The sequence below is a fragment of the Triticum urartu genome, chromosome 7A, assembly GCF_056163025.1.
Source record: "Triticum urartu cultivar PI428250 chromosome 7A, HENAU_Tu73, whole genome shotgun sequence".
Lineage (NCBI taxonomy): Eukaryota > Viridiplantae > Streptophyta > Magnoliopsida > Poales > Poaceae > Triticum > Triticum urartu.
The window spans coordinates 730,471,341-730,543,429 of record NC_141879.1 but is presented as its reverse complement, the minus strand read 5'-3'; the positions used below and the strand labels follow the sequence as shown (position 1 = coordinate 730,543,429).

Here is a 72,089-nt window from a genome sequence, read left to right as displayed (position 1 = left end):
AGAGTTGATCTACCACGAGATCGTAATGGCTAAACCCTAGAAGTCTAACTTTTATGACTATGGTAATGTGTGTCCCTTCCGGACTAACCCCTCCGGTTTATATAGACACCGGGGGGATCTAGGGTTTACATAGAGTCGGTTACATAAGACGGAATCTTCAAAATTGGTCACCAAGCTTGCCTTCCACGCCAAGTAGAGTCCAATCCGGTCACGGGTATAGTCTTCAGCCTTCATGTCTTCACAGCCCATTAGTCCGGCCCATGTATAACAGGTCGGACGCCCGAGGACCCCTTAGTCCAGGACTCCCTCAGAAACCTTTAAACCAAATTGTAGCTCATAATCATCCAGCTCATCAGACCATCTAGTTGACTCTTTAATCCGTTTTAAAACTTCCTCGGGGTTACTATTCCACAACAAAATGTTCAAACTGAATACAGCAAGTTCAATCTAGGAAAGCACAAATGATAAAACTGACATGTACCTTGATAAAGTCAAGTTGCAGAAGGCCTTTGCGGTATACATAATATCTTTGAACACCACGCAATGCTTTTAGAAGTATATCTTTGTCCTGTAAAAACGATATTTAAAAGATGAGACAATTGGAACACAACGCAGATTCTTAGAACACCACAGATTCATATTCATAATCTAATCTCCCCACGAGCAAAAAAGGTGAGACATGCAAAGCTAATTCCACAAGAAATTAAAAACTGAATGTACCAAAACATTTGAATGATCCATAACTAAAACACTAATCACCTGCTAAAGAAATAGTTCATCACAATAAAAAGGATGGGCAAGCAGCTCCTCATGCTCGTGGCGACGGAGAAGAGGACCGGCTGGCGGCGACAGCGGCAGAGGGCCGGCGGGCGGCGGGAGGAGGGCGAGGATGGGCGGGCAGCTGCTCACGCTCACGGCAGCTCCAGTTCTCCTACAGTGAGCTCCCCAGTGTGCGACGGACGGTGGCTCTGGCTCTCCCGCGGTGAAGGGCACGACGGGCGGTGACCTATGGCGGCTCCCGCAGCGAAGGACGCGGCTCCCGCGATGCGCGATGGATGGCAGCTCCGGCTGCTGCAGGAACAACGGACATCGAACGGCATGGGAGGAGGAGGAGGGGGCGAGAGGTCGTGAAGACGGGGGCGAGAGATCGTGTGTACTATTATTTTTTAACGGCAGGGAGGGTTAGCAATCAATTAAGCGGGGGGCGTGGTTTGTAGCGTTAACCAGAGAAGGATTAAGAGCCATTAGATCTTGCTAATGGATGAATCAGATTGTTTGGATCTGCCCCCTCTCTTCCTTTTATAGGTTTAGTAGATAGATAGATACATACAACAAACAGTTAGTTAATGGTTAGACGTTTCATATGTCTTCATGGGTTCGGACATTCTATACTTCTGGTTCTTTTGATTCATCGGCGGACTTTAGTTCTATTATTTCATAATTTGCAATTACTTTTCCAGATTCTAATTTTAGGTAAATTGGTCTTAATTTTGTAGACCAATTGTTGTGAAAATAGTGGGAGTATATGCACATGTGATCTATCCATTCAATTAACATAACATGACTTCTCTATTTCTTCTATATGGACACATACACGAAATGGATGAATGAAATCCATGGAACATGTATAAGAGTGTGAACTAAACTGATTTTTTATTTATTAAAGTCATTTTTCCTCCTCAAGAAAGTGTACTCTAGTACTCAATTACCTAATCTCTACATGATTCATCTTATAAAATTTAATTGATTCTAAAGTATCATCACAATATGTATAAGACTGATTACTGCCAAACATGGAAACTACTTACATAATTGAAAGAAGGAGAAAAATACCAAGCTACTTGTATGTATGAAACAAGAAGGAACATACATAGAATTTGGGGGGGCATCTAAGACGACCTTTCATTCACTACACATAAACATTTTCTTTTGGAACCTAGAAATAATCACTTTCATGACAGCCTCCCAAGTCAAGGGGAGCTACCCTAGTAGCAAAAAATTTGTTCTGACTGTATGAAATGTTTAAGAAAGTCTAGTTTACTAAACCTTAAAGCAAGTTCAAATGATTTGAATTGCCTTTTGAAAGCAGGCACACTGAAGTCCAAACATCATAGCATAGATATGTTTGGGTCAAATGATTGAATTCCACAGGAAGTTCAATCTCACTTAATTAAGCTAATACTGAAAGATCTGGTGCTAGATCATAACTTATCTTACTTGATGTATTTTAGTACATGTCGAATCCCTTGGAGATCACCTCCAAATGCATGCATAGCCTACGATGTTGACATTCGCTGCCTCTATCGGCCGTCCCATAATATTATTCCTTTTAGTTGTCTTGAATTGACGTTGTTCTAGACACAAATGGACAGAACCCAATAAATTGACTGTTTCATAGCTAGCTTTCTAACTAATTTCCTAATAATGAAAATAATTTAATAGGGACTCCTAACATCCATATCACAATTAATGCATCCCAATTTATTATTTTTGACTAATATGCATGTGCAGAATTAAATTTGGGTATGTCAAAACATTAGTCTAACAATAGTCATTGAGATTATAAGCAAATATCCTCTAACAGAAATGTTGGATCGTTTGCAGGATCTGGGTCAAGGAAGGCATATATACCCCGATAAACATCATAAAAAATACAATAATGTAAGAACTTTCTTATACACACACACATATATATATATACATATATATATACATGGAGTAACACGGTCATAGGTCAAGGCGGCATTTCATTGAGCATAATAAAACAAATAAAAGATACCCCTCACAATGCAATGTAGAAGATATAGATATTATGCTAATTGTACCACCAGAAAGCTCTTCTTGGTTCATATATAGTAAACAAAACATATAGTATTCTTACTTTATCAGAAGATTAGGATGGTAGAAATAAATCCACCAAGAAGAATAATAATTTAAAGACCAAGTAATGGGATAATGCAATGAAATTTATACCTTTCATCCGACACCAAAAATTTAGCAATAAGCAAAATTGCTCTTCGTGTTTCAACTTGGCATTTAGTGACACGCACACGCGCGGAGAGAGAGAGAGATAGAGAGAGAGAGAGAGAGAAGAGAGAGAGAAATAAGATGCATCAGTTCTAGAGAGAGGGAGAGAGAGAGGGAGAAATCAACTTAGCTTCTGAATGTACATCAGAGAAAACATTAAAGTTTACATAGAGAATTGCGAAAAACTACAATGTTAACTAAGCCTTAAACCACCAGACCTATGTCGTTTCTATTCTGATGAAGTATCATACATAGAGCTTTAACAGAACTGCATATTCACTTACTAATGAGGTAAAGTGAGAAACTAATGCAAAAGCAGTACTGTGCAGAGAAAGCATGAAATATTAACCGAAAATGTCAGAAGTTGCTCAGCAAACAAAAAAAGTACATTAATCGGCACCTCATAACATTGTGACTTTACCACATTGAAGAGCTCCGAGTACCAAATTCCAAAATTAACAATGCTATCAATGAGCCAGCTCCAGTAAGGGAATTTCATATTCCATAGTTGTAGATTGCACCATTGCGGGAGGCAGAGGATAAATTCATAGTGGCAACTATGTCATTGACATTCTCTCACAATTTCAATGTTTCTCGATCAAATCAGTACATGGATCTGGTGGGGAAAAGGAGATCAAGTTGCTTACATGATATATTAGTTAAAGTGGTGCTAGAGCTGAGTAGCAGGTTCGAGGATACATTACTTGTCTGCTCCAATATAGCGTCGTTGACACAAACTTCAGAAGTTGTTGCTATGGTGATGTGATCCCGTTCATCAAATAACAACACATGTCTATGGTTAGGAAACTTAACCATCTTTGATTAACGAGCTAGTCTAGTACAGGCTTACTAAGGACATTGTGTTTTGTCTATGTATCCACACATGTATCAATTTTCTGGTTAATACAATTCTAGCATGAATAATAAACATTTATCATGATATAAGGAAATATAAATAACAACTTTATTATTGCCTCTAGGGCATATTTCCTTCAGCTAAGACCAAGGATAATAAATTGAGCATTAAGCGAAGTGCTAAGTAGTTAAAGGGGTTCGTCATAGAATTGATTACTTCGCTGAAGCTCTAGGTTGTGTTATAATAAGATGTTTGAATATGATAAAGTCTTCACTGATTGGGTACATGACTATGATATATGACTATAGATTGATATTACATGACCACATTAAACCATGAAAAGCAATAGTAATTTTTTTTACACATTATGATGTTACTGTCTTCTTATTTATAGATTATTGTGTTGAATCACTTTTGTCTTGAGTTCACACTATTGTTTCATCATTTTATCAAGATTATGATTGGTAGCATTCAACATCAAAAATTATCTTTGTTTATCATTTACCTACTCGAGGACGAGCATGAATTAAGCTTGAGGATGTTGATATGTCTCAAATGTATCTATAATTTTTGATTTTTTACTCTATTATATTGTCACATTTATATACCTTTTATAGAAATTTATAACATTTTTATGGACTAACCTATTAATTTAGTGCCCAGTGCAAGTTCCTATTTTTTGCTTGTTATAGTTTTGTGGGAAATCAATATCTTCGAGGTCAAAATAAGTTGCCAATTAATATGATTTTTTTGGGCAACAAGAAATAGAAGCTTCAAGAAACATCAAGATGAGCTGTTAGGGGTCCACATGGGTGCCCCATGTGGCCTCGGGGGGTCATGCCAATTGCCTGTGTGGGGCCTCCTACACAGCCTTGACCTATTTCCACTGCCATAAATCCCTATAAATACCGAAACTATTTGTCATACCTCTAGAAGAATTTTATCGCCATTGCAAGCCTCTGTTGCATGAAGATCTCATCTGGAGGCCTTTTTCGAGGCTCCGCCGAAGGGGGAAGCCATTGTTGGAGTCTTCTTCATCAACCTTGTTTCCTCGATGATGTGTGAGTAGTTCCATCAGGACCTATGGGTGCATAGTAGTATCTAGACGACTCTCTCTCTCTCTCTCTGGATGTTCAGTAACATGTTCCTATGAGCTTTCTCACATGATCGGGATCAACTCGATGTATATATGTGGTCTGTTTGTTGGGACATGATGAATTGCGACTTTATGATCAGATTGTTCATTGAAATCAATTGAATTTTTTGAGGTTTTATTTCTTGTATAATTAAATAGCTTTGCATGCTCTCTGATATATTTGTCTTCTTTGGCCAGGTTTGATGGGTTTTTCTTGAGAGGGTGTGGTGATTTGTAGTGGGTTCAATTTTGCGATGATCTAGCCCAGTGACAATAAGGGCCAAGGCATGTATTGTATTGTTGCCACTAAGGGTAAAATGACGGCGTTTTGTCATATTGATGACTTCTTCCTATCTACATTTTGTCATCTTACTTATTGTGATACTCTATTTCTTGCAAACTTAATACCTTAAGATGCATTTTGGATAGTGGTTTTGGAGTGGAGTGTTAGTAGTAGATGCAGTTGGATTAACGGTCTACTTATCACGGACATAATGCCTATATGAGATTATACCATAAATGGTCATAGTCATAAATGTCGCAATCTTTTCAATTACCCATCTGTAATTTGTTTATCATGCAACATGCTATTTTCAAGAGAGATGTCACTAGTAAACCTATGCCCCCCGGTCTATTCTCCGTCGCTTAATTCTTCTACACACAATTGCCACTATTTTGTCATTTACTTTTTTGCTATTATCTATCTCTATCACTTGTGTTTTACCTTGTAACTAGCGAGACAAGTGTTGGGAACGCTGTAATTTCAAAAAAAATCCTACGCACACGCAAGATCATGGTGATGCATAGCAACAAGAGGGGAGAGTGTTGTCTACGTACCCTCGTAGACCGTAAGCATAAGCGTTATGACAACGCGGTTGATGTAGTCGTACGTCTTCACGATCCGACCGATCCAAGTACCGAACACACAGCACCTCCGAGTTCAGCACACGTGTAGCTCGGTGACGTCCCACGAACTCATGATCTAGTAGAGCTTCGAGGGAGAGTTTCACCAGCACAACGGCGTGATGACGGTGATGATGATGCTACCGACGCAGGGCTTCGCCTAAGCACCGCTACAATATGATCGAGGTGGATTATCGTGGAGGGGGGCACCGCACACGGCTAAAAGATCAATGATCAACTTGTGTGTCTTGGGGTGCCCCCTGCCCCCGTATATAAAGGAGCAACGGGGGAGGCCGGCCGGCCCTAGGAGGGCGCGCCAAGAGGAGGAGTCCTCCTCCTAGTGGGAGTAGGACTCCCCTTTCCTAGTCCCACTACGAGGGGGAAGGAAGGAGTGGGAGAGGGGAAAGGCAAGGGGGGCGTCGCCCCCCCCTTCCTTGTCCTATTTGGACTCAAGGGGAGGGGGTGTGTGGCTTGCCCTGGCCAGCCCCTCTCTCTCCACTAGGGCCCATCAAGGCCCATTAGCCCTCGGGGGGTTCCAGTAACCCCCCCCCCCCCCGGCACTCCAGTAAAATCCCGATTTCACCCAGAACTATTCCGATGTCCAAACAAAGGCTTCCAATATATCAATCTTTATGTCTCGACCATTTCGAGACTCCTCGTCATGTCCATGATCATATCCGGGACTCTGAACTACCTTTGGTTCATCAAAACACATAAACTCATATTATCGATCGTCACTGAACGTTAATCGTGCGGACCCTACGAGTTCGAGAACTATATAGACATGATAGAGACACGTCTCCGGTCAATAACCAATAGCAGAACCTGGATGCTCATATTGGCTCCTACATATTATACGAAGATCTTTATCGGTCAAAGCGCATAACAACATACGTTGTTCCCTTTGTCATCGGTATGTTACTTGCCCAGGATTCGATCGTAGGTATCACCATACCTAGTTCAATCTCGTTACCAGCAAGTCTCTTTACTCGTTCCGTAATACATCATCCCGCAACTAACTCATTAGTTGCATTGCTTGCAAGGCTGATAGTGATGTGCATTACCGAGCGGGCCCAGAGATACCTCTCTAACAATTGGAGTGAAAAATCCTAATCTTCATCTATGCCAACTCAACAAGTACCATCGGAGACACCTGTAGAGGACCTTTATAATCACACAATTACGTTGTGACGTTTGGTAGCACACAAAGTGTTCCTCTGGTATTCGGGAGTTGCATAATCTCGTAGTCATAGGAACATGTATAAGTCGTGAAGAAAGCAATATCAACATACTAAACGATCAAGTGCTAAGCTAACGGAATGGGCCAAGTCAATCACATCATTCTCTAATGATGTGATCCCGTTAATCGAATGACAACCCATGTCTATGGCTAGGAAACTTAACCATCTTTGATTCAACGAGCTTGTCATGTAGAGGCATACTAGTGACACTCTGTTTGTCTATGTATTCACACATGTACTAAGTTTCCAGTTAATACAATTCTAGCATGAATAATAAACATTTATCATGATATAAGGAAATATAAATAACAACATTATTATTGCCTCTAGGGCATATTTCCTCCAGTCTCCCACTTGCACTAGAGTGGATAATCTAGTTCACATCGCCATGTGATTTAACACCCACAGTTCACATCGCCATGTGACCAACACTCAAAGGGTTTACTAGAGTTAGTAATCTTAGTTCACATCGCCATGTGATTAACACCCAAAGAGTACTAAGGTGTGATCATGTTTTGCTTGTGAGATAAATTTAGTCAACGGGTCTGCCATATTCAGATCCGTATGTATTTTACAAATTTTTATGTCAACAATGCTCTGCACGGAGCTACTCTAGCTAATTGCTCCCACTTTTAATATGTATCTAGATCGAGACTTAGAGTCATCCAGATCGGTGTCAAAGCTTGCATCGACATAACCCTTTACGACGAACCTTTTGTCACCTCCATAATAGAGAAACATATCCTTGTATCACTAAGCATAATTTTGATCGATGTCCAGTGATCTACTCCTAGATCACTATTGTACTCCCTTGCCAAACACAGTGCAGGGTATACAATAGATCTGGTACACAGCATGGCATACTTTATAGAACCAATGGCTAAGGCATAGGGAATGACTTTCATTCTCTTTCTATCTTCTGCCGTGGTCGGCCTTTGAATCTTACTCAATTTCACACCTTGTAACACAGGCAAGAACTCTTTCTTTGACTGTTCCATTTTGAACTACTTCAAAATCTTGTCAAGGTATGTACTCAATGAAAAAACTTTTCAAGCATCTTGATCTATCACTATAGATCTTGATGCTCAATATGTAAGCAGTTTCACCAAGGTCTTTCTTTGAAAAACTCCTTTCAAATACTCCTTTATGCTTTCCAGAAAATTCTACATTATTTCCGATCAACAATATGTCATTCACATATACCACTCACTTTCTTGTAAATACATGCTTCACCGCAAGTCTGCATAAAACTATATGTTTTGATCAACTCATCAAAGCATACATTCCAACTCCGAGATGCTTGCACTAGTCCATAGATGGATCGCTAGAGCTTGCACATTTTGTTAGCACCTTTAGGATCGAAAAAACCTTCTGGTTGCATCATATACAACTCCTCTTTAAGGAATGTAGTTTTGACATCCATTTGCCAGATTTCATAAAATGTGGCAATTTGCTAACATGATTCGGACAGACTTAAGCATGGCTACGAGTGAGAAAATCTCATCACAGTCAACACCTTGAACTTTGTCAAAAACCTTTTTCGACAAGTCTAGCTTCGCAGATAGTAACACTACTATCAGCGTCTGTCTTCCTCTTGAGGATCCATTTTATTTTCTATGGCTTGCCGATCATCTAGCAAGTCAACCAAAGTCCACACTTTGTTCTCATACATGGATCCCATCTCAGATTTCATGGCCTCAAGCCATTTCGCGGAATATGGGCTCATCATCGTTTCCTCATAGTTCGTAGGTTCATCATGGTTAAGTAACATGACCTCCATAACAGGATTACCATACCACTCTGGTTCATATCTCACACTGGTTTACCTACGAGGTTCGGTAGTAACTTGATCTGAAGTTACATGATCATTATAATTAGCTTCCTCACTGATTGGTGTAGCAGTAACAGGAACAAATTTCTGTGATGAACTACTTTCCAATAAGGGTGCAGGTACAGTTACCTCATCAAGTTCAACTTTCCTCCCACTCACTTCTTTCGAGAGAAAATCCTTCTCTCGAAAGGATCCATTCTTAACAACGAATGTCTTGCCTTCGGACCTGTGATAGAAGGTGTACCCAACTGTCTCCTTTCGGTATCCTATGAAGACACATTTTTCTCCATTTAGGTTTGAGCTTATCAGGATGAAACTTTTTTCATATAAGAATCGCAACCCCAAACTTTAAGAAATGAAAACTTTGGTTTCTTGCCAAACCACAGTTCATATGGTGTCGTCTCAAGGGATTTAGATGGTGCCCTATTTAACATGAATGCAGTTGTCTCTAATACATAACCCCAAAACGATAGTGTTAAATCGGTAAGAGACATATCATAGATTGCACCATATCTAATAAAGTACAGTTACGATGTTTGGACACACCATTATGATGTGGTGTTCCAGGTGGCGTGAGTTGCGAAACTATTTCGCATTGTTTCAAACGAAGACCAAACTCGTAACTCAAATATTCTCCTGCACGATCAGATTGTAGAAACTTTATTTTCTTGTTACGATGATTTTCCACTTCACTCTGAAATTATTTGAACTTTTCAAATGTTTCAGATTTATGTTTTATCAAGTAGATATACCCATATCTGCTCAAATCATCTGTGAAGGTCAAAAAATAGTGATACCTGTCGCGAGCCTCAACACTCATCGGACTACATACATCAGTATGTATTATTTCCAACAAGTCTGTTGCTCGCTCCATTGCTCCGGAGAACGGGGTCTTAGTCATCTTGCCCATGAGGCATGGTTCGCAAGCATCAACTAATTCATAATCAAGTGATTCCAAAAGCCCATCAGCATGGATTTTCTTCATGCGATTTACACCAATATGACCTAAATGGCAGTGCCACAAATAAGTTGCACTATCATTATTAACTTTGCATCCTTTGGCTTCAATATTATGAATATGTGTATCACTACGATCGAGATTCAATAAACCATTCACCTTGGGTGTAAGACCATTGAAGGTTTTATTCATGTAATAACAGAACAACAATTATTCTCTAACTTAAATGAATAACCCTATTGCAATAAACATGATCCAATCATATTCATGCTCAACGCAAACACCAAATAACACTTCTTTAGGTTCAACACTAGTCCCGAAAGTATAGGGAGTGTGTGATGATGATCATATCAATCTTGGAACTACTTCCAACACACATTGTCACCTCGCCCTTAACTAGTTTTTGTTTATTTTGCAACTCATGTTTCGAGTTACTACTCTTAGCAACTAAACCAGTTTCAAATACTGAGGGGTTGCTATAAACACTAGTAAAGTACACATCAATATCATGTATATCAAATATATCTTTGTTCACTTTGCCATCTGTCGGTGTCAAAACCAGCGGATCTCGGGTAGGGGGTCCCGAACTGTGCGTCTAGGCCGGATGGTAACAGGAGGCAGGGGACATGACGTTTTACCAAGGTTCGGGCCCTCTCGATGGAGGTAAAACCCTACGTCCTGCTTGATTAATATTGATGATATGGGTAGTACAAGAGTTGATCTACCACGAGATCAGAGAGGCTAAACCCTAGAAGCTAGCCTATGGTATGATTGTTGATGTGTATGTTGTCCTACGGACTAGAGCCCTCCGGTTTATATAGACACCAGATAGGGTTAGGGTTACATAGAGTCGGTTACAATGGTAGGATATCTGAACATCCGTATCGCCAAGCTTGCCTTCCACGCCAAGGAAAGTCCCTTCCGGACACGGGACGAAGTCTTCAATCTTGTATCTTCATAGTCCAGGAGTCCGGCTTGAAGGTATAGTTCGGCTATCCGAACACCCCCTAATACAGGACACCCTCAGTAGCCCTTGAACCAGGCTTCAATGACGACGAGTCCGGCGTGCAAATTGTCTTCGGCATTGCAAGGCGGGTTCCTCCTCCAAATACTTCATAGAACATCTTGAACACAAAGATAGTGTCCGGCTCTGCAAAATAAGTTTCCACATATTGCCATAGAGAGAATAATAATATTAACACAAATATAATCTGTTGACGTATTCTGTGGTGCAACACGCCACGACCAAGCCTTTATCCAACCGTTTTACTGTCCCATCTCAGCGCGTTATGCGAGGCGGTTTCCTTGGCACGTCTTGTTAAAGCAGAGATCGTGTCCCCTTATTCCGGGATTCTCATCAATATGGGCGTGGGTAACCCAACCGTGCCTTTGATTACGGCTCTTGGGAGATAAGAGAGTTTTACCAGGCTAGTGGGGACATGTAGTTGCGTCCACCCATATAAAGGGATACAGATCCATCTTTTCACCAACGCCTTCTTCCTCCTTTGCTTATCCATTCTTGCGCACTCGAGCTCCAGCGCCCAAGTCCGCACTCCTCGCCTCGACCCTCTCCAGCCATGTCCTTAGTGTTCTTCACGACGCTTGACTGTTAAACTTTTGCTCTGACATCTGTGATTGGAATGAAGAATTGATTCTTCAATTTAATGCAACGCTGCACATCATAGGAGATTCTGAAGATGTGAATTCATGGGTGCTGAACTGGATGTCTGAAAACACTCACTACACCACACCAGCGTTTGAATTGCTTCGTGCCTTACCACTCAGTCCTCCCCTTGAAGAAGCTCGTTGCATCTACAGTGAACCTAAGCTTACAAATCACTACATGCAGGTTCTGATGAAACCTTTGAAGCCAGGTCAGGCCACGAACCAAATTCCTTGTGAAGGAATTACTTTATGTGCCCAGAACTGTCTATCATATTCTTACGAGGACAATGAGTCCTATCAAAGGCCATGACTCATCTGATGAGGAAATTGTTGGCATCATGAAGAATCTGGTATTCAACATCGTTCATGGCATTCCTGTCAATTATCACGATTTCTTCATGAGGACTCTGGCAAATGTTGCACTGTCTCCGTTTGAGCTGAAGCCTTATGCACCTTGGATTATGATATTCCTCAGGACAAGGTCTTCACTCAACTACAAAGCTGATTTTCAGAATCACCTCAGCTACTTGCCCCCAATTGAAGTCCTCAAGCAAGCCTATTCCTCAGTTGATGAAAAGGGCAAGGCATCAGCTGTTATAGATGAAGGCATTCGTCCATTGGATGGTTAGTTTCGCAAGGCTGCCTCTTATTCCACCAATGATGACTCTGCCACACATGACTCTGCCAATGCACCCTAGTCTACTCCTCAAGCCACTGCTCCTCGTGTGATGACTAATCGTGAGCTTCTGCTTAGTCCTCACCAGAAGGTGGATCAAAATCATAAATGGGTTAAGCGTCAGTTTGGTTCATTTCTTCACAACATGACTGCTACACACAATGCAGTGAAGAAAAACCATTACTACCTCCATGAAGTCTTCAGTCGCACCTGGGCAATACTGTCACATCTGTATGGTGAAGAAGGTCTGAAGAAAATGGGTCTCAAGGAAGATTTTGACTGGTCTGCACCTCCACTAAAGAAATTCAAGAAGGTCAAGGTTCCTTCTCTGGTGGCCAGCTCATTTTCTTCATCGCGCGACACTAATGAAAATGAAGACTTGGACGACACTACGGCAGGCCCTACTACGACAAACGACCCCAACAACGCTGGCGCTCCTTCATCAACTTGATATTCTTCAGGGGCGTTAGTCCTCATATTCGATCCTTTTGGTCATTTGATGACAAAGGGGGAGAATTTTGAGTTAGTCTTCAAGCGGGTCTTTCTATATGGGCGTTTTTTTTCAAGTTACAACTCTCGTTCTTCTGAGACTTTATTGGATCGAGTTGTAAACTTAAACCCGATGGTGCTCTGATACTTTTGATATGTTTTTCTGCATGCTTATTCCTCATATATGCTAATGTACGCATGCTGAATTACATCAGTCACCATATTTCATCATGCATTTCAAATTCTTCACTGTTATATGTCAAATGCGTGTATGAATTACAAGATATAGGGGGAGATCTCCATGATTCAACTCTTCAAGTGTGCACTGCTTCAAAAGCAAATTCCTCACTATGCACATTTCAGGGGGAGTTCTTCTATATCTTGCAATCAATTCCTCAATATCAGTATTTACACTTCATATGTTTATCCCTGTTGAAAACTTAACCTATATTGTCATCAATCACCAAAAAGGGGGAGATTGTAAGTGCATCTAGTGCCCCTTAGTGATTTTGGTGTATTAAAGACTTATAGGTTAAGGGACTAATGCGTTTGTAAGTGTACACATGTCTATAAGTCTATGAGGAGTTTGATATTTATAGAGAAAGTCAACCCCTAAAAATGAAGTTCTTCGACTGAAGACTTTGGATCTCTGAAGACTTTGAAAGTGAAGAAATTGGTGTGACCTTGAAGACTTGGTATTCATTCAAGGAACATGAAGCGTGAAGACTTTTGTTTTCGTAGTTTCATTTTCTCTTTCTTGAGTCATAGGAAACACCGTACTGTTAAAGGGGGTCAAGGAAATACTAAGGAAAAATTTCCATGTGATGCTCAACTCAAAATCCTACACCTACCAATCCCTTCGAGTGAAGCCATTGGAAATCTCATAATGTCCAGTCATATTCTTTAGTGACAGAGACAAAGTTCTTCTGGTCTCTGAGGAATTTGTTCTGACTGAGGAGTTAGGAATTCGCCAGTGTGGATTGCCTACACAGTGAGGAACATGATAGCCCTGAGGATTTTGCTACTCAAAATTCCGACCATTGTTGTGCTATGCACCAGCTATCCCAAAATATCTATCCACCTAACGGTCATATCATTGAAGGGCATTTATGTCTTATCATGTCGGGCTGCTCCCTAGGCTATAAATAGCCGCCCCCTATAACCACTAGCTGGCTGGCTGCTCCGAGAGAAACTGACACTTGTCATTTGAGAGCAACCCATCCTCCGAGAACTTTGAGCGAAAATCATCAAGTGAGGAAAAACCCAAACCCAAACACCTACAAACCCCAAGTTATTGAGCATCACTGAAGAGATTGATCATGCGTGGATCCGACGCTTGTTACCTTTGAAGACTGTGCTTCTTCCAGACGGTTAGGCGTCATGGTCTAGAGCATCCAAGAGGAATTGTGGATCGCCGAGTGACCAAGTTTGTGAAGGTTCGGAAGTCACCTGAAGACTTACCATGAGTGATTGGACGAGGTCTGTGTGACCTTAGTTCAAGGAGAATACAGTGAGGACTGGGTGTCCTGAGCTGCGTGCTCAGGACTGGGTGTCCGGGACTGTGTGTCCTCGAGTTTAAATACTCAGCCACTCCAACCAGACATACAACTGAGACAGCAGTTGGAACTGGTCTACCAAATCATTGTCTTCACCAAGCTTACTGGTTCTATTTCCTCAACTCTTTCATTTCCTCATAACTGTGGTGTGTGCTCGTTCATATCTGTGTTTGAAGACTTTGACTGAAGACTTTCTCAATTTCCTTAGTTCAATTTCTTCAGTCTGTTTGTCTTCATCCTGTGTTATCATGTGCTTACGCTTCCTGTACTCTGTGCCTGTCTTCATTTCATCATGATGACTATGCCTGTATTCTGTTATGTTTACTTTTGAGTACTTATTCCGCTGCTAGTAGTTCTTCGCTAAGGACTTTCCTCACCGGAAAATTCCTCAGTGAAGAATTTCATAAAAATCTCCTATCACCCCTCTAGTCGATATAACGCACTTTCACACACATCATGTGAAGAAGCAAAAACTTAGGATCAACCGAAACTAACCGATAGTTGTTGAAGAAGAAAGGTGGGATGCCAACCAGGGCATCCCCAAGCTTAGACGCTCGATACTTCTTGAAATATTATCTTGGGATTCCTTTGTCATCCCCAATCTTGAGCTTTTGTGTCTCCTTAATTCCTCTCATATCACGGTCTCCCTAAGATCGAGTTTATCCCTTTTCGCCTCTTGCAGGAAAACAAACAGAAATTATGCAAGAAGATATTAAGCCATGAGCAGGAGATCGATGACCCGAGGGATCAAAATTATGTCCTCAAACGCAAATTAAGGAAGAAGCCTACATCATTGACAACTCCACCCTCTCCACCAACAACGAAGAATTGAGTATCTGGTATGGGAACTCCCCTTGGCAGCTGCCAAGCTTGGGGGAGTGCCCCGGTATCGTATCACCATCACTCCTATCTTTACCGTTTTTCTTAGTTCGATCCTTTTGGTAATATCTTGATCTAGTAGCATAATGTTTTAGTATGATATAGTTGTGAGTTTTGCTTTATGATCCTTCTATGTAATCGAGTCTGTAAGCTATATATATATAATAAAGATTAGTGTTGAGTCAAGGGCTTGATTATTTCTCTATAATCTTGAGTGAATAAAAGAAAAGAGAAAAAGAATAAAAATGAAATAAAAGAGATCATATTGATCTTATGGAGAGTCATGAGCTCACATAGAAAGAGTATGATGAATAAAAGTTGTTGAGAGTTGACAAACATAGTTTTGGTCATCGTTGCAATTAATATGAAGTAATAAAGAAAGAGAGGTCTTCACATATAAATACACTATCTTGGACATCTTTTATGATTGTGAGCACTCATTAAAATATGACATGCTAAAGGGTTGACGTTGGACAAGGAAGACAACGTAATGGGTTATGTTTTCTTACATCTAAGATAAATCATATTGTCTTAGATCATCCAACTTGTTTGAGCTTTCCATTCCCCCTCATGCTAGCCAAATTCTTTGCACTAAGTAGAGATACTACTTGTGCTTCCAAACACCCTTAAACCAGTTTTGTCATGAGAGTCCACCATATCTACCTATGGATTGAGTAATATCCTCCAAGTAAGTTGTCATCGGTGCAAGCAATCAAAAAGCTCTCTAAATATGTATGACTTATTAGTGTGGGAGAAAATAAACTTTATACGATCGTGTGATATGGAAGAAATAAAAGCGACAGACTGCATAATAAAGGTCCATATCACAAGTGGCAATATAAAGTGACGTTCTTTTGCATTAAGATTTTGTGCATCCAACTATAAAAATGCATGACAACCTCTGCTTCCCTCTGCGAAACACCAATATTTTACCTTTATCTCCTACCTTACATAAGAGTCATGGTGATCTTCACCCTTCCCTTTTACATTTTATCTTTTGGCAAGCACAATATGTTGGAAAGATCTTGGTATATATGGCTAATTGGATGTGAGTTTTCATGAACTATTATTTTTGACATTACCCTTAAGGTAAAACGTTGGGAGGCAAAACTATAAGCCCCTATCTTTCTCTGTGTCCGGTTAAAACTCCATACCCATAAGTATTGCGTGATTGTCAGCAATTGTGAAAGACTACATGATAGTTGACTATGTGGGCTTGCTGCAAATCTCTTATATTGACTCTTTCCTATGTTATGATAAATTGCAATTGCTTCAAGGACTGAGATTATAGTTCGTTAGTTTTCAATGAAGTTTATGATTCGAACTGTTATTCTAGCATAAGAAATCATATGACAATATCCATATATGTTGATGTTATGAGAATAGTCATGATGCCCTCATGTCCGTATTTTATTTTATCGAGTCCTCTACCTCTAAACATGTGGACATATTTATCGTTATCGGCTTCCACTTGAGGACAAGCGAGGTCTAAGCTTGGGGGAGTTGATACGTCCATTTTGCATCATGCTTTTATATCAATATTTATTGCATTATGGGCTGTTATTACACATTATGTCACAATACTTATGCCCATTCTCTCTTATTTTACAAGGTTTACATAAAGAGGGAGAATGCCGGCAGCTGGGATTCTGGGCTGGAAAAGGAGCAAATATTAGAGACCTATTCTACACAGCTCCAAAAGTCCGGAAACTTCACGGAAGTCATTTTCAGAATATATAAAAAATACTGAGCGCGAGAAGTTCCGGAGGGGGGCCACACCCTGCCCACGAGGGTGGGGGCCATGCCCTACCCCCCTGGGCGCGCCCCCCTGCCTCGTGGGTCCCCTGGTGGCCCTCTGATGCCCATCTTCTGCTATATGGAGTCTTTCTTTGAGGAAAAAATCATAAGCAAGCTTTCGGGACGAGACTCCGCTGCCACGAGGCGGAACCTTGGCAGATCCAATCTAGGGCTCCAGCTGAGCTGTTCTACCGGGGACACTTCCCTCTGGGAGGGGGAAATCATCACCATCGTCATCACCAACGATCCTCTCATCGGGATGGGGGCAATCTCCATCAACATCTTCACCAGCAGCATCTCCTCTCAAACCCTAGTCATCTCTTGTATCCAATTCTCGTCTCTAAGTCTGGGATTGGTACCTGTGGGTTGCTAGTAGTGTTGATTACTACTTGTAGTTGATGCTAGTTGGTTTATTTGGTGGAAGATCATAAAAGGACTACGATAGATCCCCTATACTTGTGGGTCATCAAGACTCTTTTCTGGCGCCGTTGCCGGGGAGTGAAGCGCCTTTGGTAGGTGGAATTTGGTAAGGAAAAATTTATATAGTGTGCTGAAATTTACTGTCACTTGTTACTACGGAAAGTAATCCTCTGAGGGGCTTCTTCGGGGTATCTTCACCCCGACCAATAGAGCTAAGAGTTGCTCCTCAACCTACTGAACCTACTGAAAATAAAAATGTCTACTTTGAGATTCCTTCGGGTATGATAGAAAATCTGCTAGCTAATCCTTTTGCAAGAGACGGAACAAAGCATCCTGATGAGCACCTAATATACGTGGATGAAGTTTGTGGATTATTTAAGCTTGCAGGTATACCCGGTGATGTTATTAAGAAGAAGTTCTTCCCTTTATCTTTGAAGGGAGACGCATTGACATGGTACAGGCTATGTGATGATATGGGATCATGGAACTACAAACGATTGAAATTGGAATTTCATCAGAAGTTTTATCCTATGCATCTTGTTCATCGTCATCGCAATTATATATATAACTAGCTGGGTGACCCGCGCATTTGCGCGGCTAGACTTCCTTTACAACTTCATTTATTTTGTTGGTTTTGCTCTACGTATGTTTGTCCATTCAATTTATTCCTATATATGTATTTATATAAACAAATATAGCTTAAATATATAGTATTATAAAATATGGTTAAACTTGGCTACATTTTTGATGAAGTTGTTTCAAATGATATGGTTGTCCCACAATGAAATATCAAAAGGACCAATGCATGTATCCCACCATGTGAAACCATTGGCTTTGGAACTAATCTCCAGATTTCACGGTTTCACGTTTTCATCCATGTTCATTTATCTTTGAATCAAATATTGTTTTAGAATTTTTATCGATAAAATGAAAAAATTGATTATTTGCAGCCATACATTTTTATCTGTTCCAACACTATCTATTAGCACACTGTCATATATCCTCATATTCATATGTATGCTTCCAGATCTTTTGTGCCATTCTCTAATATTTATATTTAGCAAAAAACATCTCCACCACTATTTTTCCATCGGCAGTTAAGATATATTAAAAAGGCCAAATTTTGCATATCCGGAAAAGAGATAATATTTTGGAATTACGTTTTTACTGCGTTATGTGTGAATTGTTCCATGAAAAAATCGGCGCTCTTCCATGCAATGCCATATAATTCCATACCAATGTTCATATTTATCTCTTCCACTATTGATTGTCAGTTCCCCTTGATAGATCATTTAAAATACAAATAATATTTTAGTTGGAATGTGTGTACGTGTCCAAAGAAAACATGATCAAACTACATGTGGGATATTTTTAGTAAGTATATGGTAAAGTCATCGATGTCTATGGCACTGATGTTTGCTTCCTACCACCCCAAGCCATTTCTTTAATGATTAAATCGTAAATATTATGTTGTCTTCCTCTATCTGCATCATCACTATTTGAAGTGAATATTGTTTCTAGATAGCACGATATCTTGGTTGTTAACCTTCCATGCATGCTTCTAAATACTCATGACTATATCATCTCACTCTAATTGTTTGTGTAGCCTGGCCATCTAAGTCTAAGTAACTGTTGTTTTTCATTTAGAAAAACTATTTGTATGTATTCATACAAACTATCCGGGTGGCCCGGACAGTGAAAATAAACATATGCTAGAAGATATAACAAAAAAGAAAAAAATAAATGAGTAAATTCATTTTGTAGTCCTTTATTATAGCATCAGATGTCCTAAATTCTACCTGAACACTACATAACCATGCATTATTAATCAAATGGAGCTTATAACAGAAAGTCCAACGCATTTGTCATCTATGTAAGAAATGCACAAGTACTTCAAAGCCAAGGGATCTTACACACATGCATGATATATATTCCATCTAGAAAATTAATAATATGCATATACCCCACAAAAAAGCTTATATCTTTGAAACACATGCATGCATGTACGTGTAGCCTATGGAACTTGATGTTTGAAAAATTAAAAAATAAAAAGGTTAGGTTTCAATTCTTTTTAATAATACACACATAGATATGAATGCATACTACTTGTCTGTAAAGTTTCATGGCAAAAAAAATTTATATGCGATCTACTTGTCTATGTTCGATATTTCCTTGCGTCGCTCGGCTGGGCCTCTAGCTGGGCTTTTGTGCGTTTGTATTTCTACCTGGGAGCCCACATAGGGGGTAAAAAGGCATTTGTCATCTATGTAAGAAATGCACAAGTACTTCAAAGCCAAGGGATCTTACACACATGCATGATATATATTCCATCTAGAAAATTAATAATATGCATATACCCCACAAAAAAGCTTATATCTTTGAAACACATGCATGCATGTACGTGTAGCCTATGGAACTTGATGTTTGAAAAATTAAAAAATAAAAAGGTTAGGTTTCAATTCTTTTTAATAATACACACATAGATATGAATGCATACTACTTGTCTGTAAAGTTTCATGGCAAAAAAAATTTATATGCGATCTACTTGTCTATGTTCGATATTTCCTTGCGTCGCTCGGCTGGGCCTCTAGCTGGGCTTTTGTGCGTTTGTATTTCTACCTGGGAGCCCACATAGGGGGTAAAAAGGCAGGGGCAAAACATTTGTTTGGGCCAGGAATTGAACTCGCAACTTCACAGTCATGTAAATATTGTGCTACCAGGCGACCTAGCTGAATCTTTGATTTGAAATGTAATGTTATCTGATCTATTAAATAGTACCACCTCGCCTTTTTTACATCAAATCCTTCTAACTTATATAGGTCTTTCAGTTTTCAGGGTATCAAGGAGTCATCTCGAAAATCAATAAGTGAAGGGTAAAAATTGAGTTCCGGCTCTATAGAGAGGATTTCAACCGACGTTTCAACATGCAGCAAGAGAAATAAAGAAGTAAAGGATGGAAAGGATGTGAGAAGGAATTGATCCAGAATAGTAAGGGAAGCAGTCTATGCTAAAGGAAATTTAGACATGATAATAAGGAAAGCAGTGCAAGCATGCTAATTTGGAAAGAGATTGAGACGAGGATCCACGCAAGAAGCTAAATTGGTTCATTGTGTCAAGGGAATAAGGAAGCTAACAAGAGCGCTGGACCTTTGGGGATTATAACATGCACTTGCGCATTTAAACATATACGCCAATAAAAAGCACAGTATTGCATTTTGATCAACTCTCTACCGTAAGCCGATTTTCTGATTTTTTTTTTGCAAAAGCATTATGGTGTTTACTCATTACGGAAGCATGGGACGCAAGTTGAACACTGCATGTATTCCCCCCACACAAAAATACATAATTTTGTTAGACGTTTTGTAGAGATGGTCAGCTTGAAAGAAAAATTCTTCTTCATGTTAGGGATATTTGACTATACTTTTTTTTTGAGAAACCATAATAATTGGATTAGGAGTGTCAGAGTGTGATGAAGTTTTATCATGTTGTAACACACGGCATGGATGTAATTTTTAGTACTCCCTCCGTCCCAAAATTCTTGTCTTAGATTTGTCTAAATACGGATGTATCAAGTCATGTTTTAGTATTAGATACATCTGACTTGATACATCCGTATCTAAACTAATTTAAAACAAGAATTTTGATACGGAGAGAGTACTCATGATGTTCAATATATTACCATGATATTTGATAAATAGATCGAAAGTTTTTCCAAGAAAAACATTGCCAATCAGATCAATTTACTCTGAATCACACCCCATGTGCTCTACATCGTGGTCCTTAAATTATGCATCTTTTTGCATCGACGACCATTCTCCCTTGACATAGTTCCTTACCTAGCAAATCGTGGTTCATAAGAACAGGTATTTCCCCGCCGTTGCAACGCACGGACATTTGTGCTAGTGTTCTCCTAAGCGTCCACTTGTTCATTGCATTTCTTTCATGAATCATAGACTCCTGGATTCTTCCCATAGTACAACTCATTTACAAAGATAAATAAACAAGCTAACAAGTCAATCTCATAGTTATCCAATCGCATGGAGAAAAGTCATATAACAATCTTCAGAGCATCATAGAAAATATGTTCAGAAGCATCAACAATACAAATGACATTAATGCAGTTCACTAGTAGTTCAGAAGCAAAAGTTCAACTCCATCATTGTAACACAGAAATTCGGTTCACACGCATCGATCATATAGATCACATAAAGGAAGTGCACTACTAGTTCAGAAGTAAAAGTTCAGCTCCATCATGAGGTCTCCTCGCCTTCTAACATCTTCGTGATCTTGGCTTGGGCGGTCCTCACATATTTGATAGCTACTCACGCACTCCGCTAGGTGCTCGCGCACTCTTGGTGGCTGCTCTTGTGCTCTCAGCATGGCTGCTCTTGTTCTCTCAGCGGCTCTTCTCACACGCTCGGCATATGCTGCAGTGCTCTTGACGTATGCCCGAGCGCTATTGGTGGCTGCTCGAGTGCTCTCGGCATAGTCGAGCATGATCTTCGTGTACTCATCCATCCTCGTGACGATGCCTACGGCTGTAGAAGTTCAGTCTACGGGTGTAGGAGTCCTAACAAGGCATCCCGGCTTTCCATCTAAATGCATTAAACAAGTTGACCTTTAGATAAAAGACATTTGCATGAAAGAAGATTTATGAAAAAATAAAAGATAGAATTGTTACGACAACGGTCCATATATGTCCTTTGAGTGGACATTTCTCACTCTTAAGTAGGTTCATCACGTTAGTTACGAATATCTGCATCATGAATAAAATATTGTACCATATTTTGATCCGTATATGCAGTACATAGTCCTCTAGCACAAGCAATCAAATTGAAGATGTCCAATTACAAAGATTAAATGGTACATCATATAACAAGAGACAACTACAATACATCCTATAAATTTTTTTAACTACACTAGCGAAATGTTGCTAATGTACAAGCACAATAAATGAGAACAACTATCATCTCCATTAACAGAGAGACGGGAGGTGTGGTTACCGGGGCGTACGGAGATGGTGGGAAGGGCGAGGACGATGGCGGAGATGGACGGTGAGTTTGATGGGGACGCCGGTGACGTCGGAGGCGGAGGAAGGCACGCGCGATAGTGACAAGGAAGTAGTTGGAGGTGGCGTTGGATGGCAAGGCCGATGACTTCGAGGCGGCGACGAATGGCGTGGGCGACAGGGAAGGTTGGGTCCATGACGCCGTCCGAGGCAGCCGACGGCGACCTTGCCGGTGGCAGCGGCGGAGGACGCCACAATGCTCGTGCCGTCGGCGTGGCGAGAGAGAGGCAGAGGGAGAAAGATTTATGTCTAGATAGATAATGTGCGACTGGCTGCGGGTGGTGGGTGGGGTGGATAAGGTCATGCATAAGAGTGACGGGCAGTAGATAGCACCCGCCACAGCTATATTTGAGTGGTAGGTGGCAGCGTGACCAAATATAGACGTGACGGGCGCGTAATAGGAGCCACCACTGCAAACTCTTACAAAATTAGGAACCGGTGGGGGCGGGTCTATGGCGGTGGCAAGAAACGGATCGCCACTGATTAGCATGGCACCAGTGGTGGTCCTGTTGTACGTTGCCGCCACTATTACTTTTCGACCGTGAAGAAATTATCAAGAGTGACGGAATGGCGGGTCCTTACTTATGCCCGTCACTATTATTTGGATAGCCAATGGTGAATAGTTTATAGCACCCGCCACTGCAAATTTTTTAAAATAGCTGTGGCGGGTGCTTATATGCGCGCGCCACTTGTTAGGGGCCACCTATAAGCCTTTTTCTAGTAGTGAAACGATATGCACATGATGATTTTTTTATCAACCGGCCTAACTGAGAGACACATGCAATGCAGGCAAAATTTCTAGGAACAACCGAATACATCCTATGTGAATGTGAAATCGACCACATTCCTAAAACAAAAAGGATAATAGACCATGGTTCGCATGCAAAAACGCTAAATAAAATTAGAGCACATTCACATTCAAAAATGGTAAACCAAAGCTACCATGTTCACATAAAAAAAGGTGACGCGAATATCAATACTTGCTATTTGATGCGAATGAAACCTAAAGAAAGCTATTAAAAATCGCTGCGGATAAGTATCGCACCAAAATCCTTATTGTTTCCTTCCCAAAACGCGAATATCAATGCTTGCTATTTTTATCCCAATCGGCTAGCTTATAAGCACCCTTTTGGCCGGATTGACAAACCATCCCCTCGATCACATCACATACAATCCATCAGCCTGAGAAGAAACATCTGCGGCATACATATAGTGGATATTGAAATTTGCAATACACCTGACTATGGAGCCGCTGCAAGCCAAAACAAAGTCATCAAGGTATAATATTATACTACTGCAACTCATTTTTTTGTCTTCTTATTTTATGATAGGCAATGTGCTCATGCAGTCTTATTTTGCCATCTTGTGGACGAATTTGTGGTGTTTTGCTTCTGAATTTTTCTCTGTACGATGTCTTGAAAATTTTGTCCGGTCCAATTTAGCCCCAGCTTTCTTTTAAAGTTCATGCATTTGAAGATTGGAGTTTCAAGCAGTATATTGCGTGACGGCAAAGATGAGCGCTTTAATTCATCTTGCAAAACAAAAAAAGATGGGCACTCAGATTCATTTTCAGAATATAGATCTAGGATTTTGTTTCTGAGCAAGTTCAGTTTTTCTTTTCAGAAGAACTCTTCATCTATTGAACGGGACTAATTTGTGTTGAGTTATTTATAGTTCTACTCGTTTGGCGTTGACATGTAGTAATACTAAAAAAAGATGTGTTTTATTTGTTCATGCTATCCCCTATCGCTCACTTGGTCTATGACTGCAGGGCTCTTCCTAAGGAGAACAATGCCAATGATATGCTCGCTTCGCCATGCTCCTTGGAGCTACTCCAGCCGCACACTATTTCCATCCTTGATTATACTCTGCTGCCTCCGCTAGCTCCAGAGGATGATGATCACTCTGCTGCCATTCTGGTGGCTCAGCCTGCAGTTCATCGCTTTGAGCAACTTGCTGGCTTCAAGGTAACCGTGACGGTCGCCAATGAACCAGGCATCGTTGAGGAATGGGTTAAGAGTTTGTTGAAATCCCTCCAAACGGTAGAAAAGAAGATTGTTGGTCTAGACTGTGAGTTCACCGACCAAGTCGATGGGGTGAAGCAGAAGGACCTGCCCCCGGAAATGGAGCGATGCGCCGCCGTACTTCAACTGTGTTTTGCAGATCATTGCTTGGTGTACCACATCGTGCACTCGCCTCACATACCAGACGAGCTCAACAAATTTCTTGCTCGTGAAGATATCTTCTTTTGTGGAGCGGCAATTGGCAATGACGTAAAAATGCTTCAGCCATATGGCCTCCATGTAAAAAATCCCATTGACCTACAGACGCACATTAAAATACCAAAAACAACATGCGGTAAATCTACACCGTCGCTATTTGATCTAGCAAATTTTGTGTTGGGAACGAATCTGGAGAAGGGCAACGAGTGCAAGCAACTGAAGAACTCCGGATGGGCGATTGCTCCATTGAGCTTTGAAAGAATCAGATATGCTGCGTTCGATGCCCTTATAAGTTTTGAGATAGCTAAAGGGGCTATAAACCTTGGCTATATGCGCCTTGATGGATAAGCTTAGGACGATCTAATAGAACTACGGACATCTGAGTTATTTTATATGTCTATGTCTTTTATATATATATATACATATGCATGCCTATTGTAATAACTTTCATAGTAGCCCCAGCACATGCGCATGCAACATCCTATTTTCCATTGTTTTCTTTTATATGTTGTGAAATAAAATTTAGTTGCATTATGGAAGTCATATTATTATTACTATTACTATGAAAAATGCCCGTGTATTGCAACTGGAAAACATGACACCCAAGGTGTGAGAGCAAATTTGACAAGAATAACCCTCTGGAATTCTCGAGCAAAAATCTACACAAGCCTCTTTCAACGTGGAGTTGTCTTGAACCATTAGATTTCCTCATGCTTCGCTACGGAATCAAAATAACTATAATGAAAACTACATAACTTGTACACGACTATTTTAATCTATTTGAAACTAAAATATTGTGGTACATGAAGAAACAATCAAGTGCGAGCACAAAATATTGTAGGCCCAAAAAGGGAACCTGATACTAATTTTACCAATATAGGAGCAGACCATCTCATCGAGTACACAACGTGTGTTCTCTCTCTTTATGCAGGTGAGACAAATGTTCAAGTTCATAGATTTCATATTGCAATTCTTGTATGCAAAGTTGTGCATGCATTTTGGCTGCACTGAAAGAGGGATCACAATTCTCCTATACACTGCCATTTTTGAGTTGTGGAACATGCACGTATCTTCTTCCAGACAAAAGTCTCGTACTCCCGGTCTGTATAAAATTTTAGAGAATAAAGCACATGCTGAAGTACATCTTTACACCCAAATTGGTTACAGTTGTGAAATTCAGAAGGCTACAAAGAGAGAGAGAGACAAATCAACACCCCTTCTAAAACAAAATTGTACATGTTCCAGCTACATGGGGATTGCCCTTACCATGGAGGAACAGGGACATCACTGCAGCCAGGACCAACTCCAGCATATCAAGCATCCCAACAGTACAAGACTGTCCGGAATGTCGTGTCCTGTGGGTGGAAGAAAGGACATGGCATCTGCGTAGTGTGTCAACGGTGGCAAAGTCTGTACTACGAGGACAACAATCATTGGGTAACGGAGATATGTTGCTCTTGATTTCATTACGGAGTTATGTACCATTATAAAGCACCCCTATACATGTCCTCACTCCATGATTGCATCAGCATCCAATTATTTTCAATACGCTACACATATCATTTTGTGGAATAATGACAACAAATATCAAACTACTGGATACATTGTTTTTGATGTTCTACACAAATCAATCTATTTATATATAAAAAGTGCTTGATGGATTAACTAGAGACAAGAGAATTAATTGTAAAATCCCACAAAAATTAGAAACATCCGTCCGTTTATTTAATGGACTAGAGAATAACAACCATTTGATCTTCTAATGTGTCTTCAACAGTCAAGTAAATTACCCACCAATGCCCTTACGGAAATAACCTTTCAATCAGCAAAAAAAAACACATGCACAAAGGGATAGACGTGATCAGCTCCTCCTCCTCCTCCCGTTCAAACTCCATCTTCCCAAAATCACCTATCCAACAACACCATGATCGCTCCAAAAAACACCACGATCGCTCTAAAAAACATCACCATCGATTCTAAATCCCTGACACCTCATCTCTTCTGCGCCGTCTCGCACAAGCAGCAGCCCACAGCCTCCTCGCTCAGGTCTAGGTACATAGCTCCTTGGTGCTTAGTTTACTTTTTCCCAAATTCGTGTATGTCCTGCTTCAATGTCACATGTCAATTGGTGTGTCTCCCCAGTCCTTTTCCTCTATCATAATTAATCCTGTCATGTTCCAGGCTGGAACCATGCATGCAACAATCCAATATATATTTTTCTAGGGCAACCACTGAATCAATCTTACAATTGTTTGATGCGGAGGCGGAGGAGGTGTAATGATGCAACCACGCAGTCATTGTCCGGGTTGGACATGAACAAGCCACCGAGTAGTATAGGTCTAGGCTAGCTTGGATCGTATATATACTTGTACCTGAAAGATTTTGTGGCCTAGATCAAAGAAAGAAAAACAGACTCGACACCGGCCTATAGCCATCTAATCAGCGTCTCCGTGTGTGTGTTAGGCTGTGTCTCGGTGAGATCGAAAGATCAAGGCATTGAGCTAGCTTGTATTGAGTTGATCGCTAGCTTAGCTAAGCTAGCTTCCTGTACGTGCATGAACCATCCGTGAACCATCCAGCAGCTAGACTAGCTGCTTCAGGCTTAGTGTGCACCTCGCCATATACATCCTGCCTATCTTGGCGAAACAGTTCTATGTACGACAGGCCTCCACTCTACGGCTGGAAAGTAATCGGCTGTAGGTTGTACGTGTGCTGTCGTCAGAAAATACTCGAGGTGTGCGTCGTCAAGGCCATGCCTGTGCCAACATAGGCTACCGTGGGTGTCATGAAGCTGTCGTGTGAAGGAACTGTACCGGACTAATGACACGGTCATCTCTACTCTGTTTTCATCCTTGAAGTCGATCGCATGAAAATAACTATGCAATTGACTTGATCACCAAGAATGAAAACAATTTTCTGAATATTTTCCATATATGTAACTGCTAGATTGTATACTTTTTGTTGTCAGATCAGATAATTAGATTTAATTTTTGGGCTATATATAGATAGTTGTAACTATATGCATGGTTACATGGTTCCCAGTAATGTATGGCAAAAGGGCTTTAGACTGTTGATGTTTAAACATGAAAGGAGACATGAATGCTGATTTCCTGCAATTCTACTATGGACCTGACAGTGAGTTTTCCCATCTTTTTCTCTCTTCTATCTGAATTTCTTTCTGTGACACATATATAGGACCATGTTTTATTTGCAATTAGCATAAACCAAATAAGTTCAATTCATTCCAAACTAGCAGGTGTGTTAATGAAGTTCCAATCGACACTAACATACTTCCATCAGTAATACCGTTCATATATATAGTGTATGCAACAAATCTTGAAATATAATAGTCAGGCTTATTGTGGTTCACAATCTTATTTTTATATGTAACTGATTTTCAGTTATATAGAGCATCGTAGTTGGGAAGGCCTTGTGGGTCTATATGTTGTCTGCAGCGGCAGGTGACCAATGATTGAGAGAGCTAGACATGTGTTTCCATCAATTGAGAGAGCTAGACATGTGTTTCCATCAATGATCAATTGTGCGCAAGCACGGATGGGAGTGTGAACTGACCAGAACCCCTTCAGCAAAGCAAGGTACCACTTGATCTAGCCTTAGGTAGCTGTTAAAATAATCACTATGTGTAAATCATATAGGAGTGTAATCCCAAATCCTATTTGGCCAGCTGCAGTAAGCATCAAAGATAATTCCATCAAGCTAACATTAGCTTAGCTAGCTAGCTTAGCCTCTCGTAAAGACCCATCACTGGAAAGTACAAGGTGGGTTGTAGCATTAACAGCCTTGCGAAGAGTTATTTGAGAGAGTTGTTGCATGCATCTTGAAATCCAGAAATAAACAATAGTAGCTACTCTCACCATCGAAAAGTGCCTACAGAGACCGAACTCCATTGAGCTCTTTATTTTTTTAACAATGAAAATAATTTTGCCGCTCCTCATTTTTGTTTCAAAAAAGTATACATGTAGACATATATTTCTAGACTACCAATAGTAAAACATATAAAAGCCTTACAAAATAATTCATAAAATGTTCTCCTCAAGTGTGCATGTACTTTTGATTATCCTTTTTTTGAACAGCGGCTGGGCTTTACTGGTGGGACCCTAAGATAGTTGAGAATGCTTTCTCCATGAATAGTATACTACAATCATAATAGATGCTAACAAACTATGGCACCAACATTGAACTATAAAGAAAAAAAACATGATAAATCAACTCATGGTAACCAATGGATCCATGCATGGAGTAGACCACAATGGCCACACTACTACAATGATGGAGCTACAAGACCTTATTCCGTATGACACAATCTCAACCATCTAGATATTGTCGCGGCCAAGAACACATAAACTTGACAAAGAACCTATACTACATGCATGAGGTTGATTTGTGGTTCCCCATATCCCGAAACCTGATAGGAAGTTCCTGAAATGACAAGAAGACCTGAGAAAGGGAAAAGTGTAGTATCAACCTGGTGCGGCCCGTGGAAACACTGCGATACTGAATATTGATATATCCAAATTTGCATATGTGAAAATATGAGCCAACGTTGGTGCTTCTTAGTGCACGTGTCTACCTAAATGATCGTGACAATAAATACCTTAGACAGAAAATACAATATAATGGCTATATATATACGATATAATGCACTCTAACTACATAGAAGTATTTTAAAAAACACTAAGAATAAACAATCACTAAAAATAAAATTAATATGTCGAACTTCCACAATTTTAGCAAATTTACCTATGTCTGCATGAAACCAATGAGACTATAAAATATAATTTTATAGAAAAGGATATAATAATTTAGCATGATAAAAGTACCATAAAAACGTTACAAATATAATATTAACGCCGCGGCTGATAAAAAATGCAGTTAGTAGGACATGTAATACATAATTAGAAGGTAATGCTAAATGGATATAAAACACGTACGTATTTGTAAATGATATCATATATGGTTATATTTTTTAGATAAACCAGATAATATTGTCTTATAACAAAACATATAAAATTCTAGCCCGCACATGAAGCGGGCCACTTCGCTAGTTTTTAGAATAATGGCAAACATATCAAACTATTGGATGAGATGAATTACCAAAAAAATCTAGAGAACTATTCGAGTGAAGCTATTAGCATACATAAGTACAACTTTATGCAATGGAAATAAGCAATATGAAAAATGAATATTCTTTGCGGAAACATATCCTCAACTTTAATTAGTAATGAATATGCTTTTCCCATGCCAATATAGTAGAACTTGTACTTCAAAAGTTAGCAGAAAGTTTAGTACTTCTCAAGGACATGTAGTCCATAAAGAGCTTAACGTTATTTTTCTGGTATGCAGGCCAGTGACATGTATTCACATGAAAGGAAGATCATCTCAAGGATCTATTTTGGTGAACAAATTGAATGCCATAAGTAGCCAAACGCACCTAAATGTGTGTTTGTGTTCTTTGGTCTTTTGACTTTTTTTGTGATATTGGATTTGGCTGAAAGGGACGGGAGAACATCTCATACAAATGTTGTCACTGATTGAGAAAAGGACAACATAATAATTTGGCGGGGATCCTCAATGTTTTGGCCGAAAAGGAAAACATAATGAATTTTTTAGATAGAGAAAAGATAGCACGCAGATAATATGTTTTTCCTAGAGAATGATGTCGATAGTATGTAAGGAAATACTAACTAAGAACTTGGCATAGGGTTGACCTGAAACTTCACAAAAGCTAATGCATGAATAGTCACACAAATAATACAATAGTAGGTACAAGCAGCATACCCCCATCCTCCTTCAAGGGCCGCTTCATATTCTAGCCGCCATCACCCATCGCCGCCACCCTCGCCTCCTCCCCCACCGCCGCCGCACCACTACTATCGCGACTTCGATCCAAATCAGAGGCACGGGAGCACGAGGAAGACTGGCTGCCGGCGACAAACTCTAACTGCAACCAGAAAGTAGAAAAGAAATCAGACATAAAAATAATAAACAAAAGCTAAGTTTCCCAGGAAGCAAGTCACAAGAATATGTCCAGCTGAGAATATGTAAATTGTTTTTGTATACTGCCTTGCCTGAAAAGCTATAGTGTGGTAACTATATGTTTGCTTCACATTTAACCTGGTGAGCAGTGTGACCAAATTAGAAATGCGCATAAGACTGAGGCCATTAAAAGAAACTAACATTGGTTGCTTAATTAGCAAGAAGTGTCAGCAGAAAAAATAGAATGAATTACCACATAACCTTTCGCTAGACATGTTTAAAGGCATGCAATAAAAATAACTAAGCATACTGCACATATATACACAAAAGAAAAACAGATATAACAATATTGAGGGTAAATTCAGAAACAGAATTGCCACGTAAGAAAGAGAAAATGTAGGCATAACAAATAGAGCAGAATGAGCAGGTTACCACACTATAATGGTTGAACGTCACAAGCAGCTAAGCTTAGCTCTTGGTGGTGACAATTCTAATGATGTTCTCATCACCACCATAAGCCTTATGCTGAATCTTCTCATGTAGTTTGGCTTCTGGAGGATACATGCGTGCTTTGCTGCACCATTTTTTCATTGCCGCATGTTTTTCATGCGCTTCATTGTGCTAAATCGAAAACACGGGCATCATAGAAGCAATATAATTTTCTTTCTTAAATATCTTAATTATGTTGGAGAAAGATTACATCACATTTGTAGAACAAAAGCATGTATCCATCTTCATACACCCAGCTATAAAAGAAGCATAATTGTTGTCCTCTTTTGTGCCCTATGGATAGATCAACTTGAAAATGTTTCATAAGATTTGTGTGAAGAGAGGTTCTGAAATTCATCATATTTACTCTAGCATCAAGTAACTTATCTCAGTAGTTGCAATTCTAGATTTGTGTGAAGACAGGTTCTAACAATCATCATATTTACTCTAGCATCAAGCGACTTATTTCAGTAGTTCCAACTATAGCATACCATTTTGACTGGACCTACCGGTGTTGTGTGCCAAGTTGCACTGATGTATCAGAACTCTTTGATTGATTTACAATACCTATATTCCAAGAAAAAACTGCAACATACTACCCGATACACTTTACCAGCAAGGCTTCTTTTGCTGTATAGTTTAAGATTTGTTCATAAGAGAAACAACGATCTCCAAAGGATTAGTGTAGCACATGAAATTCTACAACCGATTAGCCTTTGCAACTTGGAAGCACAGTAACAAAATTTATCGGAGCTGAAACAACAAAAAGGTGAGGATTTATCCGCGGCGGCTCTTGATAAGCTTTCTTTTGAACCATATTGAACACATCAGGCTAGCGTATACCCAAAATGACCTGACTTCAGTACACTTGACCTCGGCTACACCTAAGACTGAGAAACCTACAGCCGGAAGATAAATTTCCAAGATGATAAAATAAAAAATATATCTATCATTCTTTGACCTAAAATAATACTGTCAATCAGGAGCTGAATGATATCATTGACTAGATTGCTACAAAGTCATACCCCAAGAAAAAAGATACCAAGACAAAGAAATTGTGTAGTTCCATTGTCTGAGAAGTAGTCTAACTTTGTAACTAGTTTTATCTATTATGAAATCTTTGCAACAGCCAAAAAATACCAGTGCGGAATTCTCATTTACTGTCTTAAACTCCAAACTGGATCGTGCCGAACTGCGCATGATTGTACTATTGTTATCTGGACCAATATATGTAGCACGAAGTGCAACATTTAGCAGAAGTGCCAATGCCAAACTAGAATAGGGTGAAACACAAGCAACCATCATTCTTTATAGTCTTTGGGCCTTAAAACTGTTACCGGTAGTTGCATTTATATGTTGGCTTAGAGACTGATCCGTGTATTAGCAATACAGATGCAGCAAACAGTGTTCGTAAGGAGCTAAAGGTAAAAATATTTTCATAGGTAGACAAAATGAAGTACATAGAACATGTTGTTGTCATGGCAAGAACAATTTTATGCTAGAACTTCCTAATTTTCAGGTCCAAGATATCTTCGTATTATAAATAATAGACTTTTGACTATACACTTGTAATTTGGAGCCATTAGTTGAGCTTATCACTGAAGATTCACCGACTGATGGCTGCATTTTATTTTCTACGACTGCATTTCAATACCTCAAGTATATGTATCTTCCACAAAATTCCAGTCTATTTTATTCCCTAATCAAAAAATAACAAAGGCGGACATAACAAAAATAGAAACAACATCTCACCTGAAATTGTGAAATCTTGACTTGCTGTGAACATGGAAGAGAAAGATCAGAGTATAGTGGAACTAACATGGTGTTGAGGGCACCGGGCCAGTAGGCACTGTATAGAGGAAAGTGTCGCAACCAGCGAGCTTGAAGCCCGGCTGCAACATATCATTTCCCCACGGAGTAATCACCCTACCGAAGAAACAAATTCCAACAAAGCCTTTGAAAAGAGAAAATCTAACAAAATATTAGAGGATAGGGACAGGGGAGGAAAGAGGAACCTGGAGATGAAACTTTGATCTCTTTCTAATCTTCTTGAAAATAAGAAATTGTTAATTGTATCTAGTTTTATCAGTGTTTATTCTTTGACCACTAATGATATTAAAACATTCATAGTTGCAGAAATAAGAACATCAAAGAGTGTCAACAAGGTGTCTCGATAGTTTGTGATGAGACATCACACTTGACTATACTGCCACTACAATTTACAAAAATCAAATCTTGTGACCAAAAATCCTAATTCCCATGAATTCACCTTAATCTTAGTTTCCATTCATGGAGACCATATACGCATAAGGTAAGGGGAACACAAGGTCAAAGTGACAAGCAGCTGACTGTTCCTAATTAATAAGTTTAGATGATTAAATAAGTTTAGATGATTAAATAAAACTATGGAAATATGAGTTATTTTCTATGTCTATGTCTCTAATATATATGGATGCCTTTTGTAGTAACTTCCACAGTAGCCCGAGAGCATGCACACGCACCATCCTAATTTTGTATTATTCCCTTTTATAAGTTGTTACAAACAAATACTAATTGTATTATCGAAGTCATATTATTATTTCTATTATGTTGTCCTCGGTAAGAAATCAAACAAATCCTAGAGAAACTGAAATTTCAGATCCGTAACTTTTAGCTTGTCGGGATCAGAAACATAATTGTAAAAATATTGCATTGCTGTTTATATCACCAATCTTTTATACTTTGTAATTTACTTTTGTGTTTTCGTTTATTCTAACCGTTTTTGTTTGTGAGCAACCAATATATGTATCTATGTAAAAAATTCATGATCCAATGCTTCCCTTTTGCAACTGCACCTATATAATTGACAGTGAGGATGCAATGAAATTTCTAAAACAACAGTATCATGGCTTCCGAGATTAACCTTCACATAATGTTGCATGATGTTCTACCTAATACCAAGTTAAGCATTGAGAAAATTAAAATATATATATATATATGTAAGTTTTGAGGAATTATATATTACTCCATTAGAGGGAGAATTTGATTTAAGAAACACACCAATTTTATCCAATTAGTTGTTCATATTTAGGATTAATTTCATTAGTAATCTTCTAGTACTGATTAATCCCTAAATATGTCTTGTATATAGTGCTATATATCATGAAATAACCTCTTGAACATTATTTGATTGTTTAAGGTTTACTTTGTTTTACTTTTTTTTGTGGGTGATACTTTTTTTACTTGTCTTTACATTTAGATGTATACCACGTAGTTTCATGTCGTTATCTATTATGATAGAGTAACTAGCAAATATGCCCGTGCGTTGCAACGGGAGAAAAAAGTGGTGTGTTTTACTGCGAAGCAAACGTTAATTTATCATTAATTAGGCTAGACATGTAGAGGATAAGTTTGATGATGATAAAAATAATGAATCAATTAACAATAGAATTCTTAGGGGTGCCAGTCATGTTCTGTTGCGTACATGCATGATTTTTCATCGCAATTGAGATCAACTAAAGATTCGATTGCCATGACACGTAAATGTGTTTTGACGCCAATGATTTATTACACACTCGTATGAAATGAGAACAATAGTGGCTGGAGACAATTTATTTTATATTTACTTTATAGGACATGCAAGCATATGTGTGTTCGCTCGTGTGTGCATACTCCTTTGAATAATAATATCACTAAATCCCACAATGCGTGCATAGTTTTGGAGAACAAACACATGTGTGCACTCCTAAAAAAAAGTGGAAGATATTTACCGGTCCATCCAAACTGCTTGCACGTAGTTAGAAAAAAAAATCAGCGGGGCCTCCAGGCGTGGCATGGACTCCTCAGTTCTTCCCTGAGCTCACCCCGTCGCCTTATCTCTTCGGTTTTCTCATCAGTTATCCATCCCAGTTCCCAACCCCCACCCCCACCTCGATACCAGACGTGCCGCCGCTTCCGCCTGCCCCATCATCGCCACTGTTACCCCCGGCACCGCTCCCCTGCTCCGGCCGCTCGTCTTCCTCCCCACGCTGCCAGGATACCCCGCTCCCTTGCTCCACCACTCCAATTGACACAAGTGTTTCGTGCAACTTGATGTTCCATGCTCTAGGCGCTTGCCGCAGCCCATAGAGTGTTTTTTTAGCTTCAGCACCTGATGTTCGTCAGTACCTTCAACAAATCCTGGAGGTTGTTGCACGTAAACCTCCTCGGCCAGCTCACCATAGTATGAAGGTGGATTTGACATCCATGTGATGTATTTCCCACCTCCCCTGAGCTGCTAGAGCAATGAGAACTCTCACTGTTTCCATTCTAGCTACAGGTGTGAATACTTTGTCAAAATCCACCCCATGTCGCTGAGCATAGCCTTTAGCAACCAATCTGGCTTTGTATTTCACAATCTTCCCCTCTGAATCCTTCTTAACCTTGAATACCCATTTGAGGCCTATTGCTTTTTGGCCCTTTGGTAGTGTCGTTAGAACCCATGTCTTGTTCTCATGGATGGATTTCATCTCCATCTCCATTGCCTTCTTCCAGTCTGCACTGCACAAAGCTTCTTTTACACTGTTGGGTTCTTCAGCAGCCAACAAGCACAATCCTGAATACTCCGTTGGGATCTCGTGCGTCTCCTCATAGATTTCATCAAGGAGGCGCCTTCCTTGCGAGCCCACGGATATAATCTGACTGCTATATGCACCTGAAGCGGTCTGGCTTGTTGTAGCAGTCGGGGTTATGAAACTTGCGGAGACAGGAGTCGACACGATAGGGCTGCTTGCTGCGCTTGAGTGTGTCGCCATGGCAGGGCTCTTAGCTATTTTCGGTTCCACGGCAGGCCTCTTTTGCATCACTGCCCGCACCTCCGGCCATAAAACCGTGAAGATGTTCCTACTGCCTTCATCTTTCTTATTCTCGGTTGCCTGCCAGTCCCACTGTTTCTCCTCCTCAAACACAACGTGCCTGCTCACATGTAAGCTTCGTGAAACAGGGTCAACTGCATGATAGGCCTTAGATGCTGGTTCATAGCAAATAAACACCATTGGCTGACTTCGGTCTTCTAGCTTCTTCAAATGAGCATTGACATTCTTCATGTTGGAACTAATGCGAGGCTACACACGCAAACACGGAGGAGAGGAACGAGAGAGAGAGGCAAAGACGAACACCGGAGCACCAGAGTTTTCCGAGGCGCAACAACTTGCCTCTTTTCTTGCTTTTTTCCCTTCTTATTCTTTCTCCCGTAACAACCTGAGAGATTACAAGGATAACAGCCGGACGACTCGGCCGAAACTAACTCCACGATCCACCTATGTCGTGCCATCCCGCGACTTGATCGTGGTCTAAACAAACCCACACGCCGCAACGTGAACAAGCACGCTTCTGGCTACAATTTCTACGTACATGCAACGACTCAAAACACACACGTACACAACCATCACGTGTATGGTCCATGCAGACTAATTAACCTCTAACTAAATATGCATGCATGATATGAACTATTGACCTGTAACAAGATTAGAACTAACATTCACCTCCCTAATCTTGTAACTCATTATTTCTTGCGTACCGAAGATCTTGATGCCATCTCAACGTCGGTGCCGTCGCCGCCGCCTACACCAAGCAAACTTTTGCCGCCGGCCCCGCCTGGTGTCTTCAGCAACACCTTGTACAGCCTGTTGGGGGATCTTTTCACCTTTAGCAGCACCTTGCCAAACATGTCTCTAATCCATAGGAACATACGATCCAGCACTACTTGATGGCCATCTTCTGAAAGCTCTCGACCATGGCACTCAACAAGTACTGATCCTTTCCCTTCGATCAGAGCTGTAGACCCATCTCCTAGCTTCACATGGCCACGGACGCTTTCAATCATCTCCTTGAATTTGCAACGTGAGCCTGTCATGTGGTTGCTAGCACAACTATCAAGCCACCATGCATCAACATAATTGGATGATCCATCCATGCATAGCTCAAGTTTGACGTGGCCCTTCTCCACGAGCTGCACTCCCGGCTTGTTCAGGCCGAGTGTCTTCGTGGCCGGCGTCATGGCCGCCGGCGTTACTGCAGCTGGCGTTGTTGCAGTTGTCCGTGTGCCTTCCGTCGTCTTGTTCACGACGGCATGCAGCAGGTCATTCTCCTTGCAGAGCACGCGCTGCACCTCTAGAAGCTTGGCCTTCTCCTCGCTTGCGTACACCAACAACTCCGCTCGTGACTGTCATGTACTCATCGGACATGGCATGCATCTTTGCATTAGCAGCGGCCAACGCACCACGCAGCCGCTTGACCTCAGCCTCCATGGATGCATCAGAGGACACGAAGGAGTCGCCGCCCAGTGCATGGCTGCCCTCTGCCTCCATCTCTGTAGGCTCAACCACACTCGTGGTGTCTTCCACCTCAGGTGCAAGCTCACATGCCACAGCCATGAGCAGCGCGGGCTCGTCGACGTCGGCAGCAGCTAGGAGCGCCTTCTCTTTCTTCCATGCCTCACACTCAGACTTGAAGTGCCCTTTCTCCCCGCACTCAAAGGAGGTAATCTTCGACTTGTCAAACTTGCCGCAGGTTTTTTCCTTGTCGCCACGGCCACCACTGTGCCCTTCGTCGTCGTTCTTGTTGCCGCTGTTGGAGCCCTCCCCTTTCTTCTTCTCTTTAAGGATCAACTCGTCTAGCTGGGCACGTGAAACCAGCATCAGCTTCTCGCCTTCATCGCCGCCACTGTGACGACGATCGCGCTGGTTCTGCTCCAACACGGTGAGGCGCCCAGTCGCCTCTTGTACATTCATCGCTGAGACATCACCCCATTGCTCAATGGTGTTGACGATGTCCATGAAACGGCCTGGAATGGCGCTGAAGAGACGCTCCACCACGGCTCATCTTCAAGTTTGACGCCGAGGGAGCGGATCTTGCTCACTAGCGGGATGAGCTTCTTGGCGAACTCCGGGATCGTCTCCCCGTCAGCCATGTTGAGGCGATCGAACTGTCTCTTCAGTTGTCGTTCATGCGCCTTCCTCACGCGATCCTCGCTGAGGCGTGCACACCGTATCATCTCCCATGCCTCACGCGCGGTGTCGCACTCCGCAACCTACAGCATCACGTGATCCGGAACGGATTGAGAGAGCGCGGCGAACGCCCCTTCGTCCGCAGCCTGATCATACTCACCGGAGCCTTCAATCGCGGACCAAACATGCAACGGTTTCATCAGGACCTTCATCTTCGCGGCCCACAGCGAGTACTTGGTGTCCGTCAGCACCAGATACTGGCCGGGCACAATCATGGCCCTCGACGAGGTAGCGAGCACCACAGCACTGCCATCCGCTGCATTAGCCTTCCTGGCCGCCGGCAGCGTGTACTTCCCGCCGCCGCCGCTCTTCCCATCACTACTCTTCGGAGATGTATCACCCATCGCCGCTGTTGCCGAACTCCTTCGATGACCGCCACGAAAACGCCTCGTGACCTAGCTCTGTATACCAATTGTTGGAACAAATGCGAGGCTAGACACGCGAACACGGTGGAGAGGAACGAGAGAGAGAGGCGCAGACGAACACCGGAGTACCAGAGTTTTCCGAGACGCAACAACTTGCCTCTTTTCTTGCTTTTTTCTCTTCTTATTCTTTCTCCCGTAACAACCTGAGAGATTATAAGGATAACATCCGGACCACTCGGCCGAAACTAACTCCATGATCCACCTATGTCGTGCCATCCCACGACTTGATCGTGGTCTAAACAAACCCACACGCCGCAACGTGAACAAGCACGCTTCTGGCTACAATTTCTACGTACATGCAACGACTCAAAACACACACGTACGCAACCATCACGTGTATGGTCCATGCAGACTAATTAACCTCTAACTAAATATGCATGCATGATATGAACTATTGACCTGTAACAAGATTAGAACTAACATTCTTCACATGAATGATGCAACCAAAGGTGCGCAAATGGTGTACCTTTGGCTTCTTTCTGAACCAGCCCTCATACGGCGTCATTCCTTTTACACTTCTTGTGGACGCCCGATTCAGCAGATATACAGCAGTGGCTACTGCCTCACCCCACAGCATTCCAGGCAATTTTTTGTTCTTCAGAAGGCTACGGGGCATCTCAACAATGGTCCTATTCCTCCTCTCTGCAACCCCATTCTGCTGGGGCGAATATGGTGCCGTTAGAAAATGCTTCACACCAAGACTATCACAGTAGGAACCAAATTCATTTGAGTGGAACTCTCCTCCGCGATCTGTTCACAGTGCCTTCAGCTTGCGACCCGTCTCTATTTCTGCACGATTATGCCATTTCTTGAGAGCATCCAGTGCCTAACCCTTACTCCTGATCAGTGACACCCACATATACCTAGTAAGGTCATCGACTATCAGAACAAAATACCTTCGCTTGCCGGGCATCAGTGGTGAGATTGGGCCGCAAAGATCTGCGTGAACAAGCTCGAGTGGAGCTGCCGCTCGGTACATCGCTGTCTTTGGAAAGGGGGTGCGGTGATGCTTCCCAGCAAGGCAGGAATCACAAACTTGCTCCAGATGGTCTATGTGTGGCATCCCTTCCACCAAGTTTTTTTGAGACATCTCACGCAATGTTCTGAAATTTACATGTCCAAAACGTGCATGCCACAACCACTCTGCTTCACCATAATTTGCCACCAAACACACCGGCTATGCTCGAGTTGCCTGCAGTATGTACAACCGGTTTGGTGACCTTTTCACTTTGGCGACCACCTTCGCTTGATCGGACACGACCATGTATCCATGCTCAACTGCTGTTTTGACACCAACCTCATCAAGCTGGCCTATACTGATGATGTTGCTTCTTAGGCGAGGAATGTAGGACACACTTGTCAGCACACGATGTTCACCAGTTTTGCACTGAAGTATAACCTTGCATCTTCCCTGTATATCAACTAGTGAGCCATCATCAAAACGTACTGTACCTTTCACCCCATCATCAAGATCAGTGAACAACTCCTTACAGCCTGACATGTGGTTACTTGCCCCTGTATCTAAGTACCAGGCGTCCTTTTGCTGCTCACCTATCAACTTGGGCACCACTCTTTCCTCATTCATCATTACGGTCTCTGTCACCTCAGCTGGGGTCACATGCTTCCTCACACGCCACAATCATGAGTAGTCCTGGATCATCATCTTCTTCTTTTTCTGCTAGATGTGTTTTCTCTTGCTTCTGTTCCGGACAATCAGAGGCAAAATGACCATTTACATCATAGTTGAAACATTTAACTTTTGTAATGTCAAACTTACGGTGCTTCTTTTGTTTCCCATTGCCATTGCCGCCCTTCTTTCCGCGGTGGCCACGGTCACCTCGTCCAGCCTGCTCACAGACAGGAGGCCCTTTTCCTTTTGTTCCGCTGCTGCTGGCGCCTGACGCACCCTTTTTCTTCTGCAACAGCGACTCAAGCGTGCGTGTCATGAGGAGCAACTGATCTTCCTTGCCGCCACGGTCATCATGGTGATCAGACTCGCTCTCTTCGAACGTCCGAAGACGCCCCATAGCCTCGGCCACCGACATCTTGGAGATGTCTCCCCATTGCACAATCGTGCTGATGATGGGGGAGAACCGTCGCGGCATCACTGCGAAGAGCCTCTGTACCACCGTCTTCTCCTGGACTTCTTCTTCCATGGAGCCGTTGAATCCGGCGTTCACTGTGGTGTCGTCGGTGTTATCGCTATTGCTTCGGCATTTGTGTCTATTGCGCCGGAGCTTGCCGGTGCTGTTTTTGGCCTCATAGGGGCCTGCCTTGTTGGCTGTGTTTTTGCTTCGGGCCAGCCAGCTGTCCTCATGATATGTCCATTTTGCATCCTGCTTTTATATCAATATTTATTGCATTATGGGTTGTTATTACACATTATGTCACAATAATTATGCCTATTCTCTCTTATTTTACAAGGTTTACATAAAGAGGGAGAATGCCGGCAGTTGGGATTCTGGGCTGGAAAAGGACCAAATATTAAAGAACTATTCTGCACAGCTCCAAAAGTCCTGAAACTTCACGGAAGTCATTTTCAGAATATATAAAAAATACTGAGCGCAAGAAGTTCCGGAGGGGGGCCACACCCTGACCACGAGGTGGGGGCGCGCCCTACCACCCTGGGGATGCCCCCTGCCCCGTGGCTCCCCTGGTGGCCCTCCGATGCCCACCTTCTGCAATATGGAGTTTTTCGATGAGGAAAAAATCATAAGCAAGCTTTCGGGACGAGACTCGGCCGCCACGAGGCGGAACCTTGGCGGATCCAATCTAGGGCTCCAACAGAGCTGTTCTGCCGGGGACACTTCCCTCCGGGAGGGGGAAATCATCACCATCGTCATCACCAACAATCCTCTCATCGGGAGGGGGTCAATATCCATCAATATCTTCACCAGCACCATCTCCTCTCAAACCCTATTTCATCTCTTGTATCCAATTCTTGACTCTAAGTCTGGGATTGGTACCTGTGGGTTGCTAGTAGTGTTGATTAGTCCTTGTAGTTGATGCTAGTTGGTTTATTTGTTGGAAGATCATACGCTCAGATCCTTTATGCATATTAATACTCCTCTGATTATGAACATGAATATGCTTTGTGAGTAGTTACGTTTGTTCCTGAGGACAAGGGAGAAGTCTTGCTATTAGTAGTCATGTGAATTTGGTATTCGTTCGATATTTTTATGAGATGTATGTTGTCTCTCCTCTAGTGGTGTTATGTGAACGTCCACTACATGACATTTCACCATTATTTGGGCCTAGAGGAAGGCATTGGGAAGTAATAAGTAGATGATGGGTTGCTAGAGTGACAGAAGCTTAAACGCTAGTTTATGCGTTGCTTCGTAAGGGCCTGATTTGGATCCATATGTTTCATGCTATGGTTAGGTTTACCTTAATAATTTTGTTGTAGTTGCGGATGCTTGCAATAGAGGTTAATCATAAGTGGGATACTTGTCCAAGTTAGGGCAGTACCCAAGCAGCGGTCCACACACATATCAGATTATCAAAGTACCGAACGTGAATCATATGATCATGATGAAACCTAGCTTGACGATAATTCCCATGTGTCCCCGGGAGCGCTTTTCTCTATATAAGAGTTTGTCCAGGCTTGTCCTTTGCTGCAAAAAGGATTGGGCCACCTTACTGCACTTTATTTACTTTTGTTACTTGTTGCTTGTTACCAATTATCTTATCACAAAACTATCTGTTACCTATAATTTCAGTGCTTGCCGAGAATACCTTGCTGAAAACTGCTTATCATTTCCTTCTGCTCCTCGTTGGATTCGACACCCTTACTTATCGAAAGGACTACGATAGATCCCCTATACGTGTGGGTCATCAAGACTCTTTTCTGGCGCCGTTGCCGGGGAGTGAAGCGCCTTTGGTAGGTGGAATTTGGTAAGGAAAAATTTATATAGTGTGCTGAAATTTACTGTCACTTGTTACTACGGAAAGTAACCCTCTGAGGGGCTTTTTCGGGGTATCTTCACCCCGACCAGTAGAGCAAAGAGTTGCTCATCAACCTATTGAACCTACTGAAAATAAAAATGTCTACTTTGAGATTCCTTCTGGTATGATAGAAAATCTGCTAGCTAATCCTTTTGCAGGAGACGAAACAAAGCATCCTGATAAGCACCTAATATACGTCGATGAAGTTTGTGGATTGTTTAAGCTTGCAGGTATACCCGGTGATGTTATTAAGAAGAAGGTCTTCCCTTTATCTTTGAAGGGAGACGCATTGACATGGTACAGGCTATGTGATGATATGGGATCATGGAACTACAAACGATTGAAATTGGAATTTCATCAGAAGTTTTATCCTATGCATCTTATTCATCGTGATCGCAATTATATATATAACTAGCTGGTTGACCCGCACATTTGCGCGGCTAGACTTCCTTTACAACTTTATTTATTTTGTTGGTTTTCCTCTACGTATGTTTATCCATTCAATTTATTCCTGTATATGTATTTATATAAACAAATATAACTTAAATATATAGTATTATAAATATGGTTAAACTTTGCTACATTTTTGATAAAGTTGTTTCAAATGATATGGTTGTCCCACAATGAAATATCAAAAGGACCAATGCATGTATCCCACCATGTGAAACCATTGGCTTTGGTACTAATCTCCAGATTTCGCGGTTTTACCTTTTCATCCATTTTCATTTATCTTTGCATCAAATATTGTTTTAGAATTTTTATCGATAAAATGAAAAAATTGATTATTTGCAGCCATACATTGTTATCTGTTCCAACACTATCTATTAGCACACTGTCATATATCCTCATATTCATATGTATGCTTCCAGATCTTTTGTGCCGTTCTCTAATATTTATATTTAGCAAAAAACATCTCCACCACTATTTTTCCATCGGCAGTTAAGATATATTAAAAAGGCCAAATTTTGCGTATCCGGAAAAGAGATAATATTTTGGAATTACATTTTTACTGCGTTATTTGTGAATTGTTCCATGAAAAAATCGGCGCTCTTCCATGCAATGCCATATAATTCCATACCAATGTTCATATTTATCTCTTCCACTGTTGATTGTCAGTTCCCCTTGATAGATCATTTAAAATACAAATAATATTTTAGTTGGAATGTGTGTACGTGTCCAAAGAAAACATGATCAAACTACATGTGGGATATTTTTAGTAAGTATATGGTAAAGTCATCGATGTCTATGGCACTGATGTTTGCTTCCTACCACGCCAAGCCATTTCTTTAATGATTAAATCGTAAATATTATGTTGTCTTCCTCTATCTGCATCATCACTATTTGAAGTGAATATTGTTTCTAGATAGCACGATATCTTGGTTGTTAACCTTCCATGCATGCTTCTAAATACTCATGACTATATCATCTCACTCTAATTGTTTGTGTAGCCTGGCCATCTAAGTCTAAGTAACTGTTGTTTTTCATTTAGAAAAACTATTTGTATGTATTCATACAAACTATCCGGGTGGCCCGGTCAGTGAAAATAAACATATGCTAGAAGATATCACAAAAAAGAAAAAAATAAATGAGTAAATTCATTTTGTAGTCCTTTATTATAGCATCAGATGTCCTAAATTCTACCTGAACACTACATAACCATGCATTATTAATCAAATGGAGCTTATAATAGAAAGTCCAACGCATTTGTCATCTATGTAAGAAATGCACAAGTACTTCAAAGCCAAGGGATCTTACACACATGCATGATATATATTCCATCTAGAAAATTAATAATATGCATATACCCCACAAAAAAGATTATATCTTTGAAACACATGCATGCATGTACGTGTAGCCTATGGAACTTGATGTTTAAAAAATAAAAAAATAAAAAGGCTAGGTTTCAATTATTTTTAATGATACACACATAGATATGAATGCATACTACTTGTCTGTATAGTTTCATGGCAAAAAAAAATTATATGCGATCTACAAAAAAGTAACAAAATCATGTAACGATAGCACATATATGTACTCTCCACTATAAAAGTGCATGGTTTTGTTTTTTATATAGATCACGTAAAACCTACTTAATAATGAAAATTTTGCATGTGTCTAGATTAGTTAACATTCCCAAAAAATGATTATTTATATAGTACTCATGTATCTATTTTTAGTATTTTGGAAAGTTTCGAATTCCATCGAGCTCTAAATCCGAAACGCCTCACCCGCAGGCTAGCTATTACGATTCTAGGTACTAGCTGGTATAATGAAGAATCAATTAATATGGCTTAAAATTATTCAGAATTCTCGATGGTGTCTTGAGCTGGTCATAGAAACATTAGATTTTCTTAAGTCCTGGTTGAGCATTTTTTTATTTTGTAGTGCAATTTCTTAATATAAAAAAGCAAAAAATATGAGTTAAAATCATTACTTATTTCATTGGAATGACAATTTCATTCTCATAGCCATGTCCGGCTTGTCACGCTAGTCAGAAGGGGTATATTGTTTGCATAGTTTGGACTATGGGTCCAAATTTTGAAGGAGAAAGTAAACATACACCCATGCATTGGTTTCTCATGTAATGATGGCATTTGTTAGTTGTTACATGCATAGCATGCCCAAACGGGATTTGCTTTGTTAGGTCACATGGCCGGCCGTATCATTTTTTTTATTGGGCTGGCTGGCTGGCCGCATCTAATACAAATCTAGTGCTTCCCGTCTAGTTTTCCCACGCTGTATCCATTTGTCCTTTGTCCTGGTTGTGAGAGTCCTATGCATGTACGCTAATGCAAGCTGTTTTCTCTCTGGTTGACTCCTTCCAAATTGCTTTTTTTCCTTGTCAAATCTGAACGCTCTTTCCAAATTAGTTTTTTTACCTTGTCAAATCTGAAGCACTCCAATTACGTGCTTGTAATATGTGTACGTGACAGCCTAATTGTTAGTTTACAACAATATCTGTATGTAACATTATAATTTTAAATCTGAGCCGTTAATATAAGAAAATAGTGGCTAGGATTATCTAATCTATGTGGATAAACGTGATGGCTTCTTTTACTTCTGTCTTAATTATATAATAGATAGATTTTTAGCCTCGCGAAGGAGAAAGCATCGCTGAAGCTTGGGGAGGCTTAAATCAATGTTATATTCATGCCCCAATCATGAGCTTCCAAGAGAAATAATTATTCAAAATTTATATGCTCGGCTTTCTGATGATAATCACACCATGCTCGACACTTCTTGTGTTGGCTCTTTTATGATGAAGACTATTGAATTCAAATGGGATTTATTGGAAAGAATTAAACGCAACTCTGAAGATTGTGACCTCAATGAAGGTAAGAAGTCAGGTATGACACCTAAGTTTGATTGTGTTAAATCTTTTATGGATACCGATGTTCTCCGTAAATTTAACACTAAATATGGACTTGGCTCTGAAATAGTAGCTTCTTTCTGTGAATCTTTTGCTACTCATGTTGATCTCCCTAGGGAGAAGTGGTTTAAATATCATCCTCCCATAGAAGTAAAAGTAGCTGCACCTATTAAAGTTGAAGAAAAGACTATCACTTAAAATGATCATATTGTTCCTATTGCTTATGTTGAGAAACCACCTTTTCCTATTAGGATAAAAGATCATGCTAAAGCTTCAACTGTGGTCCGTAAAAGCAATATTAGAACCTATACACCTCCTGAGCAAGTTAAAGTTGAACCTAATATTGCTATTGTTAAAGATCTCTTATCTGATAATATTGATGGGCATGTTATTCATTTCCGTGATGAAACTGCTAGAATTTCCAAACCCTGTGCTAAAGATAAACATAGACATGTGGTAGGCATGCCTGTTATTTCTGTTAAAATGGGAGATCATTATTACCATGGCTTATGTGATATGGGTGCTAGTGCTAGTGCTATACCTATTAACTTATACAAAGAAATTATGCATGATATTGCACCTACTGGGTTAGAAGATATTGATGTCACAATTAAACTTGCCAATAGAGATAATATTTCACCAATGGGAATTGTTAGAGAAGTTGAAGTCTTGTGTGGGAAAACTAAATATCTTGCTGATTTTCTTGTTCTTGGTTCCCCACAAGATAGCTTTTGTCCCATTATAGTTGGTAGACCCTTCTTGAACACTGTTAATGCTAAGATAGACTGTGAAAAGGATGTCGTTACTATTGGTTTGGGTGATATGTCTCATGAGTTTAATTTCTCTAAATTTAGTAGACAACACCGTGAAGAGGAATTCCGTAGTAAACATGAAATTATTGGTCTTGCTTTTATTGCCGTACCTCCTAGTGATCCTTTAGAACACTATTTGCTAGACCATGAAAATGATATGTTTATGAATGAAAGAAGGGAAATAGATGAAGTGTTCTTTAAACAGGAACCCATCCTGAAACACAATTTGCCTGTCGAAATCCTAGGGGATCCTCCTCCACCCAAGGGTGATCCCGTGTTTGAGCTTAAACCGTTACCTGATACTCTTAAATATGCTTATCTTAACGATAAAAAGATATATCCTAATATTATTAGTGCTAACCTTTCAGAGCATGAAGAAGAGAGATTATTGAAAACTCTAAAGAAGCACCGTGCTGCTATTGGGTATACTCTCGATGATCTTAAGGGCATCAGTCCCACACTATGTCAACACAAAATAAATTTGGAGAAAGATGCCAAACCAGTTCGTGATCACCAACGACGGTTGAATCCTAAGATGAAAGAAGTGGTAAGAAAAGAAATACTAAAGCTCCTTGAGGCAGGTATAATTTATCCCGTTGTTGATAGTCAGTGGGTAAGTCCTGTTCATTGTGTCCCTAAGAAGGGAGGTATTACTATCGTTCCTAATGATAAAGATGAATTGATTCCGCAAAGAATTATTACAGGTTATAGGATGGTAATTGATCTCCGCAAATTAAATAAGGCTACTAAAAAAGATCATTACCCCTTACCATTTATTGATCAAATTCTAGAAACATTATCCAAACATACACACTTTTGCTTTCTAGATGGTTATTCTGGTTTCTCTCAAATACCTGTGTCAGCCGATGATCAATCAAAGACCACTTTTACTTGCCCTTTCGGTACTTTTGCATATACACGTATGCCTTTTGGTTTATGGAATGCACCTGCTACCTTTCAAAGATGCATGATGGCTATATTCTCTGAGTTTTGTGAAAAGATTTGTGAGGTTTTCATGGACGATTTTTCCATCTATGGATCCTCTTTTGATGATTGCTTAAGCAATCTTGATCGAGTTTTGCAGATATGTGAAGAAACTAACCTTGTCTTGAATTGGGAGAAGTGCCACTTTATGGTTAATGAAGGTATTGTCTTGGGGCATAAAGTTTTTGAAAGAGGTATTGAAGTTGATAAAGCTAAGGTTGATGCTATTGAATAGATGCCATGTTCCAAGTACATCAAAGGTATAAGAAGTTTCCTTGGTCACGCCGGTTTTTATAGGAGATTCATTAAGGACTTATTAAAAATTTCTCGGCCTCTGACTAATTTATTACAAAAAGATATACCATTTGTTTTTTATGATGATTGCGTAGAAGCATTTGAAATACTTAAGAAAGCATTGATCTCTGCACCTATTGTTCAGCCACCTGATTGGATTTACCCTTTGAAATTATGTGTGATGCTAGTAATTATGTTGTAGGTGCTGTTCTAGGACAAAGAGTTGATAAGAAATTAAATGTTATTCAATATGCAAGTAAAACTCTAGACAATGCTCAGAGAAATTATGCTACTACTGAAAAAGAATTCTTAGCAGTTCTATTTGCTTATGATAAGTTCAGACCTTATATTGTTGATTCTAAAGTAACTATTCAGACTAATCATGCTGCTATTAAATATCTTATGGAAAATAAACATGCTAAACCTAGACTCATAATCGGTTCTCTTGCTACAAGAATTTGATTTGCATATTATTGATAGAAAGGGAGCTGAGAACCCCGTTGCAGATAACCTGTCTAGGTTAGAAAATGTTCTTGATGACCCACTACCTATTGATGATAGCTTTCATGATGAACAATTAAATGTCATAAATGCTTCTCATACTACTCCATGGTATGCTGATTATGCTAATTACATTATTGCTAAATTTATACCACCTAATTTCACATACCAACAAAAGAAAAAGTTCTTCTATGATTTACAACATTACTTTTGGGATGACCCACACCTTTATAAAGATGGAGTAGATGGTGTCATTAGACGTTGTGTACCTAAGCATGAACAGGAACAGATCCTTCGCAAGTGTCACACCAAAGCTTATGCAGAACACCACGCTGGAGATAGAACTGCACATAAGGTATTGCAATCCGGTTTTTATTGGCCTACTCTCTTCAAGGATGACCGTAAGTTTGTTGTATCTGGTGATGAATGTCAAAGAATTGGTAATATTAGTAGACGTCAAGAAATGCCTATGAATTATTCACTTGTTATTGAACCATTTGATGTTTGGGGCTTTGATTACATGGGACCATTTCCTTCCTCTAATGGATATACACATATTTTAGTTGCTGTTGATTACATTATTAAGTGGGTAGAAGCTATTCCAACTAGTAGTGCCAGTCATAACACCTCTATTAAGATGCTTAAAGAAGTTATTTTTCCAAGGTTTGGAGTCCCTAGATATTTAATGACTAATGGTGGTTCACATTTTATTCATGGTGCTTTCCGTAAAATGCTTGCTAAATATGATGTTAATCATATAATTGCATCCCCTTATCACCCACAGTCTAGTGGTCAAGTAGAACTGAATAATAGGGAACTCAAATTAATTTTTCAAAAGAGTGTTAATAGGTCTAGAAAGAATTGGTCCAAGAAACTTATGGGCCTATAGAACTGCATATAAAAATCCTATGGGTATGTCTCCGTATAAAATGGTTTATGGAAAAGCATGTCACTTACCTCTCGAACTAGAACATAAGGCTTATTGGGATATTAAAGAGCTTAACTATGATTTCAAACTTGTCAGTGAGAAGAGGTTATTTGACGTTAGCTCACTTGATGAATGGAGAACCCAAGCCATTGAGAATGCCAAATTGTTTAAAGAAAAAATTAAAAGATGGCATGACAAAAGAATACAAAAGCGTGAGTTTAATGTAGGGGATTATGTATTGCTATACAACTCTCGTTTAAGATTTTTTGCAGGAAAACTTCTCTCTAAATGGGAAGGTCCTTATGTTATCGAGGAGGTCTATCGTTCCGGTGCATTAAAAATCAACAACTTCGAAGGCACAAATCCGGAGGTGGTTAACGGTCAAAGAATCAAACATTATATCTCAGGTAATCCTATAAATGTTGAAACCAGTGTTATTGAAACCGTAACCCCAGAGGAATACATAAGGGACACTTTCCGGAACGTTTCAGACTCCGAAAAGGAATAGGTATGTGGTATGGTAAGTAAACCAACTCCAAAACAGTTCTAATGGCAATTTTCTTCCGTTTTGGAATATTTAGAAAAATAGAAAAATAAGAAGCAGTCCAGGAAGGACACGAGGGCTCCACAAGGGTGGAGGGCACGCCCCCCTACCTCGTGGGCACCTCGTGTGCTCTCCGGACTCCGTTTTCTTGCATGATATGTATTTTGGTTGGTAAAAATTCATTATATAATCTCCTGAAGGTTTTGACCACCGTATCACGCAAAAATCTCATCACTACAAGAAACTTGGTAATCCATGACGGATTACTGCTGACGTTCCTGGAATCCGTCACAGATTATGACGGCTTTTCTTGCCCCGTCATGAATACCGTCACTGATTAGTAACCCGTGGTTGGGCCTAAAAACAGCAGGCCCTTCATGACGGACGCTGGGCTGTCGTCACGGAAACTGTCATGAATCGACCAAGCGGGCTCAGTCAGGCCAATCACTTTTTTTAATATACACCATCCAGACCGTCACCGATTGTGCTCCGGCTGATGTGGCGTGTCTGCCCCTTCTTTGGCCCACATGTCGGTCGGACCATAGGTTTTGCCCAAAAAAATAAAAGTGTGATTATACGTGGGTGCCATTGTATGCCCCACATGACAGGGTATTTTGGATTATGTTGCTTCCCGTAACAAAAAACTGTTGAGACTTAGGTATTTCTTTTCCCCGATTCTTACATCCCATAGATCCCATCGGCCGGCGCAGCCGCCGCCGCCAGTGCCGCCGCCGACTGCCCGGGCGAGGGTGGTTAGATTCGGCGGGGTGGTCCGTCTCGGTGCCATCTTCACGACACCGTCGGCCTCTCGCATCGCCGCCGTGCGCCCTTGCTGCACCGACGAGGCAGCCTCTGCCCGCCATTGCCGCGCCGACGAGGCAGCCTCCGCCCGCCATTGCCGTGCCCACAAGGCAGCCGCCGCCCACCATTGCCTCACAGATGAGCCCGTCGCTGCCCGCAGTTGCTGCACTGGAAACTCCCTCGTTCTTTCCCAACATCAACCTCAGCCAGGAGCGAACGATATGCCTCCAACAGAAATCATCTCTCTCCTTCAGAATTTGTTGACTAAATGCTGTGCTTTGCAATTTTCCCCTTCTGAATTTGGGGTGAATCTCTTCCCTTTAGGTTTAATGGTGTGTTATTTGAGGTAGTTAGATTACCCAATTAATGAATGTGTTGATGGATGCAGATACATATTCAGAAAATACCATCTCAGTGTAGTTAGCATTTAAGATTTTAGTTCCATTTTTCTTGTTTTCATGACACCATAGATGTGACACGTGAACCATGTACATTATGTTTTTCAAGGTGCATTCATCCACATACATATTGAGTTGGCATCAATCGATGCATTGTCTTATTCACATACTAGTAGTCGTAGATTTTGTAGGCAAGCTCATACTAGTAAATGTGTGCTACGGATTTGTATTGATTTGTAGACCTCTTTAATGTCGAATAATCAGTGAAATATTTTGTCAAGTGGTGTATGTTCCTTTGTCACAACGAAAGAAAAAAAATATTTTGATGAACTGTGTTCACTATAGTGCGAAGCAGTATAATTTTAAATCTGAACATATTTTAGTTTGGTATACTGTACATGTTAATTTGATGGCCGGGGTAAACCTTTGATTGAATTGGTTCTTTTTCTGCAATGCAGATGGATAGACGTTGGATTCATGGTACATTGTTTTCCCATGAGTACACTGAAGGTGTCAAAGAATTTATGAACTTCATTCAAGAGAAATTCAGCGAGGATGATAAAATACTTTGCCCATGTAGAGAATGCCTTAATCATAAGTACCAGCATCAGACCGTTGTGAACACGCACATATTGATGTATGGCATGGAAAGTACATATACTCGTTGGATATATCATGGAGAAGACTTTGATGTAGATGTTATTGAACATCCTGTTGATGTGCATGACACCGAGGATGGTGACAACGGCGCTGACCGATTTGAAGAGATGTTTGAAGACCTATGCACAGCAGTAGAACAAGCTCAGAGTGAAACTGAAAATCAAGATGCTAACAATGGTGGAAACCCTTCTGAGAATGAGTCTTTTTTTAAGGATGTGATGAAGGAGGCAAAATGGCAGCTTTATCATGGTTGTACCAAGTTTTCAAGGTTCTCCTTTGTGGTAAAGCTTCTTCACTTGAAGTCATACCATAGGATCCCGAATAGTGCATTTACTGAAATTTTGAAGCTATTAGCTGAAGCATTCCCTGAACCCAATACGCTCCCAAAATCGTATAAGGAAGCAAAGAACCTTCTAAAGGAATTAGGCCTTGGGTATGAGTCTATACATGTGTGCTTCAATAATTGCATTCTGTTCAGAAAGCAATATGCCAATCATGACAATTGCCCAGTTTGTGGCCTATCAAGGTGGAAAGACCCTGCTAGAAAGAAGATTCCATAGAAAGTGTTGAGGCATTTTCCATTGGTGCCTAGGCTAAAGAGGATGTTTATTTCCAAAAAAGGCGCAGAAGAAGCACAATGGCATGAGCTAAAGAGGCAGCCCAATGAGAAGGAACTGAGTCATCCAAAAGACGGTGATGTGTGGAAAGATTTCGATGAAAAATTTCCAGAATTTGCGAAAGATGCCAGAAACTTTAGGCTTGGCATTGCCACTAATGGGTTCAATCCTTTTGGAAATTTTAACATAACCTATAGTATGTGGCCTGTATTTGTTATACCATACAACCTTCCACCTTGGGCATGCATGGATCAGTCAAATTTTATGATGGCTCTGCTGATTCCAGGTCCCAAATCACCTGGCAAGCACTTCGATGTCTTTCTACAACCACTTGTGGAAGAATTACTTGAGCTCTGGGAGGGTGTACGTACATATGATGCTCTTAGTGGAAAAATGTTTGATCTTCATGCTGCAGTTCTATGGTGCATTCACGATTACCCAGCTCTGAGCACTCTTTCAGGGCGTACCACAAGAGCCTATTTTGCATGTATTCATTGTGACAAACACCCACTTTCTTACAGCCTAAGGAGTAAAATTGGGTATATTGGTCACTATCGTTTCCTTCCAAGGGGTCATCGTTTGCGGAGAAACAATGAATTTGTTGGTCTTCATGAAAGCAATGATGAGCCAGGTAAATTCTCTGAGAAAGAGTTGCAAGCAGAATTGGAGAAGGTTAGACCTGGGAGACAACAAGAAAGTAGAAAAAGGAAGCGTTCTGACTTGGCCAGCAAGAAGGATCATGTGCTAATTTGGGGCCGGCGGGTTTGTTTGTGGGATTTGAAGTATTGGGCAAAGTTGAAGCTGAGACACAATCTTGATGTCATGCATATTGAGAAAAACATTTGTGAAAACCTCGTTGGGACAATTCTGAATCTGGAGGGTAAGACAAAGGACACACTTAATGCTAGGATTGATCTCAAAGATTTGAATATTAAAGAGGAGTTGCAATTGAGGAAGGAGGGAGACTCATATGTGATGCCTCAGGCCCGATATACCATGTCCAAAGAACAAGTTGTTGCATTTTGTCAATTTTTACGAGAGTTAAAGTTTCCAGATGGGTTTGCTTCCAACATCTCAAGATGCAAGTGCTGATGGAACCAAGGTACAAGGCCTGAAAACACATGATTGTCACATTCTTCTACAGAGAATCTTACCTGCTGGCATGAGAGGATTTTTGGACAGTGATATATATGAAGTAATAGCTGAGTTAGGCAAGTTTTTCAGAGAACTGTGCAGCAAAACTCTTAATAGGGATGTCTTGGCCGAAATGAAGAAGGAAATCCCTGTAATTTTGTGCAAGCTTGAGAAAATTTTCCCGCCTGCATTCTTTGATGTGATGGTGCACCTTGCCGTACATTTACCTGAAGAGGCATTGCTTCGAGGTCCCGTACAATATGGGTGGATGTACCCAGTTGAAAGAAGGCTATATACTTTAAAGCGCTATGTGAGGAATAGGGCGCGACCAGAAGGTTCGATTGCTGAGGCATATATTGCAGATGAATGCCTGACATTTTGCTCCAGGTACATGGATGATGTTGAAACAATATTTAGTCGGAAACCAAGAAATATAGGTTATTCAGATGAAGAAGCCTATGGTGTTGACGTTTTTGGGCATGGAGTTAATTTTACTTCAGGATATGACTATGAATATGTGCATGAGCAAAAAGATTTTGACCAGATGGTGTGGTATGTGTTGAACAATTGTGATCAAGCTAAGAAATATATCGAGTACGTTGTCACTTTTGAAACTTGTGCTTGTTGCATTGTGTTGTACATATGTGATCTCGAGACTAATTTGTTTTATTTTACAGTATGTTCAGAGATGAGTTAAAGAGAAAACGGTTGCCGGACAGTGATAAAGAGCTTCAACAAAAATTTCAGACATGGTTCAGGAACTATGTTAGTTTTCATTCACATCTAGTTATAATTTTTGGTTGTCAAATTTCACTGCAGATTCTAATGTATGTGTTTGTGTGCTGTTGCAGATGATGAGCCTGCGAGATGAGGTTGGCGAAGAGGTAGATGAAGATCTATTTTCCTTGGCATGTGGTCCTGATCGGGGAGTCCGTAAATTCTCATCGTGCATAGTGAATGGGATTAGATTTAGCACTGTTGCTCGTGATAGCAACAAGAGGACGCAGAACAGTGGAGTCATGACCGAAGGTGAACATGATCGTAAGGTCATAGATTTTTATGGAACCTTGAAAGAGATCGTTCAGTTAGATTATAACTTGAAAGATAGGTCAGTTGTTTTGTTTAAATGTGACTGGTTTAAACTTGATGGAAAGAAGACTGAACTTAAAAATGATGGTTTTTTCAAAAGCATACATGTTGGAAGTTTGTGGTACAAGGACAATTCGTTGATTCTGGCTACTCAGGCTAGTAAGGTCTTTTATTTGCCGGACACGAAGTATGAGAAAAATTGGCAAGTTGTGCAAACATTCGACCATAGGCATCTGTTCAATATTAGTGAAACTGAGGGTGTACCTTTTAGTGGTCCTGCATATCAAGAGGAGGAGTGTTGTGAAGAGGAGGATAGGAGAACATCAGTTTCTGACCATACATCTGAGAAGCCTTTGCATAGAGATGATGAGCAAGGCATTACTTTTGAAGTTGATGTCGTTGCTCGTTTGATGAAAGAAAAATCCACAAAAGTGTATGAAGGTGGCGACGAAGATGAAGAAGATGACACAGGTTTGGAGTATTGCAGTGAAGACGAAGGAGGTGCCACAATGGATGTCGACAGCGATGACGAGTAGATGTTTTAGTGTAGAAGGTACTATCTTCATTCTTGTTGCATAATTTTTTCCTTTGCTACTGCAATATCCTGTTGCTATTTACACACTACATGCTTGTTCAGTATAGTACATGGGAGACTGAGGTGTTTATGCACTACAAGTTTGTTCAGTTCAGTACATCGTCTCTTTTTGCATATGTACAATTTGAATGCACTTCTAAATTTGAAATATTCGACAGGCGTTGCTGACAAGGCTGAGAAGGAGATGCTGAAAAAAGGTTGTGCTGCAAGCTTAAGTTGGTATGTACAGTGCTTTTGGCTCCTGTCATCTACAATGGTAGTATCTGGAGTTTTATTTTGTTTGCCTTGATACGGCAATGACCGGTGATTCTTCTTGTGATCCGTAACAGAGTTGTATCTGGAGTTATATTTTGTTTGCCTTGATAGGCCAATGACCGTTGATCCTTGTTGTGACCCGTATCAGAGTTGTATTTGGAGTTATATTTTGTTTGCCTTGATTGGCCAATGACCGCTGATCCTTGTTGTGATCCGTATCAGAGTTATAGTCTGTCAGTGTGTTAACGAAGTCACCGTGGTTTTAATCCTTCTTGTATGCCTGACAATATATTATCTCTATACTGGCTGTTGTGAGGATGGCATTTGTGTGCTGTCATTGGCTATTCAGGTACACAAATTATTTCTGAAATTCATATGGCTCATGTATGTTCATAATATGGCCTAAAATCAAGTTTGTTGTATCTAGTTTAGATGCCATCTTCCAAAACGTAATTCTGGTCATTTTAGAAAATTAAAAATGTTATCAAATTTTTAGAAAATTAAAAATGTAAATCTGCCTGTACACAAAACATGTTGAAGTAAAAAGTTCGCAAATTGTTAGAACGTTCACCGATTAAAAATTTGTTAAGAAAATTAAAAATGTTCTCAAATTTTTTAAAAAGGTACATGAATTGGAAAAATGTTTGATGATTCGAAAAAAACATAACGTTCAAAAGTTCATGGATTTAAAAAAATATCACGAATTTTGAAAAACATCATGAATTAAAAACGTTCACAAATTTCAAAATGTTCATGAATTTAAAAAAATGAGAAACGTAAAGGAAAAAAAGGAAACAAAAGAAAACAAAGAACCAACCAAAATCCACAGAAGCTTCACAAAACCGAAGAGGGGTGAAGCTAGATGGGCCGACCTATTATAACCAGACACTCGATGCCGTGGACTCCCCTCACCATTTGAATTGTATTCGGCACCAATATGTGCCAAATAGCACATTCCTCGATAGCATATGTCACAGGCTTCCTTCCCTGTCCGATAGCACAAGATACAAATAGGATCCACTGATAAGGTTGCGCCAAATAGTAGCAATCGGGCGGCATGGTGGTGGTGCGGGCATGCACCCATGGACGCTCGGGTGTTGTTGAGGTTGTGTATCGGTGCCCGGCATTCATGTATCTTCCCTTGGGTCTGTGTGGCGTGCGTTTGTTTCGGATGCTTCGATGTTGTGTTGGTGCTTTATAATATAAAGCGGGGGAAACCCTTTTTCGTAAACCAAATAGTAGCAATCAGTACATAGGGGTTGTTTGGTTGAAACCCTGAGGAGCATGAGTGAGCTGTTCTCATGGCTGAATGTGGCATGCAGTCGTATCAGAAATTGACAAATCAGGTATCCATGCTCAAGCTTCCAATTTCATAGGACGTCTACGGGTCCTGCAGAGCCACATGGTCGTACGATTCCTCCAATAGACTCCCCGGCGCTAGCGAGCGAGAACTCGTCTTCCTCAACTCCGGACGCGGGCTCCCCTGAAAGCCTCCAAGAGCACGCGCTCCGTTCGCGAGCTCTCCATCCATCCACCCTGGAGCCTATGCTACCCATCGGTCGACGCGTATCGACGTCCTGCACCCCCATGTGATCAACTCAGATGGAGATGGCCGAATCAGCAAGTTGTTCGTTTCGATGATACAAAGGCTTTTTCACGTCGAGGTGCATTTGTAACCAAGTTTATTGGAGTTGGTAGTCCCCGCGCTCATAATTTAAAAAACCAAACTGATAATCGAACCGGTGAGGCCGCCGGTCCGGTTCGTTTTTTAAACTATGTCATCTTTTCCCCTATGGTTTGTAAAAAAGTTGGTGCATATGTCTTGATCATTCTAGTAATTATTTCCTAATAATAGTGCATAATTAAATATATGTCTTACTAATTACAGCAACAAATAATAAACTTGTGTTATATGCTCTAGAATGTTCTAAATTTGGCTCGGCGGCAAAAAGCGCGTGCACGCACGTTACGGTTTTCGCTCCAGCCGCGCGACCGCGCCAAGAAAAAAATAATGCAACGCGAATTGACGCTATTGCCTAGCAATGTTCCCCAACATTACACATATGCATTCATCCACCAGTACCAGATGAAGGGCCTATTAGTAATTTGACACACACAAATGCCTAACCCCCACCGCACGACCAGCCAAATCCCCTCCCTCCCCCCGTATCGCCAAATCCCCTCCATCCTATTCCCCTTCCTCTTCCGCCGCCGGCCACGGCTTCACCTCCTCCACCGCCGAGCCCATCTTCCGTTCCTCGTCCACCTCCACCGCAGAGCACGGATCCCCTCCCTCCCCTTGCTCTTCCACTGCCGGTCAAGACCCCCTCTCCCCCACCATCTGCCTCCACCAAACCCTAGAGTAAGCAGCCGCCGCCACCACCACCACATCGTGCCACTCCCGAGCACGACTCCCCTTGCTCTTCCGCCTCCACTGCCGGTCGCTACCCCACCTCAACTGCCGGTCCAGAACCCCCTCCCCCTCCTCTCCGCTCCACCAAACCCTAGAACAAGCCGTCGCTACGACCATACTGCGCCGCTTCAAGGACCTCTGCACCACACTGATGGGGAAGAAGACTGCAGCGAAGAAACACCGAGGACCCAAGACAGCAGGTATAATCGTCTTAACCCACCCCACGCCTGCCTATTTGCTATTCATGCATATGTATGTCTAATGGGTGTGTGGTAAAAGCTGTTTTCTTGTGTTTGATTTAAGTTGCTAGTGTTTCTGGTCCATTAGAGTTCTTGCCATACCTATGAAAAAAGGGTCTTGTGCTGTCAAGTGTAGATTTGGGTCACATATTGTTACAAACTTGATCACAAAATAGTATTTTGTTATTAACTATAGATTATACACATAGTAATTCGTGCTCATGTGTTCACTCATCTTAGAACCACCGCTGCATCCTTTGGAGGAGTTGCGCATCAGAACATGCATAAGGAACAATTCAAGGCTGCAAGCACTCGGAATTCCTGCACTATCGACATTGTTTGCAGCCAAAACTGTCATTTCACCTGAAAAAAATAAACCCAAGCATAGTAGTGATGATTCTGAAGCTGAGTACCATCCTAACGAGGACAATACCAGTGAAGGAGAGTCATCTGATGATAGTTTAGTAGATGAAACAGAAGCACTGCAGTCCACACCTGCTGCTAGCTCAAACTCTAAGGTGCTAATTTCCTCAATCTAGTCATTCATTGCTTAGATATGTTGCTTGTTTGCCGTTGCAGCATAATTTTGTTACTGTTTGTTGATTAAACCATGTTTTCATATCTGTCAGGACTGTAAGAAGACTAGTCAGAAAACTAGTAAGAAAAGATCTGCTGCCATGCCCCCTGGTGGAGTCAAGCCTCGACCTCCTAAGAGAGTTCATGCGGACCTCCCAACTAATCCATGAGTCACAAGGTCGAAGAAAGCTCTATCCCAAGATGCTGATGGAGGTATTCAAAGTGAGGAAATGTCTGATCCTAAACAGCAGACACCAAGTGTCATCCATAAGCCAACTGCTTCCATGCCTTGTGTCCGCCAAGCTGAAGAAACTGTTCCCAACTTTGATGACCATGGTGTTGAAGGCAAGTTCCTTACTATTATTATCATATCATGTTCATGATTTTTTTCTTTTGAATTACTAGCCTAGGCTATTAGCTCCATGATGAACATACTCTCACTAGATGCTTTTTTCAAAAAAGGTGATGATCCTGGACATTGTGATGATGACAACTGGATTGCCAATGGAGCTGATCTCATTGCCCATCGTGATGACGAAAATGAGATGGCCAACAAAACTGGTGGTAGTGCCCAGCCAAATCAGCAAACCCAACCTAACAATAACTCTGAAGGCATGTTATAACCTGAATCTTTCTAGCATCTATTAGAGTTAAACTTCTTGTTCAATCTATTGTTCTATGCATCTTCCTGTCTTAATTTATACCATATGTGTGCATGATTTTTTATGAGTCATTCCAGTGTTGCGGGATGATGGTATTCTCAAGGACAACTCCATTGCTCATTTCTTAATATCACAGTATTTAAATAAGGACAATTTAGTTAACCTGTGCCTTCTTGAAATCTGCTCGAACCTTGTCTTCCGTTCCAGTTAACCTGTGCATTTGTAACAGTCAGAAACACACCAACATGATAGATAATGCAATATTCCATTTAGTTGTTGTTGCCATATGGTTACTAGTATATTGTCTTGACTTTTTTTGTGAGCTTACTTCCTGTTGTTATAGTTACACATTTTGAAACGATGTCCTCCATTTATTAGTACACTTCTATACATGTAATTGCGGTTTAATTGTATCCGTTCTTGATTTTACCTTCTTTTCAGGTCCACAATCCTATGAGGAGCCAAGGGAAAGGGGCCCCAATTTGGGAAAAGGTCTGGAAAGGATCACTCGACGCCGGCAGGGCAAACTGCTGCTTGTCATTCCAGAAGGGAAGTTAAGGCCGGAGGCACCTCTTCTTGCTGCAAAGTTCGCAACTGAATGCAACGTCATAGATAGACACCATATGCCCGTGTTTAAGCGCTGGAAGGATTACAAGGACCCAGATGGACATGTCCGAGATGGGATCTTCAGGAACTTTGTAGGAAAAGTTGGTGTAAGTACAAAGTCCAGGCCTTCCTCCCTCAAATGGCTATCAAACTGTCAATTTTGTGCTATTTTGTCAATTTTGTGCAATCATGATACTTACACATGTTTTTTCATCGGACTAGAACAAGTTTCAGATGGACGTTGATGTTGTGCCAGTTAGGAAGGCTTGTACTGAAATGCTGAAACGTGCGACTCGCCAACAATGATATAGGCTCAAGAAAGAGTATTTTGACCCTCACCCACTCCATTTGGTGACGAGAACGTCTCCTGTCCCCTCAATGACCGATGAGCAGTGGAATGAGCTAGTGGAAAGCTGGAAGGATCCCAAAAAGATGGTATGTTTCTTCCTCAAGACCAATCTCTCGCCTTCTACATGCTAATCAAGAAATTGTGCCTTACATGTATTTGGTCTCTTGATGTAGGAGATATGTGAAACTAACAAAAATAATCGAGCTCAAGTTAAGTTTCACCAAACCACTGGCTCGCGCAGCTACCCTGTGCACTGTGATAATCTGGTAAGTCAAACATGTGGCTCTGGATGTGCATTGTCATGAGAAATATTCTTGACCATAGGTTAATGTAAAATCTTGCATCCATGTAGTAACTGTGTATGATGCTCCCTTGCCTTCATATTTGTTGTTTCCAGGGAGTCAAATACAAAGATAAAGAACCCACTGCATTGGATTTGTTCAAGGAGTGCCATTACAGCAAGAAAAAGAAAAGCTACACCGATGTTGTCCAAGCTGCAATTGTAAGTCAGCTTCAAAAGACTACCAACCATCAATTTTTACATTTTTGCATACTAGAACTAATATTGTTTGAGTTACTCCACCAGATTGAAAATTGATAATCAAATGTCAGTGTATCTTAATTGAAAATGTTAACATGTTCACTTAACTATCTTGTAATAGCCTGTCCTATATGATTGTACCCTTTTTATTTTCATACAACTCATAAGTTTTGATGCGACTGAAAAACATCAGTTTTGATTTAGTATATGGCTAGATGAAATGACTTTAATAAAAGCGCATAATCACTTTGACATGTGACCTATCAGCCACCTAAAATTACAGAATTTTTTTTATTAATCTATTATTTGGCTTTATATATTGTAGTTTTGGCCATCCCCGGTGTCTTATATTTTTAGTGTGTATATATATATTTTATTGATTGACTTCCAGAAATAATTTGATTTGAATATTACTCACTTCTAGTTAATTCAGGAAATAGTCCACTTTGTTGTAGATGATAGTATATATGAATAATTTGAAGCACCTCCACACAGAAAAAAGATTAATCTGACTGTTATCAGAAGTGTCTAGTTGTAAAGGATGCATGATAGCTTTCCTTACAAAGACGTTGCATGTAAGCTTGCTGATGTTGTCTTCTCTACTTGTGCTTAACCCGTCTTATAACCATGTTTGTTGCTTGCATTGATAGACCGAGATGGAAAACAAGGCCTCTCGGCCTACAGAAGATGGACAAGAATCAAACTCTATGACCAAGGTTGTATCTGAAGTGCTTGCTAACCACACTAAGAAGCCAAGGTTTCTTCAGCATGTGGGGATCCAGCATGTCCATGCGAGATCTAGCGATAGCAACTGTCAAGCAGAATTGGCAAAGAGGGGCAATGTCGAGCTTCGGGCTCTTGTTGACACCTTGACCAAGCAGTTGAAGGAGTCCGAAGAAGCAAGGATCAGGCAAGACGAGGAGCACAGGAAGAGAGATGAGGAGAACAGGAAGAAGCAAGCTGAGATGGATGCAAAACTAGACTTTTTGCTAAGTCAGTTGCAAGCAAGATCAACTCAAGGGTAAGTTGTTTGTCCAAGATCAGCCGTCGTCTCTACTTGATACATGGAAGCTGTGTGAATGTGATATACTGCTAGAACCTACCTTCTCATTTTGTAATGATTTTGTTGTGCAAACTGCACACTGCTGGATGCAAACTAGTTGCATTTTGCTGCTCCATTGTTCTTGGATTTGGAGATGCAAGGTCAATGTTACTGTGATTTGGGATGTTGTTCCTCTTTTCTGTATTTGTGATGGATCTGGAGATGTAAGCTCTTAGGCTTGGAAACCGATTCTATGTAGAGACAAAGAAGGGTTCGGTTGGGTAGAGTAAACACTAATGGGCTGAATAAAGTGGCCTCGAAACACACTTTCTGGCTAAAAAAACACATGTGCCGCATAATTTTAATGGGCTCATGTGCATATTGAACACGTGCAAATGGGCCAACGAGAGTGTGAATGATTATGGACCAACCCAAAACAAACAGGCCAACCAGCTGCAGTAAAATGGGCCCATAGGCTTGGATGTACAAAAATAAATGGGCCAGACCACACTGGGCCGAATGCCATCGGCTGACATGGCGCCACGTCAGCTCCACGCTGGCGCCACATCAGCTTCATGCTGGCGCCACATCAGCTCCACGCTGGCGCCACGTTAGATTGCGGGAGATGCCACATGGGACTCGTCTTTCTACACGTCATGTAAATCCATGACGGAATAGTCCGTCACAGCGGACCGGGCCTTGGGCGGGCCGGGGGTCAGATCGGTGACGGCAACAGACCGTCACAATTCATGACGGAAATGAAAATCCGTCAAGGATGGGCGGGTGGGAAAATTATGACGCGATATACATGACGAATTTCAGGACCGTCACGCCCGGCCATCCTTGACAGTATTTTGCATGTTTGTGACGGACAGTTACTGTCACAGATTAACGACTTTCTTGTAGTGCATGTTCTTGTTTCGAGCTGTTCCTGCTACAGATTAGAGCAATATGTCGTCCCAGGATTCGGAAGGAGAAAGCTATGTGGCTGATTATCTTGTACATCCTAAGGTCTATGGGGACGTGGAGCATTTTGGTTGGACTACGGAAGAAGAAGAGGACTATGAACCTAAGGGAAAGGAGGAGACGAGCTCAGATGAAGATGAAATCCCATTACCTCAACCTGTGGATATGCATGTGGAGTTCAAAAAGTCAAGCCTCCCTGATAGAGCAAAGAAACCTAAGATCGAGTTTATCCCTTTTCGCCTCTTGCAGGAAAACAAACAGAAATTATGCAAGAAGATATTAAGCCATAAGCAGGAGATCAATGACCCGAGGGATCAAAATTATGTCCTCAAACGCAAATTAAGGAAGAAGCCTACATCATCAACAACTCCACCCTCTCCACCAACAAAGAAGAATTGAGTATCTGGTATGGGAACTCCCCTTGGCAGCTGCCAAGCTTGGGGGAGTGCCCCGGTATCGTATCACCATCACTCCTATCTTTACCATTTTTCTTAGTTCGATCCTTTAGGTAATATCTTGATCTAGTAGCATAAAGTTTTAGTATGATATAGTTGTGAGTTTTGCTTTATGATCCTTCTATGTAATCGAGTCTATAAGCTATATATATACTAAAGATTAGTGTTGAGTCAAGGGCTTGATTATTTCTCTATAATCTTGAGTGAATAAAAGAAAAGAGAAAAAGAATAAAAATGAAATAAAAGAGATCATATTGATCTTATGGAGAGTAATGAGCTCACATAGAAAGAGTATGATGAATAAAAGTTGTTGAGAGTTGACAAACATAGTTTTGGTCATCGTTGCAATTAATAGGAAGTAATAAAGAAAGAGAGGTCTTCACATATAAATACACTATCTTGGACATCTTTTATGATTGTGAGCACTCATTAAAATATGACATGCTAAAGGGTTGACGTTGGACAAGGAAGACAACGTAATGGGTTATGTTTTCTTACATCTGAGATAAATCATATTGTCTTAGATCATCCAACTTGTTTGAGCTTTCCTTTCCCCCTCATGCTAGCCAAATTCTTTGCACTAAGTAGAGATACTACTTGTGCTTCCAAACACCCATAAACCAGTTTTGCCATGAGAGTCCACCATATCTACCTATGGATTGAGTAAGATCCTCCAAGTAAGTTGTCATCGGTGCAAGCAATAAAAAAGCTCTCTAAATATGTATGACTTATTAGTGTGGGAGAAAATAAACTTTATACGATCGTGTGATATGGAAGAAATAAAAGCGACAGACTGCATAATAAAGGTCCATATCACAAGTGGCAATATAAAGTGACGTTCTTTTGCATTAAGATTTTGTGCATCCAACTATAAAAGTGCATGACAACCTCTGCTTCCCTCTGCGAAACGCCAATATTTTACCTTTATCTCCTACCTTACATAAGAGTCATGGTGATCTTCACCCTTCCCTTTTACATTTTATCTTTTGGCAAGCACAATATGTTGGAAAGATCTTGGTATATATGGCTAATTGGATGTGAGTTTTCATGAACTATTATTGTTGACATTACCCTTGAGGTAAAACGTTGGGAGGCAAAACTATAAGCCCCTATCTTTCTCTGTGTCCGGTTAAAACTCCATACCCATAAGTATTGCTTGATTGTCAGCAATTGTGAAAGACTACATGATAGTTGACTATGTGGACTTGCTGCAAATCTCTTATATTGACTCTTTCCTATGTTATGATAAATTGCAATTGCTTCAAGGACTGAGATTATAGTTTGTTAGTTTTCAATGAAGTTTATGATTCATACTTGAGATTGTGATTGAATTGTTACTCTAGCATAAGAAATCATATGACAATATCCATATATGTTGATGTTATGAGAATAGTCATGATGCCCTCATGTCCGTATTTTATTTTATCGAGTCCTCTACCTCTAAACATGTGGACATATTTATCGTTATCGGCTTCCACTTGAGGACAAGCGAGGTCTAAGCTTGGGGGAGTTGATACGTCCATTTTGCATCATGCTTTTATATCGATATTTATTGCATTATGGGTTGTTATTACACATTATGTCACAATACTTATGCCCATTCTCTCTTATTTTACAAGGTTTACATAAAGAGGGAGAATGCCGGCAGCTGGGATTCTTGGCTGGAAAAGGAGCAAATATTAGAGACCTATTCTACACAGCTCCAAAAGTCCTGAAACTTCACGGAAGTCATTTTCAGAATATATAAAAAATACTGAGCGCGAGAAGTTCCGGAGGGGGGCCACACCCTGCCCACAAGGGTGGGGGCCGTGCCCTACCCCCCTGGGCGCGCCCCCTGCCTCGTGGGTCCCCTGGTGGCCCTCTGATGCCCATCTTCTACTATATGGAGTCTTTCTTTGAGGAAAAAATCATAAGCAAGCTTTCGGGACGAGACTCCGCCGCCACGAGGCGGAACCTTGGCAGATCCAATCTAGGGCTCAAGTTGAGCTGTTCTACCGGGGACACTTCCCTCCGGGAGGGGGAAATCATCACCATCGTCATCACCAACGATCCTCTCATCGGGATGGGGGCAATCTCCATCAACATCTTCACCAGCACCATCTCCTCTCAAACCCTAGTCATCTCTTGTATCCAATTCTTGTCTCTAAGTCTGGGATTGGTACCTATGGGTTGCTAGTAGTGTTGATTACTCCTTGTAGTTGATGCCAGTTGGTTTATTTGGTGGAAGATCATATGTTCAGATCCTTTATGTATATTAATACTCCTCTGATTATGAACATGCATATGCTTTGTGAGTAGTTACGTTTGTCCCTGAGGACATGGGAGAAGTCTTGCTATTAGTAGTCATGTGAATTTGTTATTCGTTCGATATTTTGATGAGATGTATGTTGTCTCTCCGCTAGTGGTGTTATGTTAACGTCAACTACATGACACTTCACCATTATTTGGGCCTAGAAGAAGGCACTGGGAAGTAATAAGTAGATGATGGGTTGCTAGAGTGACAGAAGCTTAGACCCTAGTTTATGCGTTGTTCGTAAGGGGCTGATTTGGATCCATATGTTTCATGCTATGGTTAGGTTTACCTTAATACTTTTGTTGCAGTTGCGGATGCTTGCAATAGAGGTTAATCATAAGTGGGATACTTGTCCAAGTAAGGGCAGTACCCAAGCACCGGTCCACCCACATATCAGATTATCAAAGTACCGAACGAGAATCATATGATCGTGATGAAACCTAGCTTGACGATAATTCACATGTGTCCCCGGGAGCGCTTTTCTCTAAATAAGAGTTTGTCCAGGCTTGTCCTTTGCTACAAAAAGGATTGGCCACCTTGCTGCACTTTATTTACTTTTGTTACTTGTTGCTTGTTACCAATTATCTTATCACAAAACTATCTGTTACCTATAATTTCAGTGCTTGCAGAGAATACCTTGCTGAAAACCACTTATCATTTCCTTCTGCTCCTCGTTGGGTTCGACACTCTTACTTATCGAAAGGACTACGATAGATCCCCTATACTTGTGGGTCATCACCTCACCCGCGCAAAAGTGAGTCATGAGTGATGTGAGGGCTGCCATGGATTTCGGTTTTTCTTGGCCGAGGTGGCGGGCGAGCCATTCGTCACGGATGCTGCGTTTGAAGGCTGCTAGGGCTTCGGCATCCGGACAGTTAAAAATCTGGTTCTTTTTGGTTAGGAACCTAGTCCAGAATTTTCTTGCTGATTCTCCAGGTTGTTGAACTATGTGGCTTAAGTCATCGGCATCAGGTGGCCGGACATATGTACCTTGGAAGTTGTCAAGGAAGGCTTCTTCCAAGTCCTCCCAGCTGCCGATGGAGTTCTCAGGGAGACTATTTAGCCAGTGTCGAGCTGGTCCTTTCAGCTTTAACGGGAGGTATTTGATAGCATGGAGGTCATCTCCTCGTGCCATGTGGATGTGGAGAATAAAATCTTCGATCCACACTGTAGGGTCAGTTGATCCGTCGTATGATTCAATATTGACAGGCTTGAACCCCTCGGGGAATTCGTGATCCAGCACCTCATCTGTGAAGCAGAGAGGGTGTGCGGCGTCTCTATAGCGGGCCGCGTCCCGGCGCACCTCCGACTAAGTCCATCTATGGTTATCGGCCCGGGTGTGATTAAGTTTGTCATGTCCGAATAGGTAGCTGTCATCCCGAGTAGGGAACCGTCCTTGCGATCCGTATATAGATATGGTGTGTCCTGCTTTACTATCCAATTCCTGCCGAAGATCGTATGTTGGGGCGGGCTGTTGTTCGGCCTGAGTTGTCGTTTTATCCCGACCGCGGGGTGTTTGGTCTGCCGCACTGTCCCGACCGCATGGTGGTCGGTCCACATTGCGCGAGGGAGGTATGGGATCGGGTGCCTCCTCATCGAACTGAGGTAGCAGTCTGCGTTTTCGGTAACTCTTGGCTAGGCGCTTGAGGCCGTATTCTTCGGCTGCCAGGACGTATGTCCATCTGTCAATGAGTAGGTCTTGATCTTCTTGGAGCTGCTGCTGCTTTTTCTTTAGGCTTCTTGCAGTAGCTATGAGCTGGCACTTAAAGCGCTCCTGTTTGAGGGGTGCCTCAGGCACGATGAAGTCTTCATTGCCAAGGCTCTCATCATCCTCGGAGGGTGGACGATAACTATCGTCATCCGGGTCATTGGGCGTGGCCTGTTTATCAGGGTTAACCTGCTCGTTGTCCTGATCCTCCTGTTCGGATGCGGCTCCAACAGGGTCTTCAATGTTTTCGGCGTCGCCTGGAGTACTGTTTTCTCCGGTGCCAGTGTTGCCATCTTTTGAGCGACGAGGCTTAGAGCGGCTTTAGGGCGCTGGCGTTTGGACTGTGTCTCGAAGTGTTTATTCGCATCTGGCTCTTCTTTGTCGTCGCCAGATCCTTTAGGTGTATCAACCATGTATATGTCGTACGAAGAGGTGACCATCCAACGTCCAGTGAATGGTGGGTCTTGGCCTTGCTCCTTGTCGGCATCATCGTCCATACCGTCTATGTCTTCGGAGCCATAGTCGAGCTCATCGGTTAAGTCCTCGACGGTAGCTGTGAAGTGGGTGGTGGGTGGGAAGCAAAATTCCCCATCATCGGCCTCTAACTCGAACCGAACATAGTTCAGCTGTGAGTCCTTCTCCAAGGACAAATTCTTTAGAGAGTTCAGTACATCGCCCAAAGGTGAGTGCTCGAAAACGTCAGCGGCGTTGAATTCGAAGGTCAATAACCGATCTAGCTCGGTGTCCGCAGGTGCACATGGTCCGGAACTTAGAGCCGGAGACGAGTCTGAGGTTCCGTTAGCAAATATTGCAAGGTGTTGAGTCCGTGTGCAGCTCCAACGCTGCGGACTCTGTGGCCTCGGACGGTACGATCTGCTCCGGATCTAAGGCCGTTGCAGCAACAGGAACCATCTCCTGGATGTGATCCGGTGACGGATTTAAGTCATGTTCATCAGAGCGAGGGGGAGCGATCGCCGCGGTCTCGAATCCATTGAAGATCAAGTCCCCACGGATATCTGTGACATAGCTCAAGCTTCCAAATCTGACCTGATGGCCAGGGGCGTAGCTGTCGTCATGCTCCAGATGGCCAAGCAAGTTGGCCCGCAGTACGAAGCCGCCGAACACAGAAATCTGTCCGGGGAGGAAGGTTCCTCCTTGGACAACGTCATTATTGACGATTGAAGGGGCCATCAAACCTGTTGTCGACAGTAAATCAGAATTTGGAGCGACCAGACTTCCAGAAGGTGGACAAGGCTGCGGGGAATAACCATGTGTGGCGCCCCTAGATGATCACAGTTGCAGTCCGTAGGAAGCCTCACCTCCTAAAAAGTCTACCTCAACAACTTGGGGAGACTAGTATAGGATCTCACATTAAATGAGATAAATTTAAAAAATACAAAACATCTTCAACCATTCAGAGAAACAATTATAGGCACACATCAATGGTTGATGTACAAACTCAAAAAGTTTAAGCTCCTAATTCGAATTAAACTAATATAAAAAAGAAAGAAAAAAGCATATGTGAATAGTGTCAAAATACTATTCAGATGGGATCTTGGCCAAACACGACCTTGCGGAGGTGATAATAAAATCTATAAATATGGCGGAGCGTTCCATAATTTATAGGAATCTATGGCGGTGGAATGGATGTAAAGCGGTGCAGGCGGGCCCCAGACGGCTAGGTGGTGCGCCCTAACCTATGCTGCTCATCTCGATCTCTTCCAAAGCCTCCCTGGTTTCGTGTTGCCAATATAGAATTTGTATTAAACCGACAAGTGATTTGGACCTCCATAGATACTGATTCCCTATGAAACCAAAAGCAAGCAGAAAAATAAGAACAAGCATTGGGCACTCAATTAATTAGTCTACAAAAATAGTATAAATTACTAGAAATATTATATAGAAGTGATAATATAATAGCATGAGACAATAAAATATTCTAGATATGTTTGAGACGTATCACGACGTGCATGATCCTCGATGGCGATGGCGATGACGATCTATATTTTGTGGTAGATAGGGCTTGAAAGCTATTGCCGGCCTGCATATTTTGATGATGTGATATATACTAACCCCTCACGCTGATGGCAAACTTGCGGTGGTAGGATCACACCCTCTTTTGGATGTGGTGGTAGGATGACACCTTAATAGTGGCAGGATAAACTTGCCATGCTCTATGATCATGCATGCTTTCTTATGTTACATGTCTACTATGCTCCATTGCTTGCTACTTGAATTGTTACTCTTCTGTCATGGTAGGAGAAGTGGTATGTGGTGTACGAAGGAAGGGTTCTAGGGGCTTATAGTTCATGGAACACATGCGAAGAACAAGTCAACCATTACCCAAAGAACTCCTACAAAGGTTAAAGACTAGGCAGCAGGAAGTGGATGCTTACTCCAAGTTTGTGTACACGCATACAAGCAATGTTGAAGTAGACAAGGCTCGTCAACAACTTGGAAGGTTTCAGATCAAGAACTTGATCATCATTGTCCAGTTCGTCGAGATTTAGTATTGTTTTATTTGTGTGATTGGTGTGATCATATGTAAGTTGTAGCTAGTAAGCTCACCACCTAGGGTACAAGGTCAGCAGATCTCACAGCCTGTATGCAATCAAACACCATGTAGTTGCATCAACCCAACCACTAAAACTGCTCCCCTAATGTAGGCAGCCTAGATGCGGGCCACTCATAGAGACTTTGCAGTGGCGGGCATATCTGCTTGCGGCCCGCCACAGGAATATATTGTTAGTTGTGGTAGGGAATTTGGGGCACCAACCACAACTACATGTCCAGCCGCCAATACAAATCCGACAACAAACAGTAAGAACAAGTAACGTATGCGATAATACACATTACAATAGACGTTTCTGAGATTAGCCGCATCACAATGTACCTTAACAAGCGGCACATTTTACCATAACTATAATCCAAATACAATACAATAGATGTACGCATTAGACAACATCTCACGTAACATCATTAGTACACATAGCCTTCTCAGCAAAGCCTCCAACATGTTACATATATACAAGACCACATGATAAAAACACCACCATAATGAAAATGAACTGGATAAAGGTAATCAAATTCTTTACTCGTGCACTTGTCCACACGGTCTTGCATACGTAATAGTTGATTTTCTATTTGCCAATGAAGTTGGCGTAATGATCCTCTGCTTCTTTATTAGTCTTATATCCTTTATAGCACTTCTATACCTACTATTAAAGGGTTGATCGCTTCTTACTCCTGAATTATCGTCCGTTCGGTCCGTTTCTTCGTACGTCAGACAATTTTCCTCCATCGTTCTCCGCTGTGTTCGATATTTCCTTGCATCGCTCGGCTGGGCCTCTAGGTGGGCTTTTGTGCGTTTGTATTTCTACCTGGGAGCCCACATAGGGGGTAAAAAAGCAGGTGCAAAAAATTTGTTTGGGCCAGGAATTGAACTCGCAACTTCACAGTCAGGTAAATATTATGCTACCAGGCGACCAAGCTGAATCTTTGATTTGAAATGTAATGTTATATGATCTATTAAATAGTACCACCTAGCCTTTTTTACATCCAATCCTTCTAACTTATATAGGTCTTTAAGTTTTCAGGGTATCAAGGAGTCATCTCAAAAATCAATAAGTGAAGGGTAAAAATTGAGTTCCGGCTCTATAGAGAGGATTTCAACCGACGTTTCAACATGCAGCAAGAGAAATAAAGAAGTAAAGGATGGAAAGGATATGAGAAGGAATTGAGCCAGAATAGTAAGGAAAGCAGTCTATGCTAAAGGAAATTTAGACATGATAATGAGGAAAGCAGTGCAAGCATGCTAATTTGGAAAGAGATTGAGACGAGGATCCACGCAAGAAGCTAAATTGGTTCATTGTGTCAAGGGAATAAGGAAGCTAACAGCGCTGGACCTTTGGGGATTATAACATGCACTTGCGCATTTAAACATATACGCCAATAAAGAACGCAGTATTGCATTTTGATCAACTCTCTACCGTAAGCCGATTTTCTGATTTTCTTTTTTTGCAAAAGCATTTATGGTGTTTACTCATTACGGAAGCATGGGACGCAAGTTGAACACTGCATGTATCCCCCCCCCCCCCCCCCCCACACACACAAAAATACATAGTTTTGTTAGACGTTTTGTAGAGATGGTCGGCTTGAAAGAACAATTCTTCCTCATGTTAGGGATATTTGACTATACTTTTTTTTGAGAAACCATAATAATTGGATTAGGAGTGTCGGAGTGTGATGAAGTTTTATCATGTTGTAACACATGGCATGCATGTAATTTTTAGTACTCCCTCCGTCCTAAAATTCTTCTCTTAAATTTGTCTAAATACGGATGTATCAAGTCATGGTTTAGTATTAGATACATCTGACTTGATACATCTGTATCTAAACTAATTTAAGACAAGAATTTTGGGACGGAGAGAATACTCATGATGTTCAATATATTACCATGATATTTGATAAATAGATCGAAAGTTTTTGCAAGAAAAACATTGCCAATCAGATCGATTTACTCCGAATCACACCCCATGTGCTCTACATCGTGGTCCTTAAATTATGCATCTTTTTGCATCGACGACCATTCTCCCTTGACATAGTTCCTTACCCAGCAAATAGTGGTTCATAAGAATAATAGCAAGCTCGTTT

General features: G+C 41.1%; 3 protein-coding genes and 1 pseudogene across 3 annotated transcripts; all 4 read left to right on the top strand.

Annotated features, from left to right (window-relative positions):
- Window positions 1-22,471: 22,471 nt before the first annotated feature.
- LOC147962360 (3'-5' exonuclease-like) lies at window positions 22,472-25,071 on the top strand. The gene is made up of 2 exons (XM_087534167.1): window positions 22,472-22,530; window positions 24,273-25,071. The coding sequence occupies exons 1-2, from the start codon at window positions 22,472-22,474 to the stop codon at window positions 25,069-25,071; spliced, it is 858 nt and encodes a 285-aa protein (XP_087390293.1).
- A 26,623-nt stretch (window positions 25,072-51,694) lies between these two features.
- LOC147962359 (uncharacterized) lies at window positions 51,695-53,312 on the top strand (annotated as a pseudogene).
- Window positions 53,313-54,038: 726 nt separating this feature from the next.
- On the top strand, window positions 54,039-55,272 carry LOC147962358 (uncharacterized). Its single transcript, XM_087537269.1, has 3 exons — window positions 54,039-54,241; window positions 54,325-54,412; window positions 54,499-55,272. Exons 1-3 carry the CDS (start codon window positions 54,039-54,041, stop codon window positions 55,270-55,272), a joined length of 1,065 nt encoding a protein of 354 aa, XP_087393395.1.
- A 3,772-nt stretch (window positions 55,273-59,044) lies between these two features.
- On the top strand, window positions 59,045-61,997 carry LOC147962357 (uncharacterized). The gene is made up of 6 exons (XM_087534166.1): window positions 59,045-59,159; window positions 59,277-59,426; window positions 59,918-60,189; window positions 60,605-60,697; window positions 60,829-60,933; window positions 61,623-61,997. The coding sequence occupies exons 1-6, from the start codon at window positions 59,045-59,047 to the stop codon at window positions 61,995-61,997; spliced, it is 1,110 nt and encodes a 369-aa protein (XP_087390292.1).
- The last annotated feature ends 10,092 nt before the right edge of the window (window positions 61,998-72,089 follow it).

Coding starts and splice junctions, on each gene's coding strand:
- LOC147962360 (XM_087534167.1), top strand. CDS start 22,472: ATGGCGGAGATGGACGGTGAGTTTGATGGGGACGCCGGTGACGTCGGA. Junction 22,531..24,272: donor GACGTCGGAGGCGGAGGAAG/GCACGCGCGATA, acceptor CTATGACTGCAG/GGCTCTTCCTAAGGAGAACA.
- LOC147962357 (XM_087534166.1), top strand. CDS start 59,045: ATGTCTGATCCTAAACAGCAGACACCAAGTGTCATCCATAAGCCAACT. Junction 60,190..60,604: donor ACTTTGTAGGAAAAGTTGGT/GTAAGTACAAAG, acceptor CTCTTGATGTAG/GAGATATGTGAAACTAACAA. Junction 60,698..60,828: donor CTGTGCACTGTGATAATCTG/GTAAGTCAAACA, acceptor TGTTGTTTCCAG/GGAGTCAAATACAAAGATAA.
- LOC147962358 (XM_087537269.1), top strand. CDS start 54,039: ATGGATGATGTTGAAACAATATTTAGTCGGAAACCAAGAAATATAGGT. Junction 54,242..54,324: donor CAAGCTAAGAAATATATCGA/GTACGTTGTCAC, acceptor TTTATTTTACAG/TATGTTCAGAGATGAGTTAA. Junction 54,413..54,498: donor AGACATGGTTCAGGAACTAT/GTTAGTTTTCAT, acceptor GTGCTGTTGCAG/ATGATGAGCCTGCGAGATGA.